The sequence below is a fragment of the Cetorhinus maximus genome, chromosome 19, assembly GCF_964194155.1.
Source record: "Cetorhinus maximus chromosome 19, sCetMax3.hap1.1, whole genome shotgun sequence".
In the NCBI taxonomy this organism is placed as follows: domain Eukaryota; kingdom Metazoa; phylum Chordata; class Chondrichthyes; order Lamniformes; family Cetorhinidae; genus Cetorhinus; species Cetorhinus maximus.
Window position 1 is genome coordinate 16,751,626 of NC_135897.1, and position 72,089 is coordinate 16,823,714.

Consider the following 72,089-nt stretch of genomic DNA (forward strand, 5'->3'; position numbering starts at 1 on the left):
GCCAGCAACTCGTATTGCCATTTCACATTCTGGCAATGAATCTGACGGACTAGAATTTCAGCCCAATAGCTCTGTTGCTTTTCCAGCTTTGCTCTCTGTTCTCCAAGCATGGTACAGAAATGATGAAAGCTGATGTCGTGTTTACAGCTCTGATTGAGATAAAACCAGATAAATCTGAGTGCATTGTGATGAATTACAAGGTACCATAAGGTTCTTTACAAGACAAGAAGGAAAAATAAAAACAAAACACCTGGAAGACTGCAGTATTGAAACTGGAAGGTCGTGTTTCTTTACTGAGATGCCCCATTTTCTACGTCTGTTGAACAGCTCCATCTTCAGGTGAACGGGAAAGAGTGAAGAATCCTCACTAAACACATGGTTTAAAAAGAAAAAGAAAGACTGGCATTTCTATAGCACATTCAGGGTGTTCCAAAACAATTAAAATACAATGAAGTATTTTTGAAGTGTAGTCACAGTTGTAATGTAGGAAATGCAGCATCCAATTTGTGCACAGCAAGCTCCCACAAACATCAATGTGATAATGACCAGATAATCTGTTTTAATGATGTTGCTCGAGGGAGAAATATTAGCTAGGACACTGGGGGTGGGGGTTGTTGGTTTTGTGGCTCTTCTTTGAATGGAATCTCTTATGTCCACCTGAGAGAGCAAATGGAGCCTCAGTTTAATGCCTCATCAAAAAACTGGCATCTCTGACAGTGCAGCACCTCTTTAGAGCTGTACTTGCATATCTGTCATGGACTACACAAGCAAATGATACGTCAGGACTTAACCTTAAATATTATTGTTGATGTTGGCGCCCAGGCTAACAGTTGCTTTTTTGTTTTGTTTTAAGCCACTCACGCCCTTCTGTTTGGTCCCTGTATTGCAAAGCAAAAATCTTATGAAGTCAGCAGGTGACTTCTGGGCTTGTTCACTGGGATGGGAGTAACAATGGCTCACGGCATTTATTACTTATTTAATTTCCCTTCCTTTATCTGTCAGAAGCCCCCGGGTTTCAACACACCGCCAGCAAATGGAATCTGCATACCACAACTCCATCTCACCTGTTGCTAATTTAACTCTTTCTTAGTTCATAGCTGGGAACTACGATTGACACAATCTCACACTAATTCCAACACATTTATTGAGAATTTGAAACAAAGCAGTTTCAATTAAATAATACAGTTACTCCTCAGCTGGCCAATCTGAGATGACTGTAAGTCACTGAGGAGTGATCTTTGACTGAGATCTTCCTGCTTGGTTCACTGGGACTCTTCCTGTCGACACATATCTTCTGTCTTCTTTCTTGAGCGCTCCTGTGTGGAACTTATCATTCAGAATATAGCCTGTGAAGATCATGCATCATCCTCTTCTGGCTGTGGATTGGTCAGTTGGGTGCATGATCAGCTGTTGGTTGGAGAGTGCATTCCCAATTTATCTTCCATTGGCTTAGCCATATAAGGAATTTCTCCTGCCTCTGCTGATTTCAACCAGTTTGCTACCATTAACAGTTCTATTCAATTCCAGTTGTTCTTCTCCATCCTGCAGTATGTCTGCAATTAACAAACATCGATGTAATTTTAGCAAATACTGTACCTATCCGGTTTCTACATAACAATCACTGCTCTGAATTCGTAGCCATTTCATTAACCCTTTCCTCCCCCACACACTGCAAATTAAGGTGCTGGATTGAAACATGAGGCCTCGTGCCCAGAGAAAGGGTTACCACCCTGTTCCAGCAGTGACAATCCTCTTGTGAATCGACCATTCTCAACTGGGTTAGTCTGTCAGGCAGTCAGCCCATTTACCATGAAAGCTGATGTTTACAGGACCATTGCTACTATTTCAGATCCACATGGGTAAGAGCATACACTCAGCATACTCCTTCCAGTATCAGTGGGCAGTCTTTGAGGACCATATCCCACAGCTGAGCTTGTACTTATTGGAACGGGACCAGGAGGAGCAGGATTGCTTTTCTGAGCCCCATTCAAACACTGCGGGCCAACTTGGCTTATAGTCCCAATCGTCCCCTCCTGCTAGTTAGTTGTCTTTTTTGATACTGATTCTTCAAACATCATATCATCTGACACTCGCAGCCACCAGCTCAGACACTGTCAATAGCTGGTATCAAGTTGGGATCAGCACATGTTAAGTCACTGGGCATGAGTGGACTGGAACCAGACCAGGGTAAAGGATGATTTGTTTGCCAGCTCCTCAGAGGGTAAGGTAATGGACAAGTACTGCAGTGGTGGACACGGTTGAGGACCTGGTCACAACTGTGAGGCTATGATATTGCGGAGTTTTAAGGAAAATTGTTAAGACTGCATTCCTGTTTTAAAAAACCAATAAGTCAAGTTTTAAAAGTACTTTCAAGATGGAAGTCACAGCAGACAGCAGCCTCCACAGATGATTTGTTAAACATCGTTCAACTGTGTTATCTCAGAATCACTCACCACAAGAGTCATTAATAACTCAAGGTGCTTTGGACAACACAATTGAATCTTTCAAAAGTGTAAAAATTCAGGAGTCCTTTGATACTGACGTGAAGTGCTTCATCAAAAATCTTAAGATAAAAGCAAAAAACTGCGGATGCTGGAAATCCAAAACAAAAATAAAAATAAAAATACCTGGAAAAACTCAGCAGGTCTGGCAGCATCTGCGGAGAGGAGCACAGTTAACATTTCCAGTCCTTTTGACTTTTCAACAGAACTAAGTAAAAATAGAAGAGAGGTGAAATATAAGCTGGTTTAAGGGGGGGTGAGACAAGTAGAGCTGGATAGAGGGCCAGTGATAGGTGGAGATAACCAAAAGATGGCATAGGCAAAGGGGCAAAGAGGTGTTGAAGGTGGTGATATTATCTAAGGAATGTGTTAATTAAGGGTAGAAAGCAGGACAAGCAAGGTACAGATAGCCGCCCTAGTGGGGGTGGGGTGAAGGAATCGAAATAGGCTAAAAGGTAGAGATAAAACAATGGATGGAAATACATTTAAAAATAATGGAAATAGCTGGGAAAAGAAAAATCGACATAAATTATTGGAAAAAAAAGGGGGGCGGGATCGGAAAAGGGGTGGGGATGGAGGAGAGAGTTCATGATCTAAAATTGTTGAACTCAATATTCAGTCCGGAAGGCTGTAAAGTGCCTAGTCGGAAGATGAGGTGCTGTTCCTCCAGTTTGCGTTGAGCTTCACTGGAACAATGCAGCAGGCCAAGGACAGACATGTGGGCATGAGAGCAGGGTGGAGTATTGAAATGGCAAGCGACAGGGAGGTCTGGGTAATGCTTGCGGACAGACCGAAGGTGTTCTGCAAAGCAGTCACCCAGTCTGCGTTTGGTCTCTCCAATGTAGAGGAAACCGCATTGGGAGCAACTAATGCAGTAGACTAAGTTGAGGGAAGTGCAAGTGCAATGCTGCTTCACTTGAAAGGAGTATTTGGGCCATTGGACGGTGAGGAGAGGGGAAGTAAAGGGGCAGGTGTTGCACCTTCTGCAGTTGCATAGGAAGGTGCCGTAGGAGGGGGTTGAGGTGTAGGGGGTGATAGAGGAGTGGACCAGGGTGTCCCGGAGGGAACGTTCCCTGTGGAATGCCGCCGGGGTGAAGGGAAGATGTGTTTGGTGGTGGCATCATGCTGGAGTTGGCGGAAAAATGGCGGAGGACGATCCTTTGAATGTGGAGGCTGGTGGGGTGATAAGTGAGGACAAGGGGGACCCTATCGTGGTTCTGGGAGGGAGAGGAAGGTGTGAGGGCGGATGTGCGGGAGATGGGCCGGACATGGTTGAGGGCCCTGTCAACCACCGTGGGTGGAAAACCTCGGTTAAGGAAGAAGGAAGACATGTCAGAGGAACTGTTTTTGAAAGTGGCATCATCAGAGCAGATGGACAGAGGTGAAGGAACTGAGAGAATGGGATGGAGTCCTTACAGGAAGCGGGGTGTGAGGAGCTGTAGTCGAGGTAGCTGTGGGAGTCGGTAGGCTTGTAATGGATATTGGTGGACAGTCTATCACCAGAAATTGAGACAGAGAGGTCAAGGAAAGGAAGGGAAGTGTCAGAGATGGACCATGTGAAAATGATGGAGGGGTGGAAATTGGAAACAAAATAAATAAATTTTTCCTGGTCCAGAGTAGAGCATGAAGCAGCACCGAAGTAATCATCGATGTACCAGAGAAAGAGTTGTGGGAGGGGGCCAGAGTAAGACTGGAACAAGGAATGTTCCACATACCCCCTGACCTTCCCCTCTCCGACGCTGAACGTTCAGTGCTCAGCAAAGGATTCAGTTTCATACCCTTACGCCCTCACCTCAATGAATTTCGGGCTCGGCACGATGCTGAACTCTTCTTCCGCCGCCTTCGTCTCCGTGCTCACTTCTTTGGGCAGGAGTCCTCTCCCCGTTCAACGGATCCTTTTACCCACCTCCAATATTCTCCCTCCACCTGGACCCCTCCCTCTGGATTCTTACCTTCTCTTGATCTTTTCATTGAGAACTGTCGGCGTGACATTAGTCGTCTCAATTTCTCTGCTCCTCTCACCCATTCTAATCTGTCTCTCTCTGAACTTGCTGCACTCCGTTCTCTCAGGTCCAACCCTGACATTGTCATCAAACCCGCTGACAAGGGTGGTGCTGTTGTTGTCTGGCGCACTGACCTCTACCTTGCAGAGGCTAAGCATCAACTCACAGACACTTCCTCCAACTCTCCCTGTACCATGACCCCACCACTGAACATCAAGCCATTGTTTCCAGGACTGTTACTGACCTCATCTCCTCTGGAGATCTTCCTTCCACAGCTTCCAACCTTGGACGGCCCGTTTCTACCTCCTACCCAAAATCCACAAACAGGACTGTCCCAGCAGAACGATCGAGTCAGCCTGTTCCTGCCCCACGGAACTCATTTCTTGCTATCTTGACTCCATTCTCTCTCCCCTTGTTCAGTCCCTTCCCACCTACATCCGTGATTCCTCTGACACCTTGCGTCACATCAACAATTTCCAGTTCCCTGGCCCCAGCCACCTCCTCTTCACCATGGATGTCCAATCCCTCTACACCTCCGTCCCCGACTGGGATGGTCTGAGGGCTCTCCGCTTCTTCCTCGAACAGAGGCCTGAACAATCCCCATCCACCACTACTCTCCTCCGTCTGGCTGAACATGTTCTCACACTGAACAATTTCTCCTTAAACTCCTCTCACTTCCTCCAAATAAAAGTTGTGGCTATGGGTACCCGCATGGGCCCCAGCTATGCCTGTCTCTTTATGGGGTATGTGGAACATTCCTTGTTCCAGTCCTACTCCGGCCCCCTCCCACAACTCTTTCTCCGGTACATCGATGATTACTTCGGTGCGGCTTCATGCTGTCGTCGGGACCTGGAAAAATTTATTAATTTTGCTTCCAATTTCCACCCCTCCATCATTTTCACATGGTCCATCTCTGACACTTCCCTTCCCTTCCTTGACCTCTCTGTCTTAATTTCTGGTGATAGACTGTCCACCAATATTCATTACAAGCCCACTGACTCCCACAGCTACCTCGACTACAGCTCCTCACACCCCGCTTCCTGTAAGGACTCCATCCCATTCTCTCAGTTCCTTCGCCTCCGTCTCATCTGTCCTGATGATGCCACTTTCAAAAACAGTTCCTCTGACATGTCCTCCTTCTTCCTTAACCGAGGTTTTCCACCCACGGTCGTTGACAGGGCCCTCAACCGTGTCCAGCCCATCTCCCACGCATCTGCCCTCACGCCTTCCTCTCACTCCCAGAACATGATAGGGTCCCCCTTGTCCTCACTTATCACCCCACCAGCCTCCGCATTCAAAGGATCATACCCTGCCATTTCCGCCAACTCCAGCATGATGCCACCACCAAACACATCTTCCCTTCACCCCCCTGGTGGCATTCCGCAGGGAACGTTCCCTCCAGGACACCCTGGTCCACTCCTCCTACACCCCCCTACACCTCAACCCCCTCCCATGGCACCTTCCCATGCAACCGCAGAAGGTGCAACACCTGCTCCTTTACTTCCTCTCTCCTCACTGTCCAAGGGCCCAAACACTCCTTTCAAGTGAAGCAGCATTTCACTTGCACTTCCCTCAATTTTGTCTACTGCATTAATTGCTCCCAATGCGGTTTCCTCTACATTGGAGAGACCATACGCAGACTGGGTGACCGCTTTGCAGAATACCTTCGGTCTGTCTGCAAGCATTACCCAGACCTCCCTGTCGCTTGCCATTTCAACACTCCACCCTGCTCTCATGCCCACATGTTTGTCCTTGGCCTGCTGCATTGTTCCAGTGAAGCTCAAAGCAAACTGGAGGAACAGCACCTCATATTCCGACTAGGCACTTTACAGCCTTCCAGACTGAATATTGAGTTCAACAATTTTAGATCATGAACTCTCTCCTCCATCCCCACCCCTTTTCCGATCCCCTCCCTTTTTTTTCCAATAATTTATATAGATTTTTCTTTTCCCAGCTATTTCCATTATTTTTAAATGTATTTCCATCCATTGTTTTATCTCTACCTTTTAGCCTTTTTCGATTCCTTCACCCCACCCCCACTAGGGCTATCTGTACCTTGCTCGTCCTGCTTTCTACCGTTAATTAGCACACTCCTTAGATAATATCACCACCTTCAACACCTCTTTGTCCTTTTGTCTATGACATCTTTTGGTTATCTCCACCTATCACTGGCCCTCTATCCAGCTGTACTTGTCCCACCCCCCCCTTAAACCAGCTTATATTTCACCTCTTTTCTATTTTTACTTAGTTCTGTTGAAGAGTCATACGGACTCGAAATGTTAAATATGTTCCTCTCCGCAGATGCTGTCAGACCTGCTGAGTTTTTCCAGGTATTTTTATTTTTATTTTTGTTCATCATAAATCTTCTTTGCTTTTCAGAACAATGATTCATCTAAATTAGCTGATCAGCCATCCCATCATTATGTTTTTGAACTGCATAAAGGAGAGTGTAAGAAGCCATTTTGTGTAGCAGAACCCAGAAGACTCAGGAAGCCAGTTCCAGCCCACAGCTCTCAGCTGAATGAACTGTGAACAGCATGTGAGAGCTGGGTTTCTCTCTGCCACTGGGAGTCACTGAGGAAGGTGTCCAGAATCACCACTATTCTGCTGTTATATAATCCTTCAATTGTTATGCCAGCAGAACCAGTAAAGAAATGGGACCCTCACTTGCTCCCCAAAGCTGCGTTACCTGCTGAGTGCATCTGAGACGGCAAACACTGACTAATCGACCACAGCTGCGGAAAGCAACTCTTCAGCTCCCACCCTTTACTAGAGATAACCAATACTTCAACTGCAGGCTGCAGGTCCACAATGAGAAATCACAGAGACTGATTTGAAATTTTATCCTTAAATATCCTTTTTTATCTGCATTTTAATCCTTGTATTTGTAATTTGGTTATTAATGTTATCACTTTTAGTTAAACAATTTTCAGCAGTAGTTTTGTAGTAAACTAACCTTTATCTTGTTCAAGAATAAAGATTGACTGCTGGGTTATTTTTAAATTGAATCAGTTGTAAATTAAAAAGGGACCATACATACACAGACACACAGTCACACACACACACACACACACACAGACACACACACACACACACAGTCACACAGTCACACACACACACACACACAGGCACACACACACACACACACGCACACACACAGTCACACACACACACAAACACCCACACATACACAGACATACCCACACACAAACACACACACGGGGACACACAAACACCCACACACACAGTCATACCCACACACATACACAAACACCCACACATACACAGACATACCCACACACAAACACACACACGGACACACACACACACACATACACAGACATACCCACACACACACAAACACCCACACATACACAGACACACACACACACACACACACAAACACCCACACACACGCACACACAGACACACACAGACACACGCACACACACAGACATACCCACACACACACAAACACCCACACATACACAGACATACCCACACACAAACACACACACACGGAAACACACAAACACACGCACACACACAGTCACACACACACACACAAACACCCACACATACACAGACACACAAACACACACACACAGTCACACACACACACACAAACACCCACACATACACAGACATACCCACACACAAACACACACACAGACACACACAAACACCCACACACACGCACACACAGACACACACAGACACACACAAACACCCACACGGACACAGTCACATACACACACACATTCATTCTTCGCTCTCGGACCACTTTGAAGAAACGTCTTTTGCGTGGTCATGACAACCTCAATGGAGCAGCCTCCTGAGGAACGCTGATGTTTATGCACCCGAGATGGTTATGCACACCGAGATGGTTATGCACCCGAGATGGTTATGCACACCGAGATGGTTATGCACACCGAGATGGTTATGCACACTGTGATGGTTATGCACACCGAGATGGTTATGCACACCGAGATGGTTATTCACACCGAGATGGTGGGTGCATTGGCTGGTTGCCAAGCTGCCTCCTGTCACTGTGCAGGAGCATGGAGGAGTCTGGCTCTAATTTGGCAGAGGGCATGATAAGGAGGACATCGATGGGGATGAGGATGAGGAGGTCCTCGAAGGCGAGGATGATGCCAATGAGGGCCTCACACTGGCCAGGCGAGGCAGGTGCCCTTGGGAGGCCCTCATAGCTGCTAGATTTGTGGAGGATGATGACAATATGCAATGAGGAGACACCATAGATCCTCACATTGCATCTGTGAATGTTTGACTCCAGTTTGGCTGATGGCAAGGATGACAAGCGCCTGCTATATTCCCTGGGTCTAGCTAGGCACTAACCAGCGACAGCTCACTGTGGCTCTTCAGTCATGTGTGAAGGAGAGCCAGCCGTCCCTTCTTCCCGAGGGTGCTGCTCCTCTCTCTGCCCAGCCAGGTACCTACGTCACTCTCTTCTCCATCGTCTCGACTCCCTATAAGCCATGAGGCATACAGTTAGGTTGCCAGGCTCCATGCTCCTGATGTTATCCTCCTGCAGGATGAAAGAGAGAGACGTGTGGGTTAGCATGGGTGTACTAAGAACCTCTCTTGGTTAAGTCTGAAGGCCCCTTAACGCTTCCCGGAGAGTCCTGGCCAGCACTTGGATGCCCAAAGATTACTAAGCTGTATGGCTGCCCGAAACCCCACCCCCTCTACCCCACTCCCCCTAACCGATTGGCAGCAGCTTTGCCCATTGGACTGCATGCTGTGCTCTCAGCTCAGGCACAGGCATTCTCCTAACCCACACTGCAAGGCTGCACTGTTAGCTTGAACCATGGGGGAGACTGGTCCAAACCGGGATGGTGACATTTCAAGGGGCTGTGAGCACCTCCACCAGTGACTGCTCCATGGCCAGCTTTAGCAAGGAGATTGTACAACGTGTGCAGTCATCCAACTGTTCTGCAGGCCACTAAAATGCTCATTAGTTTGCAGTCTGTCCTTGAGGGCTGAAAAGGTCTGGAGCACTTGGTGGCTGAACTGTCTCAGCTGTGGAGGAATGGTCACTTTATACAAGCTTTCCCTAATGTGTGGCTGCTTCCCTCCCCCGCCCAACCCCTCCCATATATGCTTGTGCACTACCATCAACTGGAGTGCAGCTCTTGCCCCCAACAACTTGGCTTAATTACACGGCAGCCCTTACCGCCACCCAACCTCCAAACTCACCTCGCCCCGGCATCGGACTGTCATCCAGCTGGGAGAATGTGACTTGCCTGTGCCCTCACCTGAATGTGCGGTGCCAAAACCTTGAGGTCCAACAGGCAACCCTCTTGAGCGCTGCACAACGTTACTGTGCACTCACTTCCATGCTCCCCTTGAAGTGCAGCCCGACAGGTGCACGCCTGATAAATGCTGTTGTGAAACCCGTCAGCGTGATGTGCTGAGATGATCCAGCGTGGGGCGATGATCCTGGTGAGCTGGGCAGATGTATTACAATGAAGTTCCTGACGTGGAGGGTGGGGAACACGCCCACCATTGACGGGCGGAGTGGACAATTGCAAACTGGCTTCACAACGTCATCAAACTGATTTTTGGCCTTTCAGCCACATTGCCTGCTCACGCCCACCATGACACCCGAATCTAGAGGGCATGGAAATTTCCACCCATTGACAAAGGGTCTAAAGAGAGGAACTTCACTCACAGAGTCATCAGGAGCCAGAATATTCTACCTAAGATGCTGGTTGCAGCTGGTTCTATAACTAATTTTAAAAGGCAGTTGGACAGGTTCTGGAAGATGAGGAATTTACAGACAAAACCAGGGCTATAAGACTAAGCAAAAGTTCTCTTTCAAACAGGCCAAATAGCATCCTTCTGTGCTGTAAGTTTTATAAATAAAGTGCTTCCTGCACTGAAGTCACGAAGTCCTGCTGCAGTCCTCCTGTGTCACGCCCAGAAGCAGCAGGTTCCTTGCTCCCTTTGCAAAGGGGGATTAACTCTCTCTGAATCTTCATGATTAAAAAGAAGTGCAGCTTTTCAGCAACCTGAGTCCATCTTGAAAATTCTCCATTCCTTGGTTCAAGATCCTAATTCTTTCAAAACCCATTTTTAGGTTGGCCCGTGAAATAACCCAGCTGAGATTGTGTTTTGCAGTTTCAAGCCACATCCTCCACCATGCAATTGACAGCAAACCAGGAAGTAAAGGTTCTATAACATACGGACATGGGAATTAGGAGGGGTAGGCCACTCAGCCCCTCGAGCCTGCTCTGCCATTCAATAAAATCATGGCTGATCTGATTGTAACCTCAACCCCACATTCCTGCCTACCCCCAATAACCTTTCACCCCCTTGTTAATCAAGAATCTACCTGGCTCTGGCTTAAAAATATTCAAAGACTCTGCTTCCACTGCCTTTTGGGGAAGAGAGTTACAAATACTCACAAACATCTGAAAGAAAAAAATTCTCCTCATCTCTGTCTTAAATGAGCAACCCCTTATTTTTAAACAGTGATCCCTAGTTCTAGATTCTCCCACAAGAGGAAACGCCCTCTCCACATCCACCCTGTAAAGACCTCTCAGGATCTTAAAAGTTCCAATTAAGTCACCTCTTACTCTTCTAAATTCCAATGGATACAAACCTAACCTGTCCAGCCTTTCCTGCCCATTCTTGGTATTAGTCTAGTAAACTGTTCCTAACACATTTACACCTATCCTTAAATAAGGAGACCAATACCATACACAATACTCTAGATGGGGTCACACCAATGCCCTGTATAACTGAAGCATAACCTCTCTACTTTTGCATTCAATTCCCCTCACAATAAATGATAAATGAAAAAAAAACATTCTATTAGCTTTCCTAATTACCTGCTGTACATGTATACTAACCTTTTGCGATTTTTGCACTAGGACACCCAAATCCCTCTGAATCTCAGAGCTCTGCAATCTCTCACCATCTAGATAATAAGCTTTCTTTTTATTCTTCCTACCAAAATGGGCAACCTCTTTTTGCCCACATTATACTCCATTTGCCTATCTATATCCCTTTATACCCTCCTTATGTCCTCCTCACTACTTACTTTCCTACTTACCTTTGTGTCATCAGCAAATTTAGCAACCATACCTTTGGTGCCTTCATCAAAGTCATTTATATAAATTGTAAAAGGTTGAGGCTCCAGCACTGCAGGAGGATATCAATGGACTGGTCAGGTGGGCAGAGCAGTGGCAAATGGAATTCAAGCTGGAAAAGTGTCAGATAATGCCCTTGGGGAGAGCTAACAAGGCAAGGGATTACACTATGAATGGTAGAACCCTGGAAAGTACTGAAGATCAGAGGGACTTTGGAGTGCATATCCACAGATCCCTGAAGGTAGCAGGGCAGGTAGATAAGGTAGTTAAGAAGGCATATGGAATACTTGTCTTTATTAGCTGAGCATAGAATACAAGAGCAGGGAAGTTCTACTGGAACTGTATAAAATGCTGGTTAGGCCACAGCTCGAGTACTGTGCACATTTCTGGTCACCACATTTAGGAAGGATTCAATTGCACTGGAGAGGGTGCACAGGAGATTTACCAGGATGCTGCCTGGACTGGAGGTCTGAGCTATGAGGAAAGATTAGATAGGCTGGGGCTGTTTTCCTTGGAGCAGCAAAGGTTGAGAGGGGACCTGATAGAGGTGTTTAGGATTATGAGGGGCATAGATATGGTGGATAGGAAGGCACTTTTTCCATTAGTGGAGGGGTCAATAACCAGGGGGCATAGATTTAAGGTAAGAGATAGAAGGCTAAGAGGGGAGTTGAGGAGGTATTTTTTTCACCCAGAGAGTGGTGGGAGTCTGGAACTCATTGCCTGAAAAGGTGGCTGAGTCAGAAACTCTCGTACATTTAAGAAGTATTTAGATACTAACTTGCATTGCCATAACCTCCAGGGCTATGGGCCAAGCACCGGACAATGGGATTAGTGTAGTCAGATCTTTGTCGATTGGCGCAGACACGATGGGCCAAGTGGCCTCCTTCTGTGCTGTAAACATCTATGAGTCTGAGTCACAGATCCCAGTGGCACATCACTCATTACCTCTGCCAACCAGAGAAAGACCCATTATGCCTACTCACTCTTTCCTGTTAACTAGCCAATCTTCTACCCATGCCAATATGTTACCCCCTATACCATGAGCTTTTATTTTCTGCAATAACCTTTGAAGTGGCACTTTATCAAATGCCTTCTGGAAATCTAAATACAGTACATCCACCGGTTCCCCTTTATCCACAGCACATGTTACTCATTCAAAGAACGCCAATAAATTGGTTAAACATGATTTCTCTTTTACAAAACCATGTTGACTCTTCCTGGTTGCCTTGAATTTTTCTAAGTGCCTTGTTATAACATCTTTATTAATAGCTTCTAACATTTTCCCTATGACAGATATTAGGCTAACTGGCCTATAGTTTCCTGCTTTTTGTTGCCTCCCTTTTTGAATAAAGGAGTTATATTTGCTATTTTCCAATCCAATGGAACCTTCCCTGAATCTAGGAAATTTTGGAAAATTAAACAGTGCATCAACTATCTCACTTACCACTTCTTTTAAGACCCTAGGATGAAGTCCATCAGGACCCAGAGGCTTGTCAGCCCGCAGCTACAATAATTTTCTCAGTACCACTTGCCTGGTGATTGTAATTTTTCTGAGTTCCTCCCTCCCTTCCAATTCCTGATTTATAGCTATTTCTGAGATGTTACTTGTGTCGTCTATAGTGAAAACCGATGCAAAATATCTGTTCAATTCACCTGCCATCTCCTTATTTTCCATTAATTTCCCCAGACTCACTTTCTATAGGACCAATGCTCACTTTGTTAACTCTTTTCTTATTTTAATATCTATAGAAACTCTTACTATCTGTCTTTATATTTCTAGCTGGCTTTCTCTCGCACTCTTAATTTTTCCCTCCTCATTAACCTTTTAGTCATTCTTTGCTGTTTTTTATATTCAGTCCAACATTCTGACCTACCACCCACCTTTGCACAATTATATGCTTTTTCTTTAAGTGTGATACTGTCTTTAACTTTTTTAGTTAACCACGGATGGTGGGTCCACCCCTTGGAATTTTTCCTTCTCATCAGAATGTATCTATTCTGTGCATTCTAAAATATCCTCTTAAATGTCTGCCACTGAACCTTTGACGCATCCTTTAACCTCATTTGCTAGTTCACTTTGGCTAGTTCTCCTTTTCTGCCCTCATAATCGCCCTGATATAAGTTTAAAATACTAATCTTGGACCCACCCATTTTTCTCTCAAACTGAATGTAAAATTCAATCATATTATGATCACTGCTATCTAGGGGCAGCTTCACAATGAGATCATGAATTAATCCTGTCTCATTGCACAATACCAGGTCTAGTAGAGTATAGTAAAGCACAAGCCACCCCCACTTCAAACACACCTTGGAGTTATTATCGGAGCTGACATCTGAAAAGGCACAGGGCCATCGCACAAACCGATCAACAAATTGACACTGAAGTGACCACAAGAAAACAGAAAATCCCACATAGTAGGAGCTTTTTCAGTGTGGGTTTCATGGACAAATGAGAGCGAGTTGTGATCAAGGCTACGCCTGTCCTTCAAGTGTCCAAAGTGAAGAAAGGGAAAATTTCCAATTCCCTGGCTTTGACATCACTTACCTTGATGAAGAGAACAAATCACCTCCAAATGAAATAAATCCCGGATTAATCTCAGTGAATGTCAGATAATATTAAAACTCAGGGTATATATGATGAATATTGTTATCTTCAGCCTCACTTTTTTATTATCAAGAACCCTGAATTGGATGAGTCATTGCTATCAGTGTTGAGAAGAAGAATGATCCCTGTACAGGTTAGGCAGGCAATACTCTGTGGTGACAGCATGAGGCAGACTGACCGCTGCTGCCTCAGTAGCAGCAACCTTTCCTAAAAGGCAGAAGGTTATGAGTTCAAGACCCATTACAGAGAACTGAGCACAAAATTTAGGCTAACATTAGAACTGTGTAGTAGAAATGCTTTACTGAGGGGATGCAGCACTTTCAGAGGTGATGGGCAGAATCGTCCATGCCTGGTGGCATAGGGCGTGCTTGGCATCGTGAGCGCACAATATGGCGAGAAGGACAAAAGTCGGTTTCACGATGTGAAACCAGTTTGCGATCGTCTGCTCAGCCAGTCAATGGTGGGCCGTGTTTCCCACCATTGGACATCAGGAACCTCAATGTAATACATCTGCATATCATTATAAGGCCAGCCCGCTGGAATCATCACCCCCCCCCACCTCGCTGGATCATCTGCCTACTTCAGCGTGATTGCAGGCATATATAAGACTTGCACTTGGCGAGCTGCACTTTGAGGGGAACTCGGAGGTGAGTGCATAGTAACGTTGCACAGAGCTTGCGAGTATCTCCTGTTGGACTTCAAGGTTCAGGCACATTGGGGTAGGGTGGGGGTAAGGGGTCCCCTGCAGTTGAAGGCTGTGCACAAGATCGTGTGGGGTGAGGGGGAGGGAAGTGGCCACACATTAGGGGAACCTTGTATTAAGTGACCATTCTCCTCCAGCTGAGACAGTTCAGGCGCAGCCACATTGACATGCGTGGGCCTGAATTTTCCTGTCGGTGATTTGGGGACGGGGCCCGCTCGCCGACAGGAAAATGACGCAGGATGATGTTGGGAGGAACCCCCGATGTCATCCCGGTCCCTTTAAATTTTTAGGGAGGCGGGGGCACAGCGAAATCAGCTGTCCGCCCGCCGACCTGTCAATGGCCAACTGAGGCTATTGACAGGATAATTAAGCCAATTAAAGGCCCTGCCCGTCCAACCTTAAGGCTGGCGGGCAGGCCAGGAGCCCCAGCGGGCTTCTGAAAAAACATGAAACCTCATCCACTGGCGGGATGAAGTTTCATGTCTGTTTTCAAAAAGTCTAATAAAGTTTATGTCCTTTTTATTAACATGACCCATCTCGTGTGACATTGCCACATGAGGGGGACATGTTAATAATTTTTTAATTTTTCTATTTTTTGACTTTTCTTACCTGTCACTAATCTTCCTGAGACAGCACTTAGTCCCAGGGAGCAGTGCGTTCTTTCACGCGCATACGCAAAGAGTGCACTTTGACAGCTGGGGATTCCCTCCCCCCCCCACCGCACTCTTCCCATCAGGCAGGCCACTGGGCGGGCCTTAATTGGCCCGCCCACTTAAAATGGCGGCGGGCCCCGTTTCGGTGGTGGGGGTCGGCTGTCCGCCCACCATCCGAGGGTAAAATTGTGCCCGTGGTGTCGGGCCTCTAGCTCACCTGCCCACTCAAGCAACGCAGAGGCATCACAGTGCCACCGAGTGCTGCAGAGTTGTTTGCCCCTAACGCACAGGCTGAAAATTAAAGAGAGGGGTGGAGGTGGGTTGGGCTTTGGGCAGCCATGCAGCGCACAAACTTCTGGCCATCCAAGTGGTGGCCAGCGCTCTCCAGGATGCGTTAAGGGGCCGTCGGACTTAACCAAGAGAGGTTCTTAGTATGCCCATGCCAACCCATATGCCTCTCTTTTTCATCCTGTAGAAGGAGTACATCAGGAGCATGGAGCCTGGTGAACTAGCTCTATGCCTCGTGGTGCTTGGCTGGGCAGAGGGAGGAGCAGCACCTTTAGGAAGAAGTGGTGGCTGGGGCTTCCGCACATGCTGCCAAAGAGCAACAGTGAGCTGCCGCTGATCGGTGACTAGCTAGACCCAGGGTCTATAGACACCGTCTTTCATTCCTGCAGAATACTGAAAACCAGTGTCATCGAAGACTGCACATGTCTAGGGAACTGGTCAGTCACATCTGCCAGCTGCAGTAGGAATTGGCACCACTGGGACATGGAGGGCATCCACTGCCAGTGGCTGTGAAAGTGACACCAGTGCTCAATTTTTACACCAGTGGCTTTCTTCAGAGCTCCACAGGTGACCTCTGTGGGATATCACAAGGGATACCCACAAATGCACCCATGAGGTCACGGATGCCATCTTCACGAGGGCACACAACTTTGTGCATTTCGCCCAGGACCAAAAGAGCCAGGATGCAAAAGCGATTGGATTTGCCCAGATCTCGGGTTTCTGAAAGGAGCAGAGTGTGATCTTCTCTCGCATGGCGCTCAGGTCTCCATCACAACAAGGGGTCAACCTTGTTAACCACAAGGGCTTTCATTCACTGAATGGTGTGTGACCACCGCAAACACATCCTGCAGGTCTGAGCACAGTTCCCAGGGAGTCTCCATGACTCCTACATTCTCAGTTGGTCTCAGATTCCTGACGTCTTCCAGGGTCCACGGAAGCTGCAGGGATGGATCCTCGGTGACAAGGGCTACCTGCAGAGGCCATGGCTGATGACACCCGTGCGGTGGCCTCAGACTGCAGCAGAGCGACGCTATAATGAGGCTCATGTGGCAACTCGCAACTTGGTGGAGCAGACCATCGGGATGCTGAAAATGAGGTTCCGGTGCCTGGACCGGTCTGGTGGAGCCCAACAATACAGTCCACAGAGGGTGTCACACATCATCATCGTCTGCTGTGCCCTTTACAACCTGGCGCTGCAGCAGGGAGAGGAGCTGGCTGAGGAGGAGATGGAGGAGCTGGAGGTCTCCTCCGATGAGGAAGACGTCGATGAGGGTGAGGGTGAGGGGGTCCTCGAAGGTGATGATGATGACAATGAGGCCGTCACACTAGCCAGATGAGGCAGGCATGCTTGGGAAGCCCTCAAAGCTGCTAGATTTGTGGAGGATGATGACGACATGCAGTGAGGAGACACCATAGATCCTCACATTGCCTCTGTGAACATTTGACTCCAGCCTGTGAGAATGCTCCTGCCATGCAGACACAGTGGAGGCCCTAATAGTCACTCAATTCCAGGAGGATGATGACAACATGCAGTGAGGACACTCCATAGATCTTCACATAGCCTCTGAGAATGCCTGACTCCTGTCTGGCTGAAGGCATCTCGCTTGCGCTCTGTGATCAGGGTCATATCATAGAGACACAGCCATGAAACTTTAAAAGCATCTGATCCTTTGTCCGCCTTCAACAACTGACCCCTTCAGGAGCACAGCGTCACTGGTCACAGATGTTGAACAGATGGGGGCCAGCCCCACCTTAAAGGTGCTGGGAGTACACAGAGAGAAAGTGAGATGTGCTCACCGGATTGTGATCCCAAGGCGACTCTAAAGCTGGGTCCCACCGAGGTGTGTGTCTCTGCGCTGGTGCAGGGTGTGGGTGACGCTGTGACCGGACTTCAGGGAGGGTTTCAGCAGATTCCTCTTCTGAGCTTTCCCCGGGGCTTGATTGAAGGCCCCGGGTCATGGGCTCTCTGGGCAGTTTCCCAGATGTGCCTGCAGATAATTAGTGCAAGGCAGTGGCCTGTGAAACAGGACACATCACTCACAGCACGGTTATCTGATGGATGTTGCACTGCTGGACCCTCACTTGGTAGAGCAGTACTGACCTCACCATCAGCACAGGACCGGTCCAGATCCTCACCGGCCAGCTGGATGGCTCTGTTTTCAAAGTCCGTGAGGACCTTGATTTCAGGCATTCCTTCACCAGCCTGCGACCTCTTCCTGTTGTTGTGACAGCTTGTCCTGCATGAATAAAGATGGACAGAGTGTAAGCAGGATGCCTGCCAGGCCAGATGATAAGTATGCCTGGCATGTGTGGGTGGTGAGTGGTCCCATGGACGGGATGAGGACAATGAAGGTGTGTGTGTGAGAGAGTGAATGGTGATGTCCCTTGAACTGGCAGTGAGCGAGGGCCCTGTGGATGAGTGATGGGTTTATGAGTGTATGAGTTGAGAGTGATGAGGAGAGTGACTTACCCTGGCAGAATGGAGGAGATCATTCATATTCTTGTGGCACAAGGTGTCTGTCCTCTTTTGCAGGGCATTGGCACTGACCACCGCTGCCACCACCTCCCAAGGCAGATTAGTGATGTTGCTGCCCATCCTGCCACCAGAGTGGGGGTAGAGGACATCACATCAGGCCTCCACTGCATCCAAAAGGCCCTCGAGGGACGCGTCATTAAACCAGGGGGCTGCAGTCTTCTTGCCCTTCGGGGCCATGTCTTCCATGCAGCAGCCGTGGGCTGGAAGCACTGAGGGGTGTGCGCCCCGGCTACACTTGAAATGTGGCGCCTGGTGTGAGGAAGTGGCAAAGTGATGATGGACGGGCAGGCGAATGAGAGCCTGCCCGTCATGGAAACAGTGTGTTTTCCAGGAATGCATAATTAATGCAGCGGGTTTGAAATGCTACGGCGTGAGAAGGTGCCATTGTGGTCGGCAACTAACCCGCCCACTATTGCACAATGCAAATCTGGGGTGATTGCGCCCGATGTCTTTTAGAAGAGATGTGAAGCCCTGGCATTGTCTGCCCCCAGATGTGCACATTAAAGATCCCATGCACTATTTTGAAGATGAGCAAGGATGCTCTCCCTGCTGTCCTGTCCAATATTTATCCCTCAGCCAATATTCCTCAAACAGATGATCTGGTCATTACCACTTTGCTGTTTGTGGAATCTTGCTGTGCCCAAATTGACTGCCGTGTTTCCTACACTACAACAGTGACTAAACATCAAAGACACTTATCGCATTACCACCCATTTTTGCCTTGCACCATCATCTCTTTTGGCATATAATCCCTCCTACCTCCCCCCACCACCACAGACCTACCCCTATTGTTCTTTCCAGCTTTCTTTTTCCTTAGCTTCTTCGTTTATAAATGTTACATCTCATCTTCTTTCAGTCCTGATGAAAGGTCATCGACCTGAAACATTAACTGCGTTTCTTTCCCTGATGCTGCCTGACCTGCTGTGCATTTCCAGTGTTTTGACTCGTATACCCCCACTCTACTACACTCTCCGAGCACTCTGAGGGACACTGCCCTCCACATTTCTGGGACAGCTGAGTTTGAAGACCCCGGTAGAAATGTGGAGCAGCATCGGGTCAGGGAAATTTCCAGACTCAGTGGCTATCCGACAACCATTGCTGCCCCTCAGAAAATCCAGGCTCCTATTTACATGCTTATCCAATGTTTCTGCTCAACTGGTGATCTGTAATTGGGGAACCACTCCACAAAAGGAACTTCCTGGATGAGCACTGTTTCAATTTGTTACAATATTGCAGTGATAATCAAGGGTAAATGTTTTACACTGTTTCCCCTGTGAGGATGATGAGTGCAAGACAAAAAGCTTTGACATGTCTCTTTTCTCAGCAATACTCAAGTTCTGGACCACCAAAATTTGTTTCCCCTTTGTTAATATTTGTTTAAGTACAATCTGTACTTGTTGTTTGTATAAACTATATGAACTGACAAACACTATGAACCAGTTACACCACCTAGCCTAGGTACTGTTTTCGAATTACTTGCACATGATCAGCCTCAAGGGTGGTCTTGCTAGTTTGTTATCAATATTTGTACCTCCTTTCTGATCTCTCCAGAATACTTTCTCTCCCTCTTTCTGATATAAATTCAGGTTCTGTGTGTGCTCTATTTAATTCAGTTTGAATACGCTAGAATTTTTCTATCTTCCTGGGGACTGTAAATTATTTTTATTTACTTTCCCACCCAGAAACAAATTAATTTAAGCTTTCTTTGAGCACATGGAATTGTTTCAGGGGTTGGTGGCTTACACTTAATAAATCACTTGTGTCCTGGTCAGTATATTTCATAAGCAGTGTGACAGTGATGAGGCTGTATTCAGCAGAGACTACTGGCTCTCACAATGCAGACTCCAATCACTTAGCCAGTTGTCTCATGATGTATAGGATTTAGATTTCTTAATGACTGGGAATGAATACTAAGACTGTAATTTAATATAGGGATTGATACGTACAATCCGTGAGAGTGATTTATGCTGAGGGAGTTGGCAAATATCAGCATAAGTCTCATGCTCAACAACATGCATTTAAGTAGCGCCTCGAATGTAGCAAAACATCTCAACTGATGGTGCTCATACAGCAATAGGAGGAGGGATATAGGAGGTGGCTGAAGGTATAGTTTGTTGCTAAGTGCAGCATAAAGGGTTAACCGATGGGATATGCTAATATATGATATAGGTGATGATGTGTGACTGACATCAGTCAGTAATGTGTTAGACTCTTTCTCAAGAGAGAGAGTTTGGAATCGTGCCTGAGAGCAACATACCTACTCTATAACCTGTTTAGATGTAGTAATAAGGGATAAGAGTATGGTACAGTCTGTCTACTAACCAAGTGCCATGCCTAGAGTCCTCAGTTCAAAAGGACCATCTCAGGACAAGATGGCAGCAGTGGAGACATTGATGTAAAAATAAATTGGTATTATCAAAGCAACCACAATGTGAAGGATAACTCGATAACAGCTCATATTTACAACTAGAAACATAGAAACAGAAAATAGGAGCAGGGGTAGGTCATTCAGCCTGCGCCAACATTCAGTATGATCATGGCTAATCCTCTATCTCAATGTCATACTTCCACTCTCTCCCCATACCCCTTGATGCCATAAGTGTCTATAAATCTATCAGAAGAAGGAAATATATATATTAAGAAGGAACTATCCTTCTTAAATATATTCAGTGACTTGGCCTCCACAGCCTTCTGTAGTAGAGAATTCCACAGGTTCACCACCCTCTGAGTGAAGAAGTTTCTCCTCATCTCAGTCCTGAATGGTCTTGTTCTAGAACCCCCCCCAGCAAAAGGAAACATTATCCCTCCATCCAGTCTGTCCAGTCCCTGTCAGAATTTTATATGTTTCAATGAGATCCCCTCTTATTTTTTTAAACTCCAGTGAATACAGGTCTAGTCGGCCCAATCCCTCCCCACACGACAATCCTGCCATCCTCGGAGTCAGCCTGGTGAATCTTCGCTGCACTCCCTCTATGACACATATATCCTTTCTTAGGTAAGGAGACCAAAACTGTGCACAGTACTCCAGGTGTGGCCTCACCAAGGCCCTGTACAGCTGCAGTAAGACATCCTTGCTCCTGTACTCAAGTCCTCTCACAATGAAGGCCAACATACCATTTGCCTTCTTAACTGCTTGCTGCACCTGCGTGCTTGCTTTCAGTAATTGGTGTACAAGGACACCCAGGTCCCTTTGTACTTCAACATTTCCCAATCTATCACCATTTAAATAATACTCTGCCATTCTGTTTTTCCTACTGAAGTGGATAACTTCACACTTATCCACATTATACTGCATCTGCCATGCATTTGCCCATTCACTCAAGTTGCCTCAAACGCCTTAAAGCCGCTTAACACCCTTCTCACCACTCACATTCCCACCTGGTTTTGTGTCGTCAGCAAACTTGAAAATATTACATTTGGTTCCTTCATCTGAATCATTGATATAAATCGTGAATGGCTGGGCCCCAAGCACTGATCCCTGTGGTACCTTACTAGTCACTGCCTGCCACTCCAAAAGAGACCCATTTATTCCTACTCTCTATTTCCTGTCTGCTAACCAATTCTCAATCCATGCCAATATTTAACCCCCAATCCCATGTGCTTTAATTTTGCACCCTAATCTCTTACATGGGACTTTATCAAAAAGCAATACGTAGAAGGTTAAAGGAGGGTCAAAACTGGCAGCTTAATATCCCTGGTTATAGAGTCTTCAGACACGATAGAGTAGGAGATAAAAACAGAGGAGTGGTATCACTACTGGTTAAAGAATCAATTCCAGTTGTGAGAAGGGATACTAAATGGGTCAACAAACAAGGCTTTTGGATTGAGCTTAGAAATAATAAAGATGCAGTCACACGACTGGGAGTATACTACAGACCCCCAAATAGTGAAAGGGAGATAGAAGAACAAATATGTAGGCAAATTTCTGCTTGTAAGAACAAGAGGGCAATAATAGTAGGAGACTTCAACTATCCTAATATCAACTGGGATTCAAACAATATAATGGGCACTGAGGGAGAAAATTTCATGCAGTGTATCCAGGAAAACTTTTTCAACCAATTAGTGACAAGCCCAATGATGGAGATGCAAAACTAGACCTAGTCTTGGGGAAGGAAGAAGGGCAAGTGGGTGAAGTGACAGTTGGCGACCATATCGGAGACAGTGATCACAATTCAGTTATATTTAGCATTACCACGGAAAAGTACAGAGATAAGGCAGGAGTAAAAGTCTTGAACTGGGGGAAGGCAAATTTTGCAGAAATGAGAAGGGACTTGGCTGAGGTGGACTGGACAGCACTGCTGGAGGATAAAACAGTGGAAAATCAGTGGGGAGCACTAAAAAGCGAGATCCTAATTGTACAAAGTAGACATGTCCCCTACAAAAGTAAGAGTGGAACTGCCAAATCTAGACCCCCCCTGGTTATCTAGAGGAATACAGCGGAAGATCAAACAGAAAAAGAAAGCGTACGATAGGCACAAAGAACTAAGCACTGCAGATAGCCTAGACAAATATAGGAAGAGCAGGGATGAAGTAAAAAAGGAAATAAGGAAATCAAAGAGAGGGCATGAAAAAAGATTAGCAAGTAAAGTTAAAGATAACCCAAAGATGTTTTACCAATACATAAATGCTAAAAGTTTAGTTAAGGAAAAAGTTGGACCTATCAGAGATGAAGATGGAAACTTGTGTGTAGATGCAGAGGCTGTGGGAAGGGTTTTGAATGAATATTTTGTCTCCGTGTTTATAAAGGAAAGGGAGGATGTAAATATAGTAGTCCAGGAGGAACACTGTGAGATATTGGACAGGGTAGTCATTAAGAGAGAGGAAGTACTCGAAGGGTTGAAATCCTTGAAAGTTGATAAGTCACCAGGGCCAGATGGATTGTTTCCGAGGTTGCTGAAGGAAGTCAGGGAGAAGATAGCAGATGCTCTGAGGATGATTTTCCAATCTTCACTAGATACAGGAGAGGTACCAGAGGACTGGAGAAATGCAAACACAGTTCCATTGTTTAAAAAGGGATCAAAAGAAATGCCAAACAATTATAGGCCAGTTAGTCTTACATTGGTGGTGAACAAATTAGTAGAATCAATCCTGAGAGATAGGATTAACTGTCATGTGGAAAGGCATGGACTAGTCAGGGATGGTCAACATGGATTTGTTAAAGGAAGGTCTTGCCTCATAAATTTGATTGAATTATTTGAGGAAGTGACAAAAAGTGTTGATGAAGGTAGTGCAGTGGATGTTGTGTACATGGATTTTAGCAAGGCAGTTGACAAGGTCCCATATAGCAGATTGGTCAGGAAAGTAAAAGCCCATGGGATTCAGGGTAATGTGGCAAACTGAATAAAAGGTTGGCTTTGTAACAGGAAACAAAGGGTAATGGTCAATGGATGCCCTTGCGAATGGAAAGTTGTCTTAAATGGTGATCCACAGGGCTCGGTGTTGGGACCCTTGCTGTTTGTGTTATAGATTAACGATTTGGACCTGAACATGGGAGGCACAATTGGGAAATTTGCAGATGACACAAAGATTGGCCGAGTAGTGGATAGTGTGGAGGATAGCCATAATCTGCAAAACGATATAGATGGGTTGGTAGAGTGGGCGGTAAAGTGGCAGATGGATTTTAACATAGAGAAGTGTGAGGTCATACATTTAGGGAGGTCAAACAGTTACAGGGATTACAAAATAAATGGGAATATACTAAGAGAGGTAGATGAAGTGAGAGATCTTGGCGTACAAGTACACAGGTCCCTGAAGGCAGCAGTTCAAGTAGACAAGGTTGTAAAGAAGGCATATGAAATGCTCTCCTTCATTGGCAGAGGTATAGAATATAAAAGTAAGGATATAATGTTGGAATTGTATAAAACACTGGTGAGGCCACAACTGGAATATTGTGTGCAGTTCTGGTCACCACATTACAGGAAGGACGTAATAGCTCTGAAGAGAGTACAGAGGAGGTTTACAAGAATGTTGCCAGGTTAGAAAAGTGTAGCTACGAGGAGAGATTAGATAGGTTGGGGTTATTTTCCTTAGAACAAAGAAGGCTGAGAGGTGACTTGATTGAGGTGTACAAAATTATGAGGGGAATAGATAGAGTGGACAGGATAAAATTGTTTCCCTTGGTGGAGTATTCTAGAACCAGTGGACATAAATTCAAGATAAGTGGCAGAAAGCGTAGGGGGACATGAGGAAGAACTTTTTTACACAGAGGGTAGTGGGTGTCTGGAATTTGCTGCCCAAGTTGGTGGTAGAGGCAGAAACTTTGAACTCTTTTAAAAAGTACCTGGATCTGCACCTTAAGTGCTATAAACTGCAGGGCTATGGGTTGGGTGCAAGAAGGTAGGATTAGAAAGGGCACCTGGGTGTCCTCGGGCTGGCATGGACAAGATGGGCCGAATGGCCTCCTTCTGTGCTGTAACTTTTCTATGGTTCTAAGTTCCTACAAGAGAGTGTGCTGGACTTAATTTTAGGGAATGAAGCCAGGTAAGTGGTAGAACTATCAATGGGGGAGCATTTTGCAGATAGTGATCATAACTCAGTTAGATTCAAGGCTGTTATGGAAAAGGACAAGGGTGGACCAGAAATCAAAGTTCTAAATTGGGGGAAGGCCAATTTTAATAAGATCAGATATGATTTGGCCAGAGTGGACTGGGAGCAGCTACTTTTAAGTAAATCTGCGTCAGAGCAGCGGGAAATAGGGAGAGTACAGGGCCAACATATTCCAGTAAAGACAAAGGGTGGGACCAACAAATCCAGGGAACCCTGGATATTGAGGGATATACAGGGTTGGATAAAGAAAAAAAGGGAGGCTTATGGCAGATACCTAGGGCTCAAAACAGCAGAAGCCGTCGAGGAGTATAGAGTGTGTAGGGGGAAACTTAAAAAGGAAATTAGGAGAGCAAAAAGGGGGCATGAAAAAACATTGGCAAGTTAAGTAAAGGAAAATTCAAAGTTATTTTACAAGCACATTAAGAGTAAATGGATAACTAGGGATAGAGTAGGACCCATTAAAGACCATAGTGGTAATTTGTGTGTGGAGCCGGAAGATGTAGGTAGGGCTCTAAATGAATACTTTGTGACAGTGTTCACAAGTGAGAGGGACGACATGGGTATGGAAATCAGGCAGAAGGACTGTGATATAATTAAAGAAATTAGCTTAGAAGGGGAAGAGGTTCTAAGTGGTCTGGCAGGCTTAAAAGTAGATAAATCTCCAGGCCCGGATGAAATGTATCCCAGGCTGTTGAGTGAGGAAAGGGAGGAGACAGCAGGGACGCTGGCAATAATTTTCAATACCTCTCTGGCCACAGGGGAGGTGCCAGAGGACTGGAGGACAGACAATGTTGTACCATTATTCAAGAATGGAGGAGTGGATAAACCAGGGAACTACAGGCCAGTCAGTCTAACCTCAGTGGTGGGTAAACTATTGGGAGCAATTCTGAGGAACCACATTAATCTATACTTGGAGAGGCAGGGATTAATCAAGGACAGTCAGCATGGTTTTGATAAAGGGAAGTCATGTCTGACCAATTTGATTGAATTTTTTGAAGAGGTGACCAGGTGTGTAGATGAGGGCAATGCATTTGACATATTCAACTTGGACTTCAGCAAGGCTTTTGATAATATCCCGCATGGGAGACTGATAACAAAGTTAAGAGCCCATGGGATCCAAGGCAATTTGGCAAATTGGATCCAGAATTGGCTGAGTGGCAGGAAGCAGAGGGTGATGGTCGAGGGGTGTTTTTGTGACTGGATGCCTGTGTCCAGTGGGGTTCCAATGTGTTGGGTCCCTTGCTGTTTGTGGTATATATAAACGATTTAGACTTGAATGTAGGAAGGTTGATCAGTAAGTTCACGGATGACATGAAAATTGGTGGGGTGGTAAATAGTGAGGAAGATAGCCTTAGATTACAGGAGGATATAGACGGACTGGTCAGATGGGCTGATCAGTGGCAAATGGAATTTAATCCGGATAAGTGTGAGGTGATGCACTTGGGCAGGACAAGCAAGGCATGGGAATTCACAATGAATGGTAGGACCCTGGGAAGCTCTGAAGATCAGAGGGACCTTGGTGTGCATGTCCACCAGTCCCTTCAGGTAGTTAGACAGGTAGATAAGGTGGTTAAGAAGGCATTTGGGACATTTGCCTTTATTAGCTGAGGCATAGAATATAAGAGCAGGGGGGTTATGCTGGAACTGTATAAAACGCTGGTTAGGCCACAGCTAGAGTATTGCATGCAGTTCTGGAATCCGCATTATAGGAAGGATGTGATTGCACTAGAGAGAGTGCAGAGGAGATTTACCAGGATGTTGCCTGGGCTGGAGAGTTTTAGTTATGAGGAGAGATTGGATAGACTGGGGTTATTTTCCCTGGAACAGAGGAGATTGAGGGGGTACATGATTGAGGTGTACAAAATTATGAGGGGCATAGATAGGATAGACAGGAAGGAACTTTTCCCCTTGGTGAAGGGATCAATAACCAGGGGGCATAGATTTAAGGTAAGGGGCAGGAGGTTTAGAGGGGATGTGAGGAAGAATTTTTTCACCCAGAGGGTGGTGGGAATCTGGAACTCACTGCCTGAAAGTTTGGTAGAGACAGAAACCCTCATAACATTTAAGAAGTATTTGGATGTGCACTTGCGATGCCATGACATACAAGGCTATGGGCCTAGTGCTGGAAAATGGGTTTAGAATAGTTAGGTACTTGTTTGCCCGGCACAGACTCGATGGGCTGAAGGACCTTTTTCTGTAGACCTCTATGCCTCTATGAGCTTTCTGAAAATCCAAATACACCACATCCACTAGTTCTCCCTTATCTATTCTGCTAGTTACGTCCTCAAAAAGCTCCAGTATGTTGGTCATACATGATTTCCCTCTCATAAATCCATGTTGACTTTGTCTCAACCCATTGATATTTTTAAGTGTCCTATTATCACATCCTTTTATTAGACTCTAGCATTTTTCCTACCACTGATAGGGATACAATTAGGGCTGAGTGCATGCAGTTGTTGGGAACAGAAGCTGGTTAATTGGTGAGTTTCTGGTAAGTGATTAAGGTTCTATTCTATATTCTATTCCTAAGGCTCAAAATAAAATGTTTTGAAAGAGGGGTGAGCGGGAGAGGCCTACCTGCAGTGAGTCCAGCGGCAGAGTTACGTCACAAACCACAATGTGACACCAGTGCAGCGAAAGCAGCTGATCGGTGAGTAGGATTGGTGATTATTTCTGGTCTTTAAAGTAAAAGTAAGGTCTTTAGTTTGTGTTTAGGTCTTGAGTCTTCTTTTCCTCTCTTTTTCTTAAAAATAGTTTATTAAGTATCAGATCGATACTGGTGTAAAATAAATTAAATACAATAAATTGTAAAGAGCTGGGGATTCTTCGAATATAAAGAGCAGGGATACTAGAGTAAATAATTAATAAATTAAATAAAATACGAAAGCGATAGCAGGGTGGGTTATGTGTTGCTGCTGCAACATGTGGGAGCTGTTGGGCACCAAGGTTACCAGAGTGAACACATTTGTACTAAGTGTTTGCAGCTTGAGAAGCTTCAGATCCAAGTTAAGGATCTGGAGTCCGAGCTGCAGACATTGCACCACATCAGGGAGGGGGGAAAGTTACCTGGACACTCTGCTCCAGGAGGCAGTCACACCCCTCAGATTAGGTAATTCACATTTGGTCTGTGATCAGGGACAGAAGGGTGTGACTGCAGGTGAGGCAGGTATAGGGACTCAGGAGTAGGGTTCAAGGAGCCTCAGCCCCTGAAATTGTCCCAACAGTTAGGAGGTTCTTATAAGCTGTGTGGATGAGAGTGGAGGCTGCAGGGAGTATGAATGAACTGACCACGGCACCATGGTACAGGGAGCTAAATTAAAAAGCAGAACCTCCAAGGTAATAATCCCAGGATTACTACTTGAGCCACAGGCAAACTGGCATAGGGTGAATAAAATCAAAGAGTTAAATGCAAGGCTCAGAGATTGGTGTGGGAAGAATGAGTTTCAGTTCATGGAGCACTGGCACCTATACTGGGGTAGGAGGGAGCTGTTCTGGTGGGACGGGCTTCACTTGAGCCGTGCTGGGACCGGTGTCCTGGCGAACTGAATAACTAGGGCTGTAGAGAGAATTTTAAACTAAATAGAGGCGGGTAGCGTTCTGGAAAGGGGACACGTAGGCTTACAAAGCAAAAGGATGTGCCAGCCTTGCAGGGCTGCTATTTAGGTTATGATACCCAGAGTGTGACAGGCAGGGACAGAGTGTACAAGCAAAAAAAAGAAGCAGCAAATAGAGTCAAAGGGGGAAAAAATGGTAAAAAGGCAAAATTAATAGCCCTTTACTTAAATGCATGTAGTATTTGGTACAAAATAAATGAATTAATGCTACAAATAGAGGTTAATGGGTCTGATCTTATAGCCATTACAGAGACATGTTTACAAGGAGATCAAAGTTGGGAACTAAATATTCAGGGGTATGTGACTTTTCAAAAGGACAGGCAGGTAGGAAAGGGTGGTGGGGTAGCTTTGTTTGTACAAGATGGAAAAAGTACGATAGCATGAAATAATCTTGGATTGGAAGATGTCGAATCTATATGGGTGGAGGTAAGAAATAACAAAGGGAAGAAGACACCGGTGGGAGTAGTCTATAGGCCCCCTAACAGTAGCTATACCACAAAACAGAGAATAAATCAGGAGTTAATGGGGGCATGTAAAAAAGGCAGAACATTAATCATGGGTGATTTTAATCTTCATGTAGATTGGGAAAATCAAATTGTTGGAGGTAGCCATGAGCAAGAATTCATAGAGTGTATTCGGGACAGTTTCTTAGAACAATATGTTGTGGATCCAACCAGAGCTCAGGCTATTTTGGATCTGGTAATGTGTATTGAGGCAGGTTTAATAAATGATCCCAAAGTAAAAGATTCCCTAGGCAACAGTGACATAATATGTTAGAATTTAGCATTCAGTTTGAGGGTGAGAAACTTGGGTCGGAAACAACTGTGCTAAACTTAAATAAGGGTAATTACAAAGAAATGAAGGCAGAGTTGGCTGGAGTGGACTGGGATAGGATTTTAGCAGAAAAGACAGTTGATGAACAATGGCAGACGTTTAAGAAAATAGTTAATCACTCACAACAAAGATATATCCCAATGAAGAAAAGGATTCTAGGAAAGGGATAAACAACCATGGTTAACCAAGGAAGTTAAGGACAGTATCAAATTGAAAGAAAAAACATACAATGTGTCAAAGATTAGTGGTAGCCAGAGGATTGGGGGAGTTTTAAAAACCAACAAAAGATGAGAAAAAAATAACAGGGAGAAAATAAACTTTGAGGGTAAACTGGTAAGTAATAAAAAAAATGGACAGTAAGAGCTTCTTTAAATATATAAAAAGGAAGAGAGAGGCCAAAGTGAACATAGGCCCCTTAGAGAATGAGGCTGGGGAAATTATAATGGGGACCCAGGAAATAGCAGAGGAGTTGAATCAATGCTTCATCAGTCTTCACTGTAGAAGACACTAATAGCATTCCAAAAATACTAAATAATCAAGGGGAAAAAGAGTTGGGAGGAAATAAATACAATAATTATTACTAGAGAAAACATACTAGATGAACTAATGGGGCTAAAGGCCAATATGTTAACAGGGCCTGATGGGTTGCATCCTAGGATATTAAAGGAAGTAGCTACAGAGATAGTGGATGCACAGGTAGTAATCTTCCAAGAATCCTTGGATTCTGTAAAAATCCCAGAGGATTGGAAAATTGCCAATGTAACACCCTTATTCAAAAAGCAAGTAACCGTAGACAAGTTAGCTGAGCACATGGGAAAATGGGAAAATGTTAGAGTCTATTATAAAGGATGTAATAGCAGAGCATTTAGAAATATAATCTAATCAAGCAGAGTCAGCATGGCTTCATGAAGAGGAAATCATGCCTGACAAATTTATGAGAATTCTCTGAGGAGGTAACAAGCAGGATAGATAAAGGGGAACCAGTAGATGTAATCTATTTGGATTTCCAAAAGGCACTGCACCTAAGGCTACTTAATATGATAAGAGCCCATGGTGTTGGGGGTAGTATATTAGTATGGATAGAGGATTGGCTCACTAATAGAAGATAGAGAGTTGGGATAAGGGGGGGCATTTTCAGGATGGCAACCTGTGGCTAGTGGAGTGCCACAGGGATCAGTGCTGGGACCTCAATTATTTACAACATATATTAATGACTTGGATGAGGGAAGTGAATGCACTATCGCCAAGTTTGTGGATGACACAAAAATAGGTGGGAAGGCAAATGGTGAGGATGACACTAGGAGTCTACAGAGGGATATAGACAGGTTAAGTGAGTGGGAAAAAATCTTGGCAGATGAAATATAATGTGGGAAAATGTGAGGTTATGCACTTTGGCAGGAAGAATAGAGGAGCTGAATATTATTTAAATGGAGAAAGACTGCAGAAAGATGCAGCACAGGGAGATTTGAGGGTCCTCGTGCATGAATCACAAAAAGCTAACATACAAATTCAACAGACAATAGGTAAGGCAAATGGAATATTGGCCTTTATTTAGAACCATAGAAAATGTCAAAGGGAATGGTGTTTAAAAATACTGAAGTCTTGCTAAAACTATGCAAGGCACTAGTTAGACCACACATAGAAAACTGTGAACAGTTTTGATTTCCTTGTCTGAGGAAAGATATAGTGGCATAGGAGGCAGTCCAGAGAAGATTCACTAGGTTGATCCCGGGTATGGAGGGATTTTCTTATGAGGAGAGGTTGAGTAGGTTGGGCCTGTACTCATTGGAGTTTAGAAGAATGAGAGGTGATCTTATTGAAATATATAAGATTCTTAAGGGACTTGACAGGATAGACGGTGAGAGGTTGTTTCCCCTTGTGGGAGAGTCTAGGACCAGAGGGCATAATCTCAGAGTAAGGGGGTGCCCATTTAAAACAGAGATGAGGAGGAATTTCTTCTCTCAAAGGGTAGTGAACCTCTGCACTCTTTACCGCAGAGGGTTGTAGGAGCTGGGTTGTTAAGTATATTCAGATTTTTAATCAGTAAGGGAATCAAAGGTTATGGGGAAAAGGCAGGAAAGTGGAGTTGAGGATTTCAGATCAGCCATGATCTCATTGAATGGCGGAGCTGACTCAATGGACCGAATGGCCTACTTCTGTTCCTAAATCTTTTGGTCTTATGATGTTAACCTAACTGGCCCGTAATTCCCTGTTTTCTCCCTCCCTCTCCTTTTTTTTAAATAGTGGGGTTACATTTGCCACCCTCCAGTCTGCTGGGACTGTTCCAGAATCTATAGAATTTTGGAAGGTGACAAGCAACACATCCATTATTTTCTTCAACACCCTGGGATGTAGATTATCAGGCCCTGAGGATTTGTCAACTAGACAGAAGGAGGAGGCACACTGGAGAGAGGTAATGATGACTGTACTTGGTGAACAGGCCTTGTCCATACCCTACCCGTTTGACTGCCTCGAGGGCCCACAGAGAGGGCTGCAGTGGGAGTTATGGAAATGCCATTTTCTCCGGTATTGAGCAGCATCAGGTATTCATGCAAAAGTGCAAAAACATCAAGTCAGTTCCTTTCTTTATGCAGTAGGTCCAGTAGCACATTCTCCTGAAACAGGGAGTAGAGGAGTCCACCGTGAACTTTGAGACCGTAATCAAAGCTTTTGGCACCTATTTAGCCCAAAGTGAAACTTAGTTATAGAACGATCACATTTTAACCAGCAGTCTCACAATGCCTGGGGAATCAATTGAATTATTTCAAACTGACCTCAATTGCCCTACAAGTCCCTGAGTATACAGGGTGCTGAAGAAAGAGCTAATCCATGATTGCAGAGACATGGACATTCAGGATGAAAACCCCTCTAACCCTCTGCGGACAAAAGGTGATCTTAATTTTGATCAAGTGATTCAGTATGCGAGGCAGGCCGAACTTAGAAAATTTAGCCAGGCTATAATTTGGCGCAATTCTGAGGCTTCGCATGACACAGTTGACTAAGTAGGCCCATGTCCAGTGGCTCCACCCACAAGAAAGCCCACAAAAACAGGAGAAAGGGCAGGAAAATCCAAGCTGCCACATTTGAAATGCTTGCATTGTGGCACAAAAAGCAACATAGACGCCAGGACTGCCCAGCAGGGGGCTCACTCCTGCACATTTCAAGCATTTCTGCAAATCCAACAATTTTAATCAGGGTAAAAGACGAGAAAGCATTCATGAAACACATTCCACCCAGGAAATGGGAAATCAAGATGCAGATAAAATCACAGAGTTTCCAGGGGAAGTTGATAGTCCTCGCCCAGGCTATTGGTCAGCTACAGTTCAAGTTCAAAGCTTCGACACCACCTTTGAAACTGAGACTGGAGCTGCCATTAACATACTCGCAGCTGACCTCAACTGGCTTCAGACATTGCCCCTTCTTCCACCAGACATCAAAGGCCAAGGTCCAGGTGGTATAGACCTTCCAATGAAATGCAGGGTTATTGCTCCTCTTAGCGGCAAGGGGCCACCGATCATTGATTCTTTCCATGTTATTCACAATCAGTGGACATCCTGATCGAGTGGTGATGTTGGTACACTTCTAGGAATCCTAGAAAAAACAGATGATACTCATCATTTGAACGACTCACTGTTTTTCATGCAACAATCTTCAACTTTTTGTTTAGGAGCAGTAGAAATTCAGCCTTCAGAAGCTGAGGAAGTTTATACACTCAACAACAAGCCCCTTTCTTTCACAGAGACACCATCCACTAGACCCAGGGCGGAGATTGAAGTTATGAATCTCTCAGTTCTTCATGAAGTCAGGCCAGAGGTGGTAGATACAGAAGGCACTGGAGCAGACAGTGACCATCACCATGAAGACCTACTGGATCTGAATTGGCTCTTTCCTGAAGAAAGTGATGAGGATGAGGCCCTTGCAGCACTGAGTGATCTGTTGGAAAATGAGGTCCAAGAGAATGATTCGTCTTTGCAGTTGGGAGATGCACCATATGAGGTCCCTGCTGTCTTTTTAGGGGAGTCAGCTGTGTTTCTAGTGTCTTAGCAGCATTTAGATCTTTATTCCACTGAACTTACCAATGTATTACCTAGTCTAGCTCCTGTTGTCCATGAAGTGTCTTCCAGAGAGGATGCTTTGACTGAGTCCGGGTCAGAGTCCATAGGGGATCACACTGTTAGAGAGCTGGTACCTTCCAGGGTGAAAGTCCATTGACCCCCACACTTCAGTCCCAGCTGAAAGTCTTCTTCCCTCCAGAGCAGGAGGTCAGCACAGAATCTGCAGCAGAATCTTTAGCACTTCTGAAGCTGCACAATCCTGTACAGCAACCTTGTCCCTGAATTAATCAGCAGGAAATTTGTCTCATTACAGAAGATGATGGTGTCTTGTCTCCATATCCTCAGTAATTCTTCCCATTGTGCAGAGTGGGGCAGCCTCACACAGAGAGAAGTCTGGCTCTCCTACCATGGCCTACAGGAAGCAGACAGTCCTCTAGAACTACCATCAGAAAATTGTTTCTTCTTCTTTTCCTGACAGTCTTACAGGAAATTTGTAATTTTTCCTTCATTGTCTAAGTTCATTGAGATCTCAGATCTTCAATACCTTCTCAATCTTCGATGCAGCAGTGGATGGTACGGCTGTGATAGTCTTCCCAAGAGTTGAAGATCATTCCTCTTCTGAAGATCTTTCTCTGAGTGCTTCGAGAGAGCAACAAGAGTCCTGATTTCTTCTCTTCGAGCCCCAGAGGGTACAAATGTCGATGCTCTTCAGTCTTCTCTCTTGGACCAGTCTTTCGTTGAAAAGTCTTTGTTGTTTGTTACAGTTCAGTCATCCTACAAGTTACACTCTGCCTCCCAGCAGCTGCTAACATGCTGACCTATTCTGCAGCTGATGATGTTCTACCAGGTGTCCCTATCTCCCCTAAGGGCCAAGAATACTGCAGAAGATTGAATCCCCCAGGACTGGGACTTGGGGAGGGGGAAGAGCAGGAGTTGAAGTTGGATAGAAACTGTAGTTGTAAAAAGAGAGTCACAGAAGTATAATGTAAATAGTGAAAAACGTAGGGTGGGATTTTCTAGCCCCGCCCATCACCGGGATCATCTGGTCAACGGATTTTTGGCTGAGCTGCCGAATCTCGCGTGATGGATTCCGCTAGGACAGGGCTGGAAAATCTCCCATGATGGATCCCACTAGGACAGGGCTGGAAAATCTCCCGTGATGGATCCCGCTAGGACAGGGCTGGAAAATCTCCCGTGATGGATCCCGCTAGGACAGGGCTGGAAAATCTCCCGTGATGGATCCCACTAGGACAGGGCTGGAAAATCTCCCGTGATGGATCCGGCCAGGACAGGGCTGGAAAATCTCCCGTGATGGATCCCACTAGGACAGGGCTGGAAAATCTCCCGTGATGGATCCCGCTAGGACAGGGCTGGAAAATCTCCCGTGATGGATCCCGCTAGGACAGGGCTGGAAAGCCTTGGCCATTGTTTCCTATTGTTGCTGTAAATGGCAGAGTTTACTTCAGGAAAGGTGTAGTCTACAGGGTTAACAGATGGGATACACTAATATATGATGTCGATGATGATGCACAATTGACATCAGTCAGTCATGTGTTAGAATCTCGAGAGAAAGGTTGGAACCCCATGTCTGAGAGCAACATACCTGCTCTGTACCAAGTGTTAAGCAGATACCAGAGCCTGACTACAGCCTGTCTATTAACCAACTACCAATCCTAGAGTCTGCAAACTCCTAAACTGAGATTCTGGCAATGATTTGAAATTGGTGCTCCCTGTAATTGGATTTCCCAGGAAATGGGAAAGTGGTCACTAAAACAGGCACCAGATTGAGCAGCACTTCATGGGGCTTAATCAGGTCGGGGGTCCCGAGATTAATAAGACTCGGTGCTCACAGCTGCTTTCCCCATCCCCTCAGAAATGGTTTGGTGACAGACCTGTTGCGAGACTTATTTGTACAGTTTGCAGGTGTCTTCTACAAGCTGGAGATCAGAATGGGTGGAATCATGACTGCTTTCGAATGGAATTCAGACAGAGGGAGCTGTAGGTGGACAACACAAAGGATCAACAGCAACTGGGGGGTGAGGGACAGCAGGGGGCGAGGGAGAGACGGGGGCAAGGGCGAGCAGGTGGCGAGGGCGAGTGGGGGAAGCAGGGTGGAGAGGTAATGAGAGTGAGGGGGGGCGGGGATGAAGAGAAACTGCGGCAAGGGGGAGCCAAGGTGAGTGGGAGCAGGGCGGGGAGAGCAGGGGTGAGGGAGAATGGCGGTGAGGGGGAGCTAGGGTGAATCGGAGCAACAGAGGGTCCAGTTCACAAGAGGCACTAACAAAATGGATAGGCAGAAGCTCAGCTTCCTTGACTTTTGACATTTTTCCGGAGGTTGAGATTTTTGAGTCAGGAGGTCGCAGGCACCCACAGCTTCCGAGATGACCTGCTGGCCAGGCATTACCAATGGCTGTAATAGTGACCAACACCCTCCATTTATTTTCCTCTGGTTCCTTCCAGAGCATTGCCAGAGACATAGTGAGGGGGTCCTAGTCAGCTGCACATAAATGCATCAGGAATTAAGGTGGATGGGCTGTTTGCCAGGGCTGCCAGTTATGTAATCTTCCCGTGTGATGACAATACCAGAATGGGAGGGCATTAGGATTCATGTTTCTGGCTGGATTCCCACTGGTAAAGGGTGTCAGCGATTGCACATACTCGTAGCAACCGAAGCATCTCCAGCTCAACCAGGAGTATTCAACAACTACAAGGGATTTCATTCTATCAATGGCCTGGAGAGCAGGAAATTGTGGGTCGTTCAGTAGGTCTCATGAAGAGGTTCTGAGTCTTATGTAGTTTAACGGTAAGTGTTTATTAACTACTAGCGACTATATACATATACACAGTATAAGGTCTATAAGCTAGGAGCTCTCTCCATGCTAGCTTCTACACACGTCTCTGGCCAGTCCAAGACTGCCCTCTAGACTCAGGTCATGTGTTCATTTACAACACATTGTGGGCAGTACTGTCACCAGTCCCTCATTAACCCCTCCTATGCCAAACCCGAATACAACACAGACCTGTTTATAACTGGAAGTACCTTTAAGGCTAGGCAACAAGAATACCTCCTTCAAACATTGCTGACATCACCCAGAGGAACCCCACGATGAACCCCCAAGAACATGACAACCACAGCCAATTGACAACCAGATGTTGTCAATACAGAGGTTTATCAGGTAGTTCAGGCAATGGAAAGATGAGTCTGGAATGTGACTATAAACTGAATTACAAGGATGAAACAATGGGTATAGGTTCAAACTAGTTAATTGCAAATCTCAAAATTATATCAGGAAACTCTTCATCACTGAATATACGATTAATATGTGGAATAAACCTTGATAAGGTGAAAATCGCTTGAATCATTTAGCAAAATATTTCTGTGCTGTAATAAGAGGATTCAGGATCTGTCTCAATGAATGAATTCAGGATGAAGTGATGACATTTCCCAAAAGAACTAACATATGGTCCTGTGATATTATGATAATGCAATAACTTGGCTGCTGAGATTCATTTGTTGTCTCCTAAAAAACACATAGTAAATATTCCCAATTTCACTGTCACTGGTTAAATTTGAGATTAAAACTTTTTACAGATAAGGAAGCAAAGAAAGAACATAAAAACACCTCGAACCAAAAGAAACATTCCGTGCATGCTAAAGGTAATGGAGATGAGCATTTCACATGATTCTACAGTGTGTGTGAATGTGCATGTGTGTGTAAAACCGTGTGAGCGTGAGTGGTGTGTGTAAGTGTGCGAGAGTGTATGTGTAAGTATGTGGCTCTGTGTGTGAGGGTGTGTGTTAGCGTGTGAGTGTGTGTGAATGTGAGTGTATGTAAGTATGTGAATGAGTGTGTGTGTGTGTATGTTTGCGATTGTATGTGTATATATAAGTGTTTGAGTGTGTGTCTATGTGTGAGTGAGCTTGTGTGAGTTTTTGTGCTTGTGTGTGTAAAATTGTGTGTGTGTGGCTGTAGCCCCTCTTTCGTGTCAGCTCCTTAGAGCCCTCAACTCCCCGATATCTCAAAAATCTATCTACCTGCCCTTCAAATACTTTCAGTAATCTAGCCTCCACAACTCCCTGGGGTAGAGAGTTCCAGACATTCATTACCGTCTGAGAGAAGAAATTCCTTCGCATCTCAGTTTTAAGTGAGTGCCCCCTTATTCTGTAACCATGTCCCCTAGTTCTACTCAACGTCTACCCTGTCAAGCCCCTTCAGAATATTGTACATTTCAATAAAATCACCCCTCATTCTTCTAAACTCTAATGAATAAAGGCCTAACCTGTTTAACGGTTCTTGATAAGTCAATCCCTTCATACCAGCAATCAGCCCACTGAATCTCTTTTGAGCTGCCTCCAATGCCAGTATATCCTTTCTTAAATACGGGGACCAAAACTGTGCACCATACTCCAAGTGTGGCCTCACCAACACCCTGTACAGTTGTAACAAGACTTCCCTATTTTTAAACTCCAACCCCCTAGCAATACAGGCCAAAATTCCATTTGTCTTCTGAATTACTTGCTGCACCTGCATGCTAACTTTTTTGTGTTTCATGCACAAGAATATCCAGATGCACTTTTTTGGAGCCTCTCTCCTTTTAAATAATTGTCTGCCTTTTGATTCTTCCTACCAAAGTGCATGACCTCACACTTTCCTACATTAAACCCCAACAGCCAACATTTTCCCACTCACTCAACCTATCCATATCCCCTTGCAGATTCCTTATATCCTCATCACAACATGGCCTTCCAACTATTTTTGTATCATCAGCAAATTTGGATACATTACACCCTGCCCCCTCCTCCAAGTCATTAATCTAGATAGTGAATAATTGAGGCCCTAGGACTGATCCTTGTGGCACTCCGATAGTTACGCCTTTCCAACCTGAAAAGACCCCCATTCATCCCGACTCTCTGTCTTCTGTGTGTTAACCAATCCTCAATCCATACTAATACATTACCCCAAAAAACCGTGTGCAACAACCTTTTATGTGGCACCTTAGCAAATGCCTTCTGGAAATCCAAATACACGACATCTACTGGTTCCCCTTTATCAACTCTGCCTTTTATATCCTCAAAGATCTCTAGCAAATTTGTCAAACATGATTTCCCTTTCACAAAACCACGTTGACTGTGTTAGATTGCGTTAAGCTTTTCTAAATGTCCTGCTATTTCTTCCTTAATAATGGACTCTAGCATTTTCCCAACGACAGATGTTAGGTTGGTTGGCCTATAGTTTTCTGCCTTTTGTCTCCCTTCTTGAATAGGGGCATCACATTAGCAGTTTTCCAATCCGCTGGGACCCTCCCGGAATCCAGTGAGTTCTGGAATATTTTGACCAATGCCTCCACTATCTCTGCAGCCACTTCCTTTAAAACCCTTGGATGCAGGCCATCAGGTCTTGGCGACTTGTCTGCCTTTAGTCCCATTTGATTGTCAAATACTTTGTCCCTCATGATAGAGACTGTTACAAGATCTTTCATCCCATTGGCTCCTTGCTTATCTGATATCTTTGGAATGTTTATAGTGTCCTCTTCCATGAAGACCGATGCAAATATTGGTTTATCTGCCATTTCCCTGTTCCCCGTTATTAATTCTCCAGTTGCATTCTCCAAGGGTCTCATGATCACTTTAGCTACTCTCTTTCTTTTTATATACCCATGGAAGCTCTTGCTGTTTTTCTTTATATTTCATGCCAATTTACTTTCATAATCAATTTTCTCCCTTTCTATTAGCATTTTAGTCGCCCGCTTCTAGCTCCTAAAAAATTCCCAATCCTCTGGCCTACCACTAGTTCCCACTGCTTTGTTCATCCTTGTCATCAAGTCCTTCTTTGTGACCTGGATAAATTTTTGCTGAGCATTATGAAATATCTGCTTAAATGTCTGCCACTGCTCATCCACTGGCCTTCCCCTTAGTCTATTTTCCCAGCCCGCTTTAGACAAGACTTTCTTTATACCTCTGTAATTGCCCTTATTTAAGTTGAGGACACTGGTTTGAGACCCAAGTTGCTCACCCTCAAACTGAATTTGAAATTCTACCATGTTGCGATCACTACCCCCTAGAGGATCCTAAACTATGGGATCTCTTATTAACCCTCCCTCATTACACATTACTATATCTAAAATAGCCTGTTCCCAGGTAGGTTCTGCAACATATTGCTCTAAGAAACAATCCCTGATGCACTCGACAAATTCATCTTCCATGTTACCCCTGCCAACCTGATTTGTCCAGTCAATATACAGATTAAAATCACCCATGACAATTGTAGCACCCTTCTTACACACCTCCATTATTTCCCAATTTATACTTTGTCCTACAGTGAGACAGCTCTTTGGGGACCTACAGACGACTCCCACCCGTGACATCTTCCTCTTGCTATTCCTTATTTCCACCCAAACTGATTCCACATCATGATATATGACCCCTATATCACGACTCACCACCACACTGATACCTTCTTTATTAACAAAGCTACCCCACCTCCTTTTCCATTTTTCCTATTTTTCCTGAATGTCGAATACCCTTGAATATTGAATTCCCAGTCTCGGTCACACTGCCACCCAGTCTCTGTAATAGCTATCAAGCCATACCCATATATTTCTACTTGTGTTGTCAACTCATCTATCTTGTTACAAATGCTAAGTGCATTCAGATAAAGAGCCTTAAGCGTCAACTTTTTATGATTATTGCTCATTCTGGTTCTAATTCCTGCTGCTTTCTTCTGCTTATATTTTCTGCACCACCCTGTAACACTTTGATTATCGTTCACCTCTTCACTACCCTGCACCTCTGTTCTCTTGTTTCTTTTTGATTTTTTAAACTTCCTCTCAATTGAACCCTCCCCCCAACTAATTAGTTTAAAGTCCTATCTACAACCCTAGTTATACGATTCACCAGGACACTGGTCCCAGCATGGTTCAAATGAAGCCTGTCCCAACAGAACAGCTCTCTCCTTCCCCACTACTGGTGCCAGTGCCCCATGAATCAGAACCCGTTTCTCCCACACCAACCTTTGAGCCACGCATTTACCTCTCTAATCTTATTTACCCTACACCAATTTGCATGTGGCTCAGGTAGTAATCAGGGGATTATTACCTATGTGGTTCTGCTTTTTAATTTATCCCCAAACTGCTCATAGTCCCTCAGTAGAACCTCTTTCCTAATCCTACCTGTGTCATTGGTACCTACGTGGACCACAACAACTGGATCCTTCCCCTTCCACTCCAAGTTCCTCTCCAGCCCAGAAGAGATGTCCTTAACATTTGCACCAGGTAGGCAACATAGCCTTTGGAATTCTATGTCTTTATTGCAGAGACCGTTATCTATTTCACTAAGTATGCGATCTCCTATTATCGCTACATTTCTCTTTTCGCCCCCCACTTGAATGGTGCTCTGTACCACGGTGTGGTCAGTCCGCTAATCCTCTCTGTAGTCTGTGCCCTCATCCACACCAGGCGCAAGAACCTTGTACCTATTGGGAAAGAGAACTGGCTGAGGCTCCTCCAAATCTAAATTCCAATCACCATACCTGCCTTACTCACAGTCACACCCTACTGTCCCTGACCACAGACCAAATTTTATGTAATTAATCTAAGGGGTGTGACTGACTCCCTGAAACACAGTGTCTAGGTAACTCTCCCCCTCCCTGATGTGTCGTAGAGTCCACAGCTCGGACTTCAGCTCATCAACTCTGGGCTGAAGTTCCTCGAGCGCCAACACTTGCTGCAGATGTGGTCACTGTGGATCACATCAGTATCCACCAGATCCCACATACTACAGCTGCAACACATTACCTGCCCAGCCATCTCTATTCGATTTAATTAATTACTTTGGATGTTAAATATGTTTAAACTGAATTTCTTAACCATACTCTTCAGCTGTAAATAACATTTCCTGATTTAAAGCCCTCGGCCAATCAAAAGAGACACCAATCCATTTTTCCTGTGAAGTAGACTGAGATTTTTCAACTCAATGAAAGATCTGCAAGAATTATTACAGAACTATGCCTCTGTTTTCAGGGAAGAGCTTGGGAATATTCAGGGGCTGCCAGCCAAAATCCACATGGATCCTGGAGCAACCCCCAGATTCTTGAAGGCAAGGCCAGTCCCCCATGCGTTACAAGAAAAAGTGATGCCGAATTAGACAGGCTGGAAGGGTTGGGAGTCTCACAACCTGTACAATTTTCTGAATGGGCAGCGTCCATCGTTCCACTATTAAAGCCTGACCAGAGTTTGTGAATATGCGGGGATTACAAGTTGACCATTAACGAAGTGGCCAGAATGATAGGCATCCTATACCGAAAATTGAGGAATCTTACTCCAAGCTGACAGGAGGAACCACATAGATGAAGCTTGACATGAGCCACCCTTACCAGCAAGTCAAGCTAGAAAAGGCCTCTCGGGATTTTGTGACTATCAACACACATAGGGTGTGTTGATTATTATACCAGTGGACCAGGTTACCCTTCGGAGTCTCGTCGGCTTGTGCCATTTTCCAACGGACTATGGAAGATTTGCTCCAAGATTTACCCCATGTTGTGGTTTATCTCGATAATGTCCTAGCAACAGGACTGACTGATGAAGAACATCTGGCCAATCTGGAAGAGGCATTGAAGTGTTTCTCACAAGCTGGAGTATGCTTGAAAAGGGAAAAATGTATCTTCCAAGCAAAAGAAGTGATTTACCAGGGTCATAGGGTCGACTCACAGGGCCCTCACCCAGTAGAAGACAAGGTGAGAGCTATCCGTGAGGTGCCATAGCACTCAAGTCCTTATTGGGAATACTTAACTATTTTGGCCATTTTCTCCCAAATTTGCCAACAGTTCCATTATACCGGTTACTCAAGAAGAACCACAGGTGGACTTGGCAAGCCCCACAACAACAGGCTTTTATGGCAGTAAAGCAGTTACTACATTCATCGGCCCTGTTAGTACATTTCGACCCAAAGAAAGAATTAATTTTGACCTGCGATGCATCCCTTTATGGAGTAGGGGCAGTACTCTCCCACTGGATGGTGGATGGCTCTGAATGGCCCACTGTTTATGTCTCAAGAACATTCAGTGTTGCAGAATGAAGACACTCACAAATAGAGAAAGAAGTCTTATCCATTGTATTTGGCTTTAAGAAGTTCCACAAATATATCCATGGTCGCCATTTCACCATTGTATCTGACTGCAAGCCATTACTAGGCTTGTTTGGGGAAGATAAGGAAATATCCCCAATTGCCTCTGCTCGCACCCAAAGGTGGGCACTGTTTCTAGCTGCTTACAAATATACTTTTATCCACTGGCCGGGTAACCAGATTGCAAATGCCGACGCACTGAGCCGATTACCTCTAAAAGACAGCAATGTGAACGATCCAATTTGTCAGGAATTTGTCTTGTTATTAAAATTTCTGGATTCGACACCGGTACATGTCAAACAAATAAGAGAGTGGACAGACCGTGATCCAGTTTTGTCTCATTTAAGGGACAAAGTCTTACAGGGATGGTCTAATGAGCCAAAGTCTGATGAAATGAAGCCCTATTTTAATAGGAGATATGAGCTCACCTGCCAGGATGGCATTTTGCTGTGGGGAGCGAGAGTAATTGTGCCTCCGAGAGGAAGAAAGCCATTATTGACCGAATTATATAGTGTTCACCCCGGCATCTCTAGAATGAAAATGTTGGTGCGCAGCTACTTATGGTGGCCCGGGATGGATATAGAAATCAAAAACTTAATCAAGAGCTGCATACAGTGCCAGCAGCTACAGAAATTGCCCCCTTCCACTCCATGGCATTCCTGGGAATGGCCCGGGAGGCCAAGGGTCCGCCTCCACGTTGACTATGTGGGGCCTTTTTTTGGGCACAATGTTCCTCTTGATTATAGACGCACACTCGAAGTGGACGGATGTATATGTCTCAGAGATTGGTCCATTAGCTTTCCAAGTACAAGTGAGAGATAGAATCGTCTGTACGCATGTAGATCATATTCGTGCCAGAGGGACATTCCAACAACCAACTATTCCGCCTGTGATTAACATTGAACCATCAATTCCTGGGGTGACTGATCAACCTAGAATAGGCATGCCCAATGTTTCTGTAGAGTTGCCAAATCCTGAAGTGCTACGTTCTGATGATGTGTCTCATGCTGCAGTTCCAGATCCTGTTGATCCTGTTGAGGAACCTCAAGTGGTAGAGCTATGCCACTCTAGCCGTATAAGGAGAGCACCTCAGAGACTTGATCTTTAATAACCTGAAATTGTATATATGTATATGTTGTTGGATATTCAAATGTTTCCCTGTTAATAGACATTGTAAAAAAACTAAAGGGGGAGGAAATGTGGTAACTGAGAGTATAGCCCCTCCTGCTGTCTATCAGGGGTCACATGATGTTCATGGAGGCTCTGACCAGTGAGCCTTTGCGCAAGCAATCCAGGGGGTGGGGCTTCCTGATGAGAGTCCTGGCCGAGTGTGTAGCACCTGAAAAGCTCTCTGTAATAAAGTTTTGCTTTTTCTTGTTGAAACCTGTCTGCTCCGTCAAGTGGACAGGGTCATTCTGTCTTGGACTCTAGGCATGGGACGTGGTTCTTAGACAGACTGGTACCTGCTTAACGTTTATTTATTAGTGCTACTTCTAAACAGGTTACAGAGTAGGCACGTAGCTCTTAGGCATGATTCCAACCTCTCTCTTCAGAGTCTAACACATGACTGACTAGTATCAGTGGTACATCTTCATCTACGTTATATATTAGCATATCCCATATGTTAACTCTTTATAATACAATATTTACACACCCTGTTCCATATCACCTCAAACTGCTTTCCTTCACCTGCCTATCCAATGTATTAATGAATGTTGACACTGTTTCTAGCACAGCCATTAACCCTGGAAGTGAATTCTATAGCCTCACAGCTCTCTCTTTCTCTGTAAAAGAAGTTTCTGTTCTGTTCTGCCTCGATTACATTTATTCATATTTCATTAGCCACTCGTTCTAGATCCCTCAACTACTGGAAACAGTCTGCTTCTATCGACTCTATCCCATGCTTTCCTGGTTTTGAAGACTCTCAAAGTTCTTGCGTTTGACTATGGATAGAAAGTTACACACTGACAATGCAATTTTCCGGAGGTTTTTGAAGGTAGGAAGTGAAGTAAGAAGGAAGAGGAGCGTATGGGCAGGTTCCAGATTTGGGACGAGGTATCTGAAAGTACTGCACTATGAATCTTATGCTAAAACTTGAAAGAAACATGATAAACACAGAGCTGAAAAGATGGTGATCCTATTCAGACAGCTCATTGTGATGTCAGTACTGCAACACAATACTGCTGTGTGACTCAGCAGAGAGTTCTGTAAGGAATTCATTCTTGACAGAACTCGAGGCAGAAATCTAAAGGAGACCAGAGCCCGGGGTATATAATAACAAACTGCCTGAAATTTCCAGACCCCGATATGATTGGTCTGGATCTTGACCCTTTACAGAATGTTTAGACCAAAGTTACAATCTCATCGGATTCTGTGGAGAATGTAAACAGTTAGTTTCACAGTTCTCAAACCCAAGTTAAGTGCTGTTCAGGTAAGGCACATCCTAGCTTGTTCTCGACTTAGCATGATTAGTTTAACTTGGTATTACAGCCAGGATGGTTGGGTCCTCATGAATGAATGACCAGGCATGAAGTATTCCTCAAAAAGTCTGATCAACAATAGGTATTCATGGGCAATATTAGGAATAGTATCATATGCATTGTAGACACCTACCTGGATGGGGATAGAAGTCTACCTGCGTACAATTAATTGAACAGAATCACAATCACTTTCACTGGACAGAGGGAAGTGAATGAAGGATCTCTTATACGCTTTCATTGGAGGGGCTTTGTGGATCTTTAGATTCTAATTAACAAGGAAAGCACTAGGTTTAAGTGCCAAATATTTCAACAAAATAAGTGCTCTCAGCTTCACTGAACCTGGGAAAATGGGGTTCAGGAGTTGATGAAGACCCTGGCAATAATATTAACAGTTGTAGGAAGTTCTTAGGAGGCTATGTTCTCTCAGGTGGCCGAGGAAAAATTAGGATCAAGGTATTTTAGATCATTTTATTTCTAAGTGAAACCTTGAATTAAATACTTTGTCAGGTGTAGGGAAAAACAAAAAAAATACCTTCCACCAATTTTTTTTTGAGTAATTAGAAGCGATTTAGTCCAGTACAGCACAATTCAATATTACAAAATTAAATTACCAGCCAAAACCCAACCAGCTAGGCATCTGAGAACAAAATATACAAAGGGTGCTCAGAATGCACCTTCCACATCCCCAGTAACCATGGCAACAATTGTCAGTTGGAAATAACTATATGAAGAGGGTCAGCGTTTCACAAATTCGAATGTATTAGTCAAAGGGAATCTGAAAGGTTATCATTCATTGACTGATTGACAGGAGCAGCTCACAGCTATTTTCTGTTCTTAGCACGTTGCTCAGGGGCTGTGTGGGTGCAGCTAGTTTGTGCATTGATTTTACATCTCTCCCTGTTGAAAAAAACATTGCCTGCACTGTGTGTGCTGTATGGAAAGTGGACTCGCTCAGCAGCAGGGATATTATATACAGTGAGGTTGAACCCTCAGTTCGGCTACACAGCCGAGTTTGCAGTTTGGTGACCAGGCTTTTAGGCTGGCCTCAGAGTCGATCTAAAGCTGTGGTGCTCCTCAGGGTAACCATGATATTAACCAGGCATGCACAGCAATAGAAAGAATAAGAAGGAAAGACTTGCATTTCTGTAGGGACTTTCATATCTACGGGACATTCCAACGCACTGTGTAGCCAATGAAATACTGTTAAAGTGTAGTCACTGTTGTAATGTAGGAAACACAGCAGTTTTCACACAGCAAGATCCCACAAATGGCAATGATACAAATGACCAGATAATTTGTTTTAGTGATGCTGCTACAGGATTAAATACTGGCCAGGATGCAATACGTTGTGGGTACACAATAACAATGCAGTTACAGAATTGCCCAGTTTGCATTCGGGACAATAAGTTTGCATCCAGGATCTCACAGAAGGTATGTGGCAATCAACTGAGGTTGGCCGAATCAAGTCATTACACACAAAGGCGCAATGGTGAGGACTAATCAGATCCATTCCAGCTCCTCACCCACCCTACAGTCCTATTGCATTGAGGACAAGATCCCAAATGCAACCAGGAACAACATCCAAGAATGACAATCCCACATGTGAACAGATATACATGGACAGAAACCTTGAAGATATCAGGAGCAGAGCTCTGTGTGTTTGTGTTCTGCACCAGGCCAAAGTGAAACGGAGGTTGGATCACATGACTCACCCCGTTAAAGTGATGTCATGTTGCTATCCCTTCAAGGCATGTTACAAAATCCCCATTTCTTTTTAAAGATACTTTCCTCCCTTCCAATGTAGTATAACTATTTACAATGCACGTTTATTTTTAGTTACCATTAAATAAGTGTATCGGACTGGTGAATCCATGAGCCTCTAAAGTGTAAAGGTAAACTGCTGGTACACCCAGATCTTGTGTTGTAACCTTGTCTGGAGGTTTCTCTAATTACTCAGTGATCTGTGGGATTGTCATTCTTGGATGTTGTTCCTGGTTGCATTTGGGATCTTATCCTCAATGCAATAGGACTGGAGGGTGGTTGAGGAGCTGGAATAGATCTGATTAGTCCTCGGTTACGCCTCACCTTTGCGCCTTTATGTGTAATGACTTGATTGGACCTTGGTTCTGAACAAATCCGTGTTTCCTTGGCTGGTTGCCACATACCTTCTGTGAGATCCTGGACGTGAACCTATTGTCCCGAGTGAAAACTGGGCAAATCTGTAACTGCATTTTTATTGTACACCTTGATCATCTTCTCTAGTAGATTTAAAAATTGCTTTGTAGTTTCTGAGAGAGTAGAATGGATAAGAGTAGGTAAATTGGTATGCACTGGTCTGCCAAACGTGAGATCTGCTGGTGATGGAATAGTTGCACTTAAAGGTGTTGTTTTCAGATGTAACATTGTAATCTGTATACCTTGCTTGATCTGTCTACATTTCAGAATTAGGGATTTCACCATGTAAATCATTCAATCAGCGAGGTCGTTAGATATAGGGCAGTGAGTAGAAGAAATAGTGTGATCTATATTCCACTTCTCACACATATCCTGAAATGGCTTACCAATAAACTGCAGGCCATTATCCACAATAATCTCTCCAGGCACACAAAATAAACTGAAAATAGCACTTTAACAGCTGAGTTTGACATATTGTGCAATTGTTGAATAATGGGCTACTTGGTAAAGTAATCGATGATGGCAATGAGATCAGTGCCATGGACAGCAAAGAGGTCAGATGCAATTTTGGACCAAGGATGGGTAGAAACTTCATGAGGAACCAATGGTTCTTTGTGCTGACTTGGCCTCTGCTCTTGGCAAGCCTCACACTTCATGACAATGACTTCATTGTCATTGTTCATACCCGGCCAATAAACTGCCTCTCGTGTGAGTCTTCTCATCCAATCTATGCCCATTGTGAGTGATGAAGTTGTTTAAGAATATCAGGTTGCAAAGCAAATGCCAGCAGCTACAATAAGAAACGACAAAAGATCCCACACTACAGAAACAGTGGAAAACCATCATTGAAGGACGGCCTGATTCAATTCAGCATGTCCACGGACACTTGAGACCATTTTTACCTTACTAGGGTAGCTAAGCATCTCCTGGGAGTCATTTTTAAAGCAGGCAGCTCATCACACTGGAATCTTTGTGAACAGATCAATTTGGAGAACATCTTCAAGTTTGATGTGAATGAAATCAACTTGTAGATCCAAGGATATATCTTCTGTTTTTGCTGGGTTAGGCAATCGGCTAAGTGTATCTGATGTGACCATCAAGTTACCTGGCTTGTAAGAACATAAGAACATAAGAAATAGGAACAGGAGTAGACCATTCGGCCCCTCAAGCCTGCTCCGCCATTCAATAAGATCATGGCTGACCTTCTTGTGTTTCGATTTCCACATTCCCACCTAACCCCAATAACCCTTATTCCCTTGCCTAACAAGAATCTATCTACCTTTGCCTTAAAAATATTCAATGATCCTGCCTCCACCACCTTCTGAGGCAGAGAGTTCCAAAGTCGTACAAGCCTCTGAGAGAAAAAATTTCCCCTCATCTCTGTCCTAAAAGGGCGACCCCTAATTTTAAAACAGTCCTCCCTAGTTCTGGACTCACCCACAAGAGGAAACATTCTTTTGACATCCACCTTGTCAAGGCCATTCAGGATCTTGTATACTTCAATCAAATCACCCCTCACTCTTCTAAACTCCAGTGGAAACAAGTCCAGTCTGTCCAACCCTTCCTCATAAGACAATCCACTCATTCCAGGTATCAATCTAGTAAACCCCCTTTGAACTGCCTCCAATACATTTACATCCTTCCTTAAATAAGGAGACTAAAACTGCACACAGTATTCAAGGTGCGGTCTCACCAATTCCCTGTATAACTGAAACATAACATCCTTACTTTTGTGTTCAATTCCTCTCGTAATAAAGGATAGCATTCCATTAGCCTTCTCAATTACTTGCTGTACCTGAATACTAACTTTTTGTGACTCATGTACTAGAACACCTAGATCCCTCAGCACCTCAGAATTATGCAGCCGTTCTCCAATTAAATAAAACTCTGTTTTTTTGTTCTTCCTACCAAAGTGAACAACTTCACAGTTTCCCACATTGAACTCCATTTTCCAGATCTTTGCCCACTCACTCACCCTATCTGCAACCTCCTCATGTCCTCTTCACAACATACTTGTACCTAATCTCACAGTCATAACCTTGAATCTTCATTAAGAGATGTTGCAATCTGGGTGGTGCACTGGTTAATGGTTTTCGCCAAATCATCTCCAGAGTGTTGTGGTCAGTCTCTACCACAAATCTTTTTCCAAATAGATAGGTATGGAAACACATGATCCCAAACAGTAAAGCTAATGCTTTAATGCTCGATATTGGAGTATTTTGATTACACTACAGGCAGAGATTTTGAAGCAAATGCAACCGGTTTGCCTTTTTGTACTCTGCGTGCTCCCAGACCTTTCTGTGAGGTGCCTTTCTCCAGGGTAGTTGTCTCCCTCGGATCATAAAATTGCAATGTCCATGCTTCTGATAATGACTGTTTCTGTGCTTTGAAGGGGTATTGTGGTCTTCATGCCACAGGAAAAGCACATCCTTTCTCAACAATTCCCTAAGTGAGGATGACTTTTTGAGCAAAGTTGGGAATGTCTGGAGACAAGAAATTAAAGAGACCTTGACATCCCCGAAGATTGTCCTTATCTTGAGGAGTTGGCATGACCTTAATATCCTCTATTTTACTTGGATTGGGATGTATGCCAGCACTGGAATAAATAGAACCAAAGAAATTGATCGGCTGCACATTGATGGCACATTTCAGACTGTTGAACACCAATCCTTCATTCTGTGCCACTAGCATCAATAAGTGCAGGTTATCAATTATGGTTCTTGCTTTGTTCTTCCCACAACAGTAATGTCTTCGGTGATACAGATGCACCCTGGTACTGCGCATGTAATGCAGTCCATGTGAGCTGGAAAGAGAACCTGGCTAACAGATAACCCAAATGTCATTGAAAACAGTATCCTCAAAATGGGGTATAAAATGTAGTAAGCTCTTGGCACTTCTGCACAAGTAACCATTTTTGACATCAAGCTTCAAGAAGAATTTTGCACCTGAAAATCTCCGATTTAACTCTTCTAATTTGGGCATTTTGTAAGGACAACGTTTCAAAGCTGCATTTAAACATCGCAGATCAGGGCATACTCTCAATGATCTGTCCTTCTTTAGGGCATAAATAATTGGTCTGCACCAGTCTTTGTGCTCTTGTACTCTTCTAATGATTCGTCTTTCTCCATTTTGTCTAGTTCGACCTTCAATTTGCTTTGTAAGTGGATGCTGCACCTATATGGTGGATCAATGGATGGACTTGCATTCTCCTGCATGTGTAATGTTGCAGCTTCCTTGAAACTGCCAATTTTGTTGAAACATACTGGATATTTCGATTTTAGGTTGTGAACTGAGGTGATAAGAATAGCTCCTGAGGTTGATCTGCCTTGTAAGGTCTGACTAATTCCTTGGATTGTTACTAGTGTGAGGTCATAGCATGCCAGCAGGTCCCGAATTACTGGACTTTTGTCTCCACAATGTAGAACATCTGTGACAGTCAGGAGAATTGAAAGTACTTGCAGTCCAGGACTATGAATCCTGCACATGGAATTAGTGAACCATTGTGTGCTGAGAGTTTCATAGCAGTAGGTTTCACCATGGCCCTCCATGTCTGTGGATATATGTCTTTTAGAATCTAAAGATGTAGTATGTTGGCACTTTCCCCTCGGCTAATCTTGGCCAATAACAAATAGTTATCAACTTTCTTAGAGCATATAATTTAATTCTTGGCAAACACTTCAGATGGTATGATGGCATTCATGTTCTCTACATGACTGACAGTGTGAAATATGTGTTCCCCACTCATTGTCTCATTGTGCACATTATTGTAATTTTCTGGTTCATCACTCACCTCATGTATATGTTTCTGATGGGATACAGGATATTCCTTCCTATTGCTTGAAGGTACCCATGGTGTACAGTTTGTTTGGATCAGTGCATAGCTGCATCAGCCTTTGCACTAGTGCACTGCTGCTGCCAGTGGCTCTTTCTGCCACATGCCTTGGTGCATGTAGAAAACCACAGCTTCACATGTTTTGCTAGGTTTGGGTATTCTGGTAAGTGTGTCAACAATTGAGGTTGTACTTAGGACCTGTAAGCTTTGTCAACCTGTAAGGATCGCTTTGTACTTATGCCCATCCTTGAGTAGCTCTTTGATGTTATACATTTTGGGCTTGCCTAGCTGATCCATCTGGAATGTTTCCATGGGAGTGGATGTGATCACCAACTCAACAATTCTATGTGCTAGCTCTGCATTTGAAAAATCACACTACAGACGCTTTTCTCTGCCACCTGCTGATGAAGTGGTCTATGGATTCTGTAGGCTGCTTTCAAAATGACTTGAACTCTAATTGATGAATAGAGAAGTTTAACCTGATTCTGAACCAGTCTTCCAATGTAGTCTGCATCTTTTGGGGATCCTTTAGCTCTCCTGCTGTTAATCTTGACCTGTTAAGCTTTTGTAGATCTTCATTCCCAATTGCTAGATTAATTTTTATGGCTTACTTATCTGGTTCAGACACACCTGAATCAAGAAACCATAGCTCTGTACATTGCTTAAATATTCTGAATTTGGATAGTAAGTCAGCTGCTTCCCAATCCTAACTGGGGAATTTAGTGGACATTCTGACAATGCCCCTTTGACCTTCCTTTTTCTGTAGTATCTGGATGGGTATCACTGTAGCAGCTTTCAAGTATTTTTCCAAAGCTCTGCCCGTTATAATTGCAACCTTCTCTGGCCTGATTTTAATGAGTTTTTTTTTTTGTTTGTGTCTGTTTGCCTCTTCCTCGTTCACTGTCAATCCAGCCCACACCCTGGTCACTCGTCTTCCCCAACTGAGCTAACACAGTGCTGATCCTCTCGATGCGCTGTCCCACTCACGGAACTTACAGGCTGCAATCTCACCATGAGGGATCTGACTGCTTACCAGCTCTTTACTTAAGCATTATCTCATCACTGTGTCTTCAAATCTTTTCTGGGCAGTCACCACGTTGTGTTTTCAATACACTCCAACAGTGTAACACTTTTGGTCTGACTGAAATGCTGAGGGTCGTCTCATGCCATGTAGCATGATCTAAAACTGTACATCATGTCGTACCTGTACTGAATCTTGCTGATAGGCTGAGCACTATGTTCCTTAAAAGGGATCACTGCTACACATAATACCGTGCGTGTTAATGTTGATATGAAAGGCATCAATTGTTCATAAGGGGTTGGGTAAACATGTTGTAGATTCATTTATTAATTCTAGGAACATGTAAACAGGTATACATGGACAGAAAGCTTGAGGGATTCAGAGCTGCAGTGCTGTGTGTGCATGCTCTTCTCCAGGCTGAAGTGAAACTGAGGCAGGATCACATGACACACTTCCTTTAAAGTGATGGCATGCTGCTATCCCTTAAAGGCATATTACAACTACTAGAGTCTTTAATGAAGGATGGCATGATAAAACACCTTGAAAATTTTCAGCTGACCAGGTAAAGTCAGCATGGATTTGCAACTGTTAGGTCATCCCTGTATGAAATTTTTGAAGAGGCGTCTATAGTAGAGGACAGTGTCTATGGATGTTATTTATACGGACTTTCAGAGCACATTTGATATGAGAGGCTGTTAGCTAAAGAAAAATATTGACCTGGTGAGGAAATTTCCTGAGCAGCAGGAGACAGAGAGTAGAGATAATGGGCAGGTAATCTAATTGGCAGGTTGTGACTAGTGGTTTCTCCCAGGGATCTATGTTAGGGCCTCAGCTATTCATAATATTTATTTACGACTTGAGAAGATGGAATAGAAAGTCTCGTATTCAGATTTACTGATGACACAGAGATAGACATCATTGTACGCAGTGTAGACAAAGGCGTAACTGTAACGTGACAAAGAGATATTGATCAGTTAAGTAAATGGGCAAAACTGTGGTAAATGGATTTCAAATTTGAGGTCATCTCCTTTGGAGCTAAAAAGGATAGAAAAGGGGACTTTATAAATGGTGAAAAGCTAGAAACAGTGGCAGTCCAAAGATATTTGGGAGTCCAGATAGATTATTAAAATATCATGAACAGTTACAGAAAATAATCAGAAAGGCTAAAGAAATGCAGGAGGATTAGAATACAAGGGGATAGAAGTCATGCTTCAGCTATACAAAGCCTGGTTAGAGCACACCTAAAGACCTGTGAGCAGCTATGGGCACCACACCTGAGAAAAGATATATTGGCCTTGGGAGGAGGACAGTGTGGATTTACCAGAATGATTGCTGGACTGCAAAGGTTAAATTGCAGCTAGAGGTTACACTAATTGGGTTGTATTCCTTGGAATTTAGCAATTCAAGGGATGATTTGATTGAAATTTTCAAGATATTAAGGGGTAGATAGAAACTATTTCTTCTGGTTGGAGACTAGGAGGAACAATTAGAATCAAAACTCACTTATCTGTATTCAATTCAAATTCTTCCTCATGAATAAGAGACATTAGAAACCATACAACACTGTCTTGGTTGTGAGCTAAATATGGTTAATTTTACTCCATCTTTTGTGTTTGCCCAGTTCCAAGTTTATACATGCTTGGTGACACCAGTCTTATAATAGTCTGCTTGAGGTTTCTCACAGGCTTTTCTCACAGTTTATTTTGCTATTCCAGACCACAGGTGGTGGAGAGGATGTTTTCCAAATCGGTCATTTGCCAGTAGGCCTGTCTCTAAAATTTGGCTGCCTCCCCGCTGAGAGTGGGTTTTTGGCAGACACAGATTTTTGATTGAAATAAATAGGGCCATCCCAATGAGAGTTATGTGGATGTTGTGGGCTGTGGATGCTGGAGCAGTTGGAACTTTCAAGGCTGAGATAGATAGATTATTGTTGGGTGAGGATATTAAGAGATAGAGCACAAATTGAGGGGCAGGTCAACCATGGTATCATTGAATAGCATTTTAACCTTGAAATGTCGAATGGCCTAGATACCCCTGTTCCTACGTAAGTCTGAAATTAGTTAAAGGTTAAATATTAATCCAGGCACAGAATAAACACAGCCTCGATGGCTGACTCATTAACATCTTAATTCCTTGTACTCTCAATGGTTGCATCATGTAGCTGATGAGGAAAATGTTGAAGCAGACTGTCCAATTAAGTGTGCATAGAGAAATGTGTGACAATCTAGCCAGCATAAATGAAGTATAAAGATACAGAGAGTATCGTGGGACTTCACAATGCACTGTTAGGTAAATATGAGCAGTTCAAATTAAACACAGAGCATCTGTGATCAAAATCAAGAACTTCTGTGGAGACAACCGTCATGTTTTGGCATCAAAAATTGGCCTAGTGATCTTGCAGGTGATTTTCAACCAGTGAAAAATGGATATTTTTTAATATTTTAAACTAGCGGAGACCCTCAAAGCATTTGAAGTCAAATGAGTATTTTTATTGTAATTGTACTTCTTTAAATACAGGATTTCTAGTTATTCTTTCACTAAAGACTTTAATGGATTCAAAATTCTCAATCTGGGAAAAACCACAGAAAACTGCCCATGTGTAAAAACAGGGCTAGGAATAGGATTACAAATTTTTGGCGAGGATCCAGCCTTGTGACTTGTAATACAGAATATGAAAGACTAATTGAGAATTGTTTTCTCCTGAATTTAAAAGGCAAGTTTACATCTGATGGGCTCAATATTATTTGAGGAATAAACACTATTTCCTTGAAACAGTCTGAGATTCTCAAACTTGGTATCGCATTTGATCCCAAATTTAGAATACTGTGAGCACATTTTGGGTCCCGTATCTCAGGAAGAATGTTCTGGCCCTAGAGAGGGTCCAGAGGAGGTTCACAAGAACAATCCCAGGGATGAAAGGCTTAACATATGAGGAACGTTTGAGGACTCTGGGTCTATACTTGATGGAGTTTAGAAGGATGAGGGGAGATCTGATTGAAACTTACAGAATACTGAAAGGTCTGGATAGAGTGGATGTGGGGAAGATGTTTCCATTAGTAGGAGACTAGGACCCGAGGACACAGCCTCAAAGTAAAGGGAAGGCCTTTTAGAACAGAGATGAGGAGAAACTTCTTTAGCCAGAGAGTGGTGAATCTATGGAATTCATTGCCACAGAAGGCTGTGGAGGCCAGGTCATTGAGTGTATTTAAGACCGAGATAGATAGGTTCTTGATTGGTAAGGGGACCAAAGGTTACAGGGAGAAGGCAGGAGAATGGGGTTGAGAAACTTATCAGCCATGATTGAATGGCGGAGCAGACTCGATGGGCTGAATGGCCTAATTTCTGCTCCTATGTCTTATGGTCTTATGGTCATCCATGGTCCTACATCCATGTGCAAATTCCCGCATAGGTCCTAATCGGCCCTACTCCTCCTTTTACCACCCTTTTACAATTTATATACCTATAAAATGCTTTGGGGTTCCCCTTTATGTTGGCTGCCAGTCTTTTCTCATAATCCTTCTTTGCTTCTCTAATATGCTTTTTCACCCCCCAGCATCCCACTCCCCCACCCCCTGAACCTTCTGTATTCCTCTTGGTTCTCAATTGCATTTTCTACCTGACACCTGTCGTAAGCACATTTTTTCTTCGTTATCTTAATTTCTATCTCCTTTTTCATCCAGGGAGCTCTGGATTTGTTTGCCCTACCTTTCCCTTTCAATGGAATATACCTTGACTGTGGCCGAACCAATTCTTTTTTGAAGGTAGCCTTTTGTTCAGCTACAGTTTTTCCCACCAATCTTTAATTCCAGTCTATCTGGCCCAGCTCTGTTCTTGCCCCATTGAAGTCGGCTTTTGTCCAGTTAATTATTTTAACTTTGGATTGCCTATCGTTCTTTCTATCATCATCCTAAAATGTAGAATACAATGATCACTGTCTCCTAAATGTTCCCCCACTGACACTTGATCTACTTGGCCCACCTAATTTCCAAGAACCAGGTCCAACAGTGCGTCTTTTCTCGTTGGATTGGACACATTCTGCGAAAGAAAATTTTCCTGAACACAATCTAGGAACTTTTGCCCCTCTCCACCCTTTATACTACCACTATCCCAGTCTACATTCGGGTAATTAAAGTCCCCCATTATAACTACTATAATGTTTGCATCTCTCTAATTTCCCTGCAGATTTGTTCTTCTACATCCTTCTCACTAATTGGTGATCTATAGACTACACTGACCAATGTAATTGCACCCTTTTTGTTCCTTAGCTCTAGCCAAATTGATTCTGCCCTTGAACCCTCTGGGACATCCTCTTTCTCCAGCACTGTAATGCTCTCCTTAACCAATACCGCCACCCCTCCTACTGTCCTTCCTTTCCTATCTTTTCTGAATACCTTGTACCAGGAATACTTTAAACCCAGTTCTGTCCTTCCTTAAGCCAGGTCTTTGTTATCACCACAACATCATATTTCCACATGGCAATCTGGGCCTGTAACTCCCCAATCTTATTTACTATACTCCGTACATTCACATACATGCAGAGTAATCCTGATTTAGATTTTGTTACTTTCTCCCTTACCCCGACTTTACCTATTAACTTACTATTCCCTATACTTGTGCTAACTATCCCTCCCAGTATTTTGTGCACCCTGGTATTCCTCTCTAATGTTCTCTCTTGGTTCCCACACCCCTGCTGAGTTAGTTTAAAGCTCTCCCAACAGCACTAGCAAGGAATTCAGTCCCAGCTCTGTTCAGATGCAACCCATCCAGCTTGTACAGGTGCCATCTCCGCCAAAGCCAGTCCCAATGTCCCAGGAATCTAAAGCCCTCCCTCCTACACCATCTTTCCAGCCACACATTCATCTACCTTATCCTTCTATTTCTGTACTCACTGGCAAGTGGCACTGGGAGCAATCTGAAAATTACTACATTTGAGGTCCTGTTTGCTAATTTCCTAACTAGCTCCTTAATTTCTGATTGGAGGACCGCATCCCCCTTCCTACCTAAGTGGACCACGACCTCTGGCTGTTCACCCTTCTCCAGAAGAATGTCCTGCAGCCGCTCTGTGGCATCTTTGACCTTGGCACCAGGGAGGCAACATACCATCCTGGAGTCACGTCTATGGCCACAGAAACGCCTCTCTGCTCCCCTAGCCAGTGAATCTCCTATCACTATTGCTCTTCCTTTCTTCCTCCTCCCCTACTGTACAGTCGAGCCACTCGTGGTACCACAAACTTGGCTCTGAGGAACCAGTGCCCTCACCAGCTTCCAAAACGGAATTGTGAGCAGGACCCCAAGGAACTCCTGCACTACTTGCCTACTTCTCTTGGACTGCCTGGTGGTCATCCATTCCCTCTGTCTCCAGGTCCTTAAGCTGCAGTGTGACCACCTCTCTGAATGTGCTATCCATGTAGCTCCCAGCATCATAGATACACCACATTGAATGCATCCTCCGCTCAAACTCTGAAACACGAAGCTCAAGTTTCTGTAGCTGGCAGCATTTACTGCTGGTAATACTGGCTAGTTTCTCACAGTCTATCCTCCCTGAACTTGAGGTCACCCAAAACTCTGCTGCCCACGTCTTAACTCACAGCAAGTCCCATTCCCCTATCACCCCTGTGCTCGCTGAACTACATTGGCTCCCAGTCAAGCAAAGTTTTGATTTTAAAATTCTCATCCTTGTTTTCAAATCGATACATGGCCTCACCCCTCCTCATCTCTGTTATCTCCTCCATCCCTACAGTCCCCCAAGATATCTATGCTCCTCTAATTTTGGCCCCTTGTGCATCCCCAATTATAATCGCTCTGCCATGGGTGGCAGTGCCTTCAGCTGCCTGGGCCCCCAAGCTCTCGAATTCCCTCCCTGTACCTCTCCGCCTCTCTATCTCATTTTCCTGCTCTAAGACACTTCCTAAAACTTATCCATTTAGACCAAGCTTTTGGTCATCTGACCAAATAACTCCTTAAATTGTCAGTATCATACTTTGTTTTATAATGTTCCTATGAAACTCTTTCTTGATATTTTATTATGTTAAAGGTGCTGCATATCTATAAGTTGTTCTTGAAACCTGCCTGTTATAATTTCAGCATCTGTCATTAAAGAACACAATGTCCCAACTGCCAATTTTGTTCCATGACAAAATCCTTGTTTAGGATTCAAGCAACATTTTAACTGCTCCTTCCTTGTGGCGACAGGGCCATTAGAGGATATAGGCTGTTATCATCTTCTTTGTCCATAGAATTACTGCTGACATACTTGCTTAATTTACATGAAAGCTTTTCAAAAACGTTTTTGTTCAAGTCTGCTGCATCTTTGATTTTTAGCACAAAGAGTAGTTGTGTCAAACATTTGTCCCTGTCAATTTGTCACACTTAACCAATTCCATCATCACATCCATCCCTCCCATGCCATCCCCTTCCCCATGCCATCATCATCCATTCTTCCCATGCTATCCCTCTCATGAAATCTCCATCCCAATCTTGCCAACCCCAACCTTCCCCTCAATCTCTTCACCCAGGGTAATTTTGTTGTTGGGTTCCTTCAACTATTTTTGTTTTTCACCAATGCATCCTGCGTCACTGCTGCCACTGCCACCAACTGTTGGCAGCCACACATACATCACATACTTCAGTCCTCCATATGCGCCTCCATACATGACAGGCATCAGCCAGCAAGCAAACCCACTAACTGGTGTGTCCCTTAGACTGACCAATCAAAACCGTCTGGGCAGACAAAAACAAACTATTATTGTTATAAGTGCTGCCTCAAAGTCCTAAGTGGAGAGTGGGAACAGTAAGGGAAAAGGGAAAAGATAAACTTAGTAAATATACAGCAAATAGCTGTGCCAGAACAACCACCAAGCTTGAATTCATGGGCTGTGTTGAATTAACTATCTGTTGGGTGGCAATAGGGACTTTCCAATTGGCCTCTGAATCTGTCAAGTTAGGAAGGTGGAAGTCAAGCTGCGTTCCCAATCTTGATGGAGCTGGAGGTTCAGCCTGGTGAACTCCCCACCCAGCACCTACGGATGCACCGGTCTATGACAGTATTGGTTGGAGTGACAACTGCATCTTCTTACCATCTTCACATTGAGGATGCTGTACATCATGTTGTGTGGCACTACCACAATGTTAAAGAGGATCACTTCAGCTAGTAGCTCAAAACTGGGCATCCATGGTGTGTTGTGGGCCATTGGCAACAGCAGAATTGTTGTAGAATCTGTAGCCTCATGGCCAATATATCCCTCACGCTACCATTACTATCAAGTGGATCAACCTTGATTCAATGAAGAATGAGGAGAGCATGCCAGGGCCAGCACCAGGCACACTTAAAAACGAGATGCCAACTCAGTGAAGCTACAATCCAGGAATACATGAATGCTGAACATCAGAAGCAGCATGTGATAGACAAAGCTAACAAAGCTGAGCCTATTCCCGTGAATCAGATCAAAGCTCTGCAATTCTATCACATCCAGTTGTGAATGGTAATAGGCAGTTAAATAATTAAAGGGAGCAGGAGGTTCCACAAATACCCCCATCCTTAATGATGGAGGAGCCTAGCACCTCAGTGCAAAAGATAAGGCTGAAGCATTCATAACAAGTGCCTAGTGGATGATCCATCTCGTCCTCCTTCTGAGATCACAGCATCACAGATGCCAGTCTTCAGCCAATTTTATTCACTCCATGTGATATCAAGAAAGGGCTAAAGGCACTGGATACTGCAAAAAGCTATGGGTCCTGACAACATCCTGAAGACTTGTGCCCTCGATTTATCCACACCCTTGCCAACCTTTTCCATTGCAGATGCAACACTGGCATCTAACCAACAAGTTGGCATGTCCTGTCTACATAAAGCAGTATGAAGACAATCTAGTCAATTACTGCCCCAACAGCCTACTCTCAGTAAAGTGATGGAAGAGGCTGTTGATAGTCTTATCAGGCACTTATTCACCTGCTTATGATGCTCAGTTTGAGTTCTTGCAGGACCAATCAGCTCCAGATGTCATTACAGCCTTGGTTCAAACATGGACAAAAGAGGTGATTCCAGAGATGAGACTGGCAACATACAAGGGACAACTCAGGTTTATGGAATACTCCCCACTTGCCTGGATGAGTGCAGCTCCAACAACACTCAAGAAGCTTGACACCATCAGGATAAAGCAGCCTGCTTATTTGGCATCCCATCTACCACCTTAAATATTCACTCCCTCCATCACTGACGTACAGTAGAAGTAGTGTGTACCTTCCACAAGATGCATTGCAGGAACTCACCGAGGCTCCTTTGACAGCACCTTCTAAACTGTGATCTCTACCACCTAGAAGGACAGGGGCAGCAGACACATGAGAACACCACCATCTGCAAGTTCCCCTCCAAGCCGCTCACCACCCTGGCTTGGAAATATATCGCCATTCTTCACTGTCGCTGGGTCAAAATCTTGGAACTCCCTTCCTAATAGCACTGCTAGGAGAGTGAATGTTTGTGGCTGTGGTGCCAATCAAGCAGGCTGCTTTGTCCTGGATGGTGTCAAGGTGTACTCATCTCATCCAGGAAAGTGGGGAGTATTCCATCACACTCCTGGCTTGTGCCTTGTAGATGGTGGACAGGTTTTGGGGAGTCAGGAGGTGAGTTACTCACCACAGGATTTCTAGCCTTTGACGTGCTCTTGTAGCCACAGTAGCTATATGGCTAGTCCAGTTCAGTTTCTGGTCAATGGTAACCCCAGGATGTTAATAATGGGTGAATCAGTGATGGTAATGCCATTGCATGTCAATGATTAGATTCTCTTTTGCTGGAGATGGTCATTGCCTGGCACTTGTGTGGCGTGAATGTTACTTGCCACTTGTCAGCTCAAGCCTGGATATTGTCCAGGTCTTGCTGCATTTGGGCATGGACTGCTTCAGCATCAGAGGAGTCACGAATGGCACTGAACATTGTGCAATCATCAGTGAACATCCCCACTTCTGACCTTATGATGGAAGGAAGGTCATTGATGAAGCAGCTGAAGATGCTTGGGCCCAGGATACTATCCTGAGGAACTCCTGCAGTGGTGTCCTGAAACTGAGATGATTGACCTCCAACAGCCACAACCATCTCCTTTTGTGCTACGTACAACTCCAACCATGGGCAGTGGCCTCTGCAAATCCTGACCTGGACACATTCCCGTTCCCACAAAAAAGGTAGGTAGGTGCCTTGTTCGTGGGCAGGACCTCTGGATTCGGGTCATTTCCTCCATTTTTGCAATGGAGAGTCTTTCCGTCATTGTGAAAATCCAGGTCTTATATTCATTTCAATACAATGTTGCCACCTGAAGAAAGAGCAACATTAGTTGGTCCAGGGAGACAGTTCATTCGATTCTGCTGTCCTCTCTAGGATTAAAATATCCGTATGAAACATTAACACATCCAGTGCAAATTTATACCAATGGAGATGTTAGCGATTTGTTTCTAGTGGGAGAATCCCTTTGACATAATGTTCCAGCAACAAAACTCGTTGTTTTGTCAGCCAATTCAACCAAAGGTCAGCTACTTTTGGCTGGCTATGGTATTAACCTCTGGTTGGTCAAGCCATTAGTCACAGTTACTGGCATTTAGCAGACATGAACCTGAACTCAACCCACTGAAATGTTACACAAGTTTCTTCTATATGATAACTTGAAAGGAATATAAACTTTAAATAATTTTGGCGCTCTCAACTTAGGGAGGTATATAGAGTCAAAGGGAAAGCAAATCAAATGGATATATCCAACAACTGCATACAAACTGTGCTGTCACAGACTCCGCCCAATTTATTCAGTTTCAAAGAGGTGCATGATCGAATTTTGAAATGATAAAAGTTGAAACTATCTCCTTACCCCCATCAGAAGTAGATTAATGTTTGTGTGTGTGATTGAAAGTGAGCAAGAAAAAAATGATAAAACATACAAGTTACATTGCTGTTACACTTTTGATATGTTTTACTATCAGAAGAATTGTAAACTGAGAGATTAAGAGAGCACACTCTCCCATCTTCATTTAAGTTCATTTTACAAACACAGGCCAAATTTCAAATTAACCCCACACGCAATTTGTTGATAGAAAACATAAATATTCTAATTACTGCCAATTGAGCAAAAAAATGTTGGAAATAGAGAGATGGCACACACACATACAGACAGAGATTACATCAGATAAATGGCACAGAAACAGGCCATTCGGCTCAACCAGTCCATGCCGGTGCTTATGCTCCACTCAAGCCTCCTCCCATCTTTCCTCATTTAAATCTATCATTGTAACCCTCTATTCCCTTCTCCCTCATATATTGCCTTAAATGTATCCGTACTATTCACTTCTAACACTGTCTGTGGTAGTGAGTTCCACATTCTCAGCACTCATTGGGTAAAGGAGTTTCTTCTGAATTCCCTATTGGATTTCTTGGTGACCATCTTATATTGATGGTCTCTAGTTATGGTCTTCCCCTCAAGAGGAAACATTCTCTCTATGTCCACTCTATCAAAACCTTTCATCATTTTAAAGACCTTTTATTAGGTCACCCCTCAGCCTTCCATTTTCAAGAGAAAAGAGACCCAGCCTGTCGATCCTTTCCTGATGTGTAGACCCAAACATTTCTGATATCACCCTTGTAAATCTTCTCTGTACCCTTTTCAGTGCCTCTATAACCTTTTTATGATATGCTGGGCAGAGTTGCAGGCAGTGCTCTGTGTGATCTAACCAAGGCTTGACACTGGTTTAACATAACTTTCCGACTTTTTAATTCCATCTTCCTAGAAATAAAGCTTGGTTTGCTTTGAAATGACCTCACTAACCTAGCTTTGAGGGGCTTGACAAGGAGGATGCTGAGAGGATGCTTCCCCTCATGGGTGAATATAGCATCCGGGGCCAGACTTTCAGGGCAGTGGTTGGAGATGAGGAGGAATTTCTTCTCTCAGAGGGTCATGAATCTTTGGAATTCTCTACTCCAGAGATCTGTGGTGATTGGGCCATTGAATATATTCAAGGCCGTGTTCGACGGATTTTTAAAATTATTGTGAAGTCAAGGGTTATGGGAAACAGGCAGGAAAGTGCAGTTTAGGCTAAGATCAGCTCCGCCATGATCGTATTGAATGTCAAAAGAGATTTGAGGGGCTAAATAGCCTAATCCTGCTCCAATTCTTATGTTCTTATGACAACATTTTTACTATCAGATAGCTGAGGCCTGTGCAGAGCCAACCCCAACAGATTAACTATGGGGTGGAGTTCCCAAAGGGTTCACAAGTGACCACCATAATAAGTTTGAAAAAGAAAATTACTTTTATGGGGATCCATAAAAGCTGCTTTGAGTGATTGATGTATCTGTACTCTGAGATCCCTTTGTTCCTCTACCCCACCGAGACTTACACATTCCAAGTAATAAGTGATCCCACTATTCTTCGGACCTAAATATGGCAAAGTATAAATTTGTGCAGGGGAAGTTGGTGAGCAAGGGAGGGTTACGGCCTTTCATCAACTTCTGTTGGGTGCAATGGGAGCTTAGATGGGGATAGCAATAGTGACCAGAGTACCTGACAGCAACTTGAGCTCACTCACAATTTATGTGTTCATCATAATCACTCACCTGAACTACAGCCCAATTCAGCCATTTAATCTCCTGAATGTATAATGTTCGTCATATACAAGACCCAGGATGTTATAAATTCATGCTTCAGTTATGTATCATGCACTGTGTATTTAATAGCTGGTTCACACAGAATATGTGCAGCTTTTATCTATTACAATTTAGATTTGTCTTGATATGCCTCTGTCTGATGTGGCTCTTTCTCAGTCTGAACCAGTATCAGGTTTTAAATGATAAATTCATGGAGCACAAAATCCTATTTTCATTTCCCTTGAAAAAGAACGTAAAATCTAACATTTGATAGTGATTTTTTTGTTTCAATGGATTTTAAAAAATGTCACCTTCACCCTTTGCCGAATTGAGGCTGACACTCCAGTGTAGCACTGAGGGAGTACAGCACTGTTGAAGGTGCCGGTTTTCTGATGAGATGTTAAACTGAGGTCTCATCTCTCCTACTGTTCTTCAAAATAGTACCCTGGAAATCTTTTGCACTCTGGGAGGGCAGACTCAGTTTATTGACTCATCTGAAAGACAACACCTGAGATAGTGCAGTGCTCCCTCAGTGCTGTATTGGAATGCCAATATAGATTTGGAGTTCATTCTCTGGTGTTCCCGGTTAAGCACCCGGTGGGCACATGGCAAGAGTCCCCAGCATGAAGTTAGTGCTGGAGAGATGGTTTCATAAAGGTTGCCAGTGTAGGGTGGAGAGACAAGGGTGGGTTTGGGAGATCCAAAGATTCCTTGTAGGGTCCAGGGGAGGACTCTTGCTCTTCCTAGATCACAAGGATCCCCATAAAAGTCATTTTCTTTTTCAAACTTACTGTGGTCACTTGTGAACCCTTTGGGAACTCCACCCCATAGTTAATCTGTTGGGGTTGTCTCTGCACAGGCCTCAGCTATCTGATAGTAAAAATGTTGTCATAAGAACATAAGAATTGGAGCAGGGTTAGGCTATTTAGCCCCTCAAATCTCTTATTGAATACGATCATGGCAGAGCTGATCTTAGCCTGAACTCCACTTTCCTGCTTGTTCCCCATAACCCTTGACTTCACAATAATTCAAAAAATCTGTCTAACACGGCCTTGAATATATTCAATGCCCCAATCACCACAGATCTCTGGAGTAGAGAATTCCAAAGATTCATGACCCTCAGAGAAGAAATTCCTCCTCATCTCCAACCACTGTTCTGAAACTATGGCCCCTAATGCTATATTCACCCATGAGGGGAAGCATCCTCTCAGTATCCACCTTGTCAGGCCCCTCAGACATTATATGTTTCAAAAGATCACTTTCCACTCCTCTAAACTCCATTGAGTACAGGCCCAACCTGCTCAACCTTTCCTTAGAAGACAAAACCCATCATCCCAGAAATCAACCTAGTGAACCTTCTCTGAACTGCCTCCAATGCAAGTATAATCCTTCCTTAATTAAGCAGACAAAAACAGTAAGCAGTAGTCTTGTTTTGGTCTGACCAATATCCTGTAGAGTTGTAACCAAACTTCTCTACTTTCATACTCCAGCCCTCTTGCAATAAAGGACAACATTCTGTTTACCTTCCTAATCATTTGTGTATCTGCACGCTAGATTCCTGTGATCCATGTACAAGGACACCCAGATCCCTCTGTACCTCAGCATTCTGCAGTCACTCCCCATTTAAATAACGTTTCGCTTTTCTATTCTTCCCACCAAAGCGAACAACCTTATATTTTCTCACATTATACCCCACCTGCCAAATCTTGTAGGCAGTTGTAGAATCTTTGGCCTGGATTTTCACTGAGCAGGGATGACTTAGGAACCCTTTAAAAATGGCAGCGGCGACCCGACTCGGGATTCCAACCCCATTCCTGGGGTTTCCAATTTTCAACAGGGCCTTTAAAAGGGGCGAACTAGTTCGGGTCACAAGCCCACACCCTATACTTCTGACCTAGCTGGCTCCATTGTGGGGATAGACATATCCTAGTCCTCTGCAATTTTCATGGAGTCAGGCCAGGTTTTCAAAGAGTTGTGGTTCACGGCACTCAGGCATGTTGTGAACTATAGTCCGTATGAGGGAGCCTCTTAAAAAGTAAGTTCAAAAGGTTTCACTCATGGCCCCCATGGCAAGGCATGAATCCCCACCCATCCTCTATGTCACCTCATGCCCCCACGCCAAGCTATGCCCTACATCCAGCATGTATTGCCCCTCATGCAACTCCCTGCCATGCTAAGATAAGGCCATCAAACAACCCCTATGCCCCCTCATGCCCCCATACCAAGTTGTGGCACTTCCTATGCCCATTCACCCAGTATAAACTGCATAGCACCAATGAACCCTATAAGAACAGAAGGATGTGTAAAATGAACTTTAAGACACAGCCATTCATTGATAACTTACCATTTTCATAAAAATAATTCCTTTTCGCTACAGCGCAATAAAAGTGTCAGTCATCTAGACTCTTCAAAATTTTAATAGCTGAAACTGCAAGCACTTGAAACCTTACATGAAAATCCAGTCTCTTGTGACTGAACTATTTATCACTAGGATCATGGCTCCAGTGCAGATCAGGTGGAGCCCATCTCAATGGTACAGTTCCTGTACCATTCTTTCAACCACATGTTCACCTCCCTAGACTCCCATGCTTATCCCAACGCCAATTTCCATGTGGCTCAGGTAATAATCAAAGTTTATAATCCTTGAAGGTTTTTAAATTTAATTTAATTCAAACCTTAGTTCCCAGTACTCCCAAGCAGGACTTCTTGTCGACTATTCCCTGTGTTGTTCATCCCAACATGGTTCACAAGGACTGGACTCTCTCCGCCCCACCCCACCCCTTCCCGCATCCCCACAATATCCTTTTCAATATCTTTTCAAGCTGGTTTGAAATTTCTCTCACCCTGGCACCAGGGAGTCAACAAACCCGCTGAGACTTGATTCTGCTTAGAAAGGATACTCTTTATCTCCCTGAGCATTGAATCCCCTATAACTACTATATTATGCTTTCCTCTTCATCTTATTCCTTCTCCCCTCTTTGAACAACCTCCTGCTCCAAGCTGCCATGCTCTGTATTCTGGCTGTCCTCTTAACAGTCTTTTTCCTTAGCATCACCAGTAGCAAGTATATTCTGTGGTTCCTCATTTTCTATTTCACCTGGGTTCCCCTTGCTCTATTTGTGTGCACTCTTGGTCACACCTACCCCATTCTGAACCAGCATCTCTCCACAAGGTGTGTCAAAATACTACTCCCCCTCTCGTATGTGTCAGAGTGTCTCCAACTCGCACTCCAGCTCAGTAATGGTGACCCTGAAACTATCATCGATTGTCGTAAAAACCCATCTGGTTCATTAATGCCCTTTAGGGAAGGAAATCTGCCATTCTAACCTGGTCTGGCCTACACCTGACTCCAGACCCACAGAATGTGGTTGACTCTTAATTGCCCTCTGAAATGGCCTAGCAATCCACTCAGTTAAAGGGTAATTAGGATGGACAACAAATGCTGGCCTTGCCGGTGACGTCCGCAATCCATGAAAGGTTTTTAAAAAACTTTGAGCTAGAGAGATGCGAGATGGAGACATCTACTGCAGATGTGTTCACTTGAGACAGTCATGCAGTCCACAAACTCTCACATACTGCAGCTCAGATGCACAGCCTGCTCCGAAGTATCTTATTCTAAATTTATTATTTATTTATTGTTTGTAGTTTTCTTGATTTTTTTTTCCTTCTCTAAATATTGACTTGCAATAAGCAGTGGGCAAAAACGTAAAATACTTGCTGTCTCAGGCCTCTACTGCAAGTATAGAACATAAAAAGCAACATGTCTTTCCTTCTCTGCATTCAATTCCTGACTTTAGCACTCAATTAATGCTGCACGCTTCACAATTACTCCATATGACCCAGAGCCAGATCTTCACAGAATCAGGAAAGTTCCATGGATCTTTAAAAATGGCAATGGGATCTGGATGCGGAAGTTCCACCCCTATTTCTGACAGATCCAATTTTTGCTGGTGGGTGAAGGGGTTGGGGTGTGAATCACACAGGAGGGAAACCCAAATGCAGCAGGGCCATTTAAACATAGTGCAGAATTCAAACAGACCCCATTTTTGCTTGTCCAAGTGCCTTGACCCATGCAGTGGGAGTCATGTCGCTGAATCATAGAATCACTGTGCAGAAGAGGCCCTTCGGCCCATCGAGTCCACACCAACATGCGAGAAACACCTGACCCACCTACCTAATCCCATTTACCAGCACGTGGCCCATAGCCTTGAATGTTGTGACGTGCCAAGTGCTCATCCAGGTACTTTTTAAAGGATGTGAGGCAACCCGCCTCCACCACCCTCCCATGCAGTACATTCCAGACCGTCACCACCCTCTGGGTAAAAAAGATTTTCCTCACATCCCCCCTAAACCTCCTGCCCCTCATCTTGAACTTATGCAGCCTTCTGACCAACCCTTCAACTAAGCGGAACAGGTGCTCCCTATCCACCCTGTCCATGCCCCTCATAATCTTATACACCTCAATCAGGTCACCCCTCAGTCTTCTCTGTACAATGAAAACAACCCAAGTCAATCCAACCTCTCTGCATAAATTAAATGTTTCATCCCAGCCAACATCCTGCTGAATCTCCTTTGCACCCCCTCCAGTGCAAATCACATCCTTCCTATAATGTGGCGACCAGAACTGCACACAGTACTCCAGCTGTGGCCTCACCAAGGTTCTATACAACTCCAACGTGACCCCTCTACTTTTGTAATCTATGCCTCGATTGATAAAGGCAAGTGTCCCATATGCCTTTTTCACCACCCCACTAACATGTCCCTCCGCCTTCAGAGATCTATGGACACACACACCAAGGTCCCTTTGTTTCTCAGAGCTTCCGAGTGCCATGCTGTTCATTGAATACTTCCTTGTCAAATTATTCCTTCTAAAGTGTATCACCTCACACTTTTCAGGGTTAAATTCCATCTGCCACTTATCTGCCCATTTGACCATCCCGTCTATATCTTCCTGTAGCCCAAGACACTCAACCTCACTGTTAACCACCCAGTCAATATTTGTGTTATCCGCAAATTTACAAATCCTATCCCCCACATAGTCATCTATGTGTCAAGAGAGCTGATTCATCTCAACCAGACATGATGGGTCGAATGGCCTCTTCTGTGTTGTACAATTCTGTGATGCTATGATTCTCTGACTGTGGTAAATTTGAGATCTTGTGGATGTGTAACCTTTTAGAGGGTTCAGTAGCATTTACGTGTTTTCAATCTAACCAAAATAAAGCTGAAAACAATGGTGCACTGCAGTTCATGCAGCTGAAAACCATACCCAACTCACCTTGATCCTAAAACTGATTAGAAAGGTGGCCATTTTTCTACCAATCGTCTATATCTTCCTGTAGCCCAAGACACTCAACCTCACTGTTAAACACCCGGCCAATCTTTGCGTCATCCGCAAACTTACTAATCCTCGCCCCCACATAGTCATCTATGTCGTTTATATAAATGACGAATAATAGGGGACACAGCACAGATCCCTGTGGTACGCCACTGGACACGGGCTTCCAGTCACTAAAGCATCCTTCCGTCAGCATCTTCTGTCTCCTAAAACCAAGCCAATTTTGAATCCACCTTATCAAATTACCCTGTATCCCATGTGCATTTGCCTTCTTTATGAGTGTCCCATGTGGGACCTTGTCAAAGGCTTTGCTGAAATCCATTTAAACTACATCAACTACACTACCCTCATCTACACACCTGGTCACCTCCTCAAATAATTCAATAAAATTTGTTAGGCATGACTTCCCTCTGACAAAGCCATGCTGACTATCCCTGATCAAACCTTGCCTCTCCAAGTGGAGATAGATTCTCTCCTTCAGAATTTTCTCCAATAGTTTCCCTACCACTGACATGAGACTCAGTGGCCTGTAGTTCCCTGGCTTATCTCTACAACCCTTCTTAAATAGCGGAACCACATTAGCTGTTCTCCAGTCCTCTGGCACCTCCCCTGAGGCCAGAGAGGAATTAAAAATTTGGGTCAGAGCCCCCGCGATCTCCTCCCTTGCCTCCCTCAGCAGTCTGGGACACAAATCATCCGGACCTGGAGATTTGTCCACTTTTAAGCCTGACAGCACCTCCAATACCTTGTCACTCCCGATATCAATTTGCTTAAGAACCTCGCAGTCTCTCTCCCCGAGTTCAATACCTTCATCCTCATTCTCTTGGGTGAAGACAGATGTGAAGTATTCATTCAGCTCTCTAGCGATGTCCTCTGGCTCCAACCATAATTTGTCCCCTTGGTCCCTAATGGACCCTACTCTTTCCCTGGTTATCCTCTTCCCATTGATATGCTTATAGAATATCTTGGAATTTTCCCTACTTTTACCAGTCAGAGCTTTCTCATATTCCTTCTTTGATCTCTTAATTGCTTTCTTAAGCTCCACCCTGCACTTTCTGTACTCCACTAATGCCTCCACTGATTTGCTCCCCTTGTACCCGCTAAAAGTCTCTCTTTTCCTTCTCATTGTATCCTGAATATCTCTGGTCATCCATGGTTCTCTGGGATTGTTACACCTTCCTGTCACCCTCGAGGTAACATGTTGAGTCTGTACCCTCCCCGTTTCCTTTTTGAATGCCCCCCCCCTCACTGCTGCTCTGTAGATTTCCCCACAAGTAGCTGTTCCCAGTCTACCTTGGCCAGATTCTGCCTTATTTTACAAAAATCCGCTCTCCCCCAATTCAAAACATTTTTTTGCAACTTGTCTATTTCTTTGTCCATAACAAGCTTAAATTGTACCCTGTTGTGGTCGCTATCACTAAAATGCTCCCCTACCACCACCTCAGCCAGCTGTCTGGTTTCTTTCCTCAGAATTAGGTCCAGCACTGCGCCGTCCCTTGTTCAACCCTCTACATATTGACCTAAAAAGTTCTCCTGTAAACATTTCAAGAAATCCACTCCATCCAAGCCCTTAACACTATGTCTATCCCATTTAATGTTGGGAAAGTTGAAATCACCTAATATAATTACCCTATTGTTATTGTTTTTACACCCCTCTGCAAATTGTGCACATATTTGCTCCTCAATTTCCCACTGATTATCTGGGGGTCTGTAATAAACACCTAACAATGTGGCTGCCCCTTTTTTATTCCTAAGCTCTACCCACAAAACTTCATTTGATGCCCTCTCCAAGATATCATTTCTCCTTACTGCAGTAACTGACGCCTTAACTAATAATGCAATGCCTCCTCCTCTTTTACCCCCTCCCCTGTCTCACCTGAAGATTCTATGTCCCAGAATGTTGAGCTGCCAATCCTGCCCCTCCCTCAACCATGTCTCAGTGATTGCTACTATATCATAATTCCACGTGTCAATCCTCACCCTTAACTCATCCGTTTTATCTGTAATACTCCTGGCATTAAAGTAGAGGCCATCCAGCCTTGTCTTACTCCCTTGAAACTTAATGCAGCTGTACTCCCTCTGACTTGATTGTTTTACTGTAATATGATGTGTCCCTATTCTGCTAACATTCTGTGTCCCCTCCCCCAGCCAAATGAGTTTAAACTCCTCCCAACAGCACTAACAAACCCGCCCGCAAGGATGTTAGTCCCGCTCTGGTTCAGATGTAGACCGTCCCGCTTGTACAGGTCCCACCTTCCCCAGAAACGGTCCCAGTGATCCAGGAATCTAAAGCCCTCCCTCCTCCACCAACTCTTAAACCACGTATTAATCTGCACTATTCTCCTATTTCTGAGCTCGCTAGCACATGGCACTGGGAATAATCCAGAGATTACAACCCAAGAGGTCTTGCTTTTTAGTCTACTGCCTAACTCCCTGAATCCTTGATGCAAGACCTCATCCCTCTTTCTACCTATGTCATTGGTACCAACATGTACCGTGACCTCTGCCTTATCACCCTCCCCCTTCAGGATGCCCTGTAGCCGTTCAGTGACATCCCGGACCCTGGCACCAGAGAGGCAACATACCATCCTGGAGTCACGTTGATGGCCACAGTAGCACCTATCTATTCCCCGGACTATAGAATCCCCTATTACTATTGCTCTTCCTCTCTTCCTCCACTCCTGTACAGACAGGCTGCTTGTGGTGCCAGAAGCTTGGCTCTGTCTGTACTCCCTGGGGGAACCAGCGCCTCCAAAATGGAATACCGATTTGCGAGCGGGACCCCAGGGGACTCCTGAACTACCTGGCTGTTCCTCTTGGACTGCTGGTGGTCACCAATTCCCTTTCTTCCTCAAGTCCCTTCATCTGCGGTGTGACCACCTCTCTAACCGGGCTATCCATGATGCTCTCAAACTCGCGGATGCTCCACAGTGTCCCCAGCCACCATTCCAGCTCTAAAACTTGAGGTTCCTGGAGCTGCAGATGGACACACTTCCTGCACACGTGCTGGTCCTGGGCATTGGAAATGTTCCCGGCTTCCCACATGGAG